The sequence below is a fragment of the Ovis aries genome, unplaced genomic scaffold (assembly GCF_016772045.2).
Source record: "Ovis aries strain OAR_USU_Benz2616 breed Rambouillet unplaced genomic scaffold, ARS-UI_Ramb_v3.0 scaffold_90, whole genome shotgun sequence".
Classification (NCBI taxonomy): domain Eukaryota; kingdom Metazoa; phylum Chordata; class Mammalia; order Artiodactyla; family Bovidae; genus Ovis; species Ovis aries.
The window spans coordinates 701,818-773,906 of NW_024599829.1; the positions used below are offsets into that span (position 1 = coordinate 701,818).

General features: G+C 37.1%; 3 protein-coding genes and 3 pseudogenes across 3 annotated transcripts; 1 reads left to right on the forward strand and 5 right to left on the reverse strand.

Annotated features, from left to right (window-relative positions):
• The window catches only part of LOC105613923 (olfactory receptor 4A47-like), a 920-nt pseudogene extending 133 nt beyond the window's left edge, over positions 1-787 (reverse strand).
• Positions 788-13,061: 12,274 nt separating this feature from the next.
• LOC106991926 (putative olfactory receptor 4A4) lies at positions 13,062-18,659 on the reverse strand (annotated as a pseudogene).
• A 6,073-nt stretch (positions 18,660-24,732) lies between these two features.
• On the reverse strand, positions 24,733-25,661 carry LOC101105384 (olfactory receptor 4A47-like; annotated as a pseudogene).
• A 9,983-nt stretch (positions 25,662-35,644) lies between these two features.
• On the reverse strand, positions 35,645-36,574 carry LOC101105131 (olfactory receptor 4A47-like). The gene has a single exon (XM_004021591.4). The coding sequence runs from the start codon at positions 36,572-36,574 to the stop codon at positions 35,645-35,647; it is 930 nt and encodes a 309-aa protein (XP_004021640.4).
• An 8,637-nt stretch (positions 36,575-45,211) lies between these two features.
• Positions 45,212-46,430, reverse strand: LOC105613925 (olfactory receptor 4A47-like). The gene is made up of 2 exons (XM_027963776.2): positions 45,660-46,430; positions 45,212-45,376 (listed from the first exon to the last, which is right to left on the reverse strand). Exons 1-2 carry the CDS (start codon positions 46,428-46,430, stop codon positions 45,212-45,214), a joined length of 936 nt encoding a protein of 311 aa, XP_027819577.2.
• A 22,599-nt stretch (positions 46,431-69,029) lies between these two features.
• Positions 69,030-69,965, forward strand: LOC101104630 (olfactory receptor 5M10-like). The gene has a single exon (XM_004021589.5). The coding sequence runs from the start codon at positions 69,030-69,032 to the stop codon at positions 69,963-69,965; it is 936 nt and encodes a 311-aa protein (XP_004021638.3).
• Positions 69,966-72,089: the final 2,124 nt, after the last annotated feature.

The window sequence follows — 72,089 nt, forward strand, 5'->3', positions numbered from 1 at the left end:
GGGAAGGTTTTAGCAGGTCTCTCATACATGAAAATGCAGGGAAAAAAGAAGCAGACAACCACAGTAATGTGGGAACCACAGGTCTAGAGGGCTTTCTGCCTCCCTTCCTGACTCAGATTCTTCAGAGAGTGCATTATGACTCCATAGGAGACAAGTAAGAGCAGAAATAAAATAATGCCCATCAGTCCTCCATTAGCCAACACTGAGACGCTGATGACAGGTGTCAATACAGACAAGTTTCAATGGGGGTACATGTCACATGTAAAGTGATCAGTGACATTGGGGCCACAGAATGGGAGCCCATAAACAGTGCTAAGTTGAATAAATGAGTGCAGAAAACCTCCAAAACAGGGCACTATCAGCAGCACAACACACACCCTCTGCCGCATGATCACCAAATAATGCAAGTTCTTGCAGATGGCCACATAGCAGTCATAGTCCATCACCAACAGAATAGATATCTCGGACCACCAAAAAAATGTTCTATAAATAGCTGGGTTATGCAAGAGTCAAAGGATATGGTGTTTTTCCCAAGGAACAAATATGAAATCAATCTCGGGGTAATAGAAGAGGGATAAATTAGATCTATAAATGATAAACAGGCAAGAAAAAAGTACATTGGCGAGTTCAGGGTCTTACTGACAGTTATAGTCACAAAAATGAGCAGATTTCCCACCATAGTCAAAATGTAGAAGAACAGGAACAGAACAAAAAGGACTTTCTGCTCCTTTGGATTCTGTGTGAGGCCCAGGAGGACAAAGTAAGTTACACTGTTCCTTGGTTCCATTTAGTGTGTACAGGAGCTGACTTCACATATTAGCAGTTTACATACAAAACAAGAGGAAAATTTTCACAATGCTCTATAATCTCAACCTTTTTTAATCTATTCAGTTAAAAGAGTATTGTGGAGTATTTGTGTGCAATGTGTCATAAATATTCTAATTACCAAGTTGAATGAGGCATAGTTCCCTACTCTCCATGATATGATACATGATGAGGATTCAGACAATTTCAGGCCCAAAGGGTATTCACACAAAGCCAAGTTTCAGTGTAAAGACATATCAATCAAGCCAGAATCAAGAAAGACGTTTCAGAGGAGAGAAAGCTTTAACTGAGTTTTAAAAGAAAAGTGAAAGTGCAAGAGAAGATGAGAAGAAAATTCCTTAAAAATGTACATCATACATGACATCACAAAGGTGCAACACTTGATATCAATCAAGCTAATTTCCATAGTCAGTATAAGTGGATCAAACTATGACTTGAAGGTCACTGTCCTGAACTGTCTAAAATCACATTGAGAATCCTTAGGACTTTAACCTGGATATTCCTCCTTTTCCTGCACAATAAATGCTGAAGCACTTTAATTTTGTGTCAAGCTCCTATCTCTTTACTTATTTTTAACCCTAATAGGCAACATACGATTTTGGACATCTGTAGCTAGATATCAATTTAATACATATAAAAATAAAATTTAAAGTTTCCACAATATAAAAGGAGTTCCCTGTCTCATTAAATGGCACCCACCTTCCATGTAATTGCTCAGACAAAAAAACTTTAGAATTTCCTTCACTGCTTTATTGCTCTAATTTTATTTATTGACACACTTGACAAATTCTGTTGTGTCTACTTTCAAAACATAATAAGTTTTATTTCCTTCCTGGCCAACTTCAGTAGCTTCCTGCTGTGTCTTTCTACTTTTATTCCTGCCAGGAACAACTTGTTGACCCAAAGTGGCTTGTATGACTGTTTTTGAATCTTGTTCTGATTATCTTACTCCACTTCTTAAAACTCCTGTAGTGGATTCCAATCATGCATTCACAGTTTAATACATCACGCTTAAATTCTGCAGTAAATACTATAATCCTCATTTCATAGTCGAGGAAACTAAGGTTTGTATATGGGCTTCCCTGGTGGCTCAAAGGTTAAAGCGTCTTCCTCCAGTGCGGGAAACCCGGGTTCTACCCCTGGGTTGGGAAGATCCCCTGGAGAAGGAAATGGCAACCCACTCTAGTATTCTTGCCTGAAGAATCCCATGGACGGAGGAGCTTGGTAGGCTACAGTCCATGGGGTCACAAAGAGTCAGACACGACTGAGTGATTTCACTTTCACTTTCAAGGTTTGTATGGTCATATATGGATGTGAGAGTTGGACTGTAAAGAAAGCTGAGCACAGAAAAATTGATGCTTTTGAACTGTAGTGTTGGAGAAGACTCTTGAGAGTCCCTTGGACTGCAAGGAGATCCAACCAGTCCATTCTAAAGGAGATCAGTCCTGGATGCTTATTGGAAGGACTGATGCTAAAGCTGAAACTCCAGTCCTTTGGCCACCTCATGTGACGAGTTGACTCATTGGAAAAAACCCTAATACTGGGAGGGATTGAGGGCAGGAGGAGAAGGGGACGATAGAGGATGCTGGATGGCATCACTGACTCGATGGACATGAGTTTGAGTAAGCTCCAGGAGTTGGTGATGGACAGGGAGGCCTGGCACGTTGAGATTCATGGGGTCGCAAAGAGTCGGACACAACTAAGGGACTGAACGAAATTGAACTGAAGGCTTAAAACATCTAATTAATTATCCCAAGATCACATATTTTTCAATGGTAAAACCAGAATTAAATTTAAGCTTGACTTGTTTGAAAAGAATTTAATTTCTTGCATAATAAAAGTCACACAATTGTGAAGCCTGGATCCCACTCTTCACTGTTGGTCTTACCTTGTGAAGTCTTGGTCACAATCTGAAGGAAGACTTCTTAAGTTACTCATAAAAATTTCAAACTCTTTATTCATTCAGTACAACAGGGGGTTCATGTTTGGGAATGCATGTAAGAATTAAAGATTTTAAAATTTAAAAAATAAAAAACTAAAATTAAAATAAAATAAAATAAAATAAAATATATATATACTAAAAAAAAAAAAAAAACAATAAAGGCAAAAGGATGCAGTATTACTCCAGGATATATTTTATTTCTTTCAGCTGTCTGTCCACTTTCTTCATGAAGTTTTTTGGTTATTCAGAAGATTGTCTTAATTGCACTAAAGAATATTTAAAAGAAATTTCATGGGGCACACACATAGACACATGCATGCACAAAAATAAATATTTACCATGTTAGGACAATTGATTAAAATTATAAACAAATCATATGTTGTGGAGGAAGATAACATTCATTTTTTCCCAAGAAAATGTGTCTCTAGTAATTTATTTTCCTACCAACTTCAAAGTATAAAAATACCATTTAGTTGTTTAGTCCCTCTCATTATACCATGGTGTAGAACAGACTTGAGATTTTGAGAAACATTCTTGCATTGTTTTTCTTTTTTTAATTCAATGTTTTCAGCCTAACAAAGGACCACCTGAAAATTCTATATCAATTCTTAAAATAATGTCACTTCTTTTCCCCAAAAGGGGTAAAGATCAACGGACATTTTGCCCCTTCTAACCACATTTATCACTGAGTTTTGGAGCTGGACTGTGTCCAAGATTGATTCTTTCTTAATTAAATTCACTGGGATTTTAGACAAAGTTTTAAAAGTACGTTTGTATGTGAAGATATTATTAGGTCAAATCACATAATTAGGGTCTGAAAGTGTAGCATGGATAAAAAAAATTATTTTAGAACCATCATGATGTTATTATGAGTCAAAAATAATCAGCTCAATCATTTTGTTCCAGTTAAACTAACTAGACACACATTTCCCAGCCTGCAACAGCAATTTTTCTTTCCTTTTATTTAATACAAAATTTATTCTACCTTGAGCTTAGGTTAAGTGTATAATAATTTTCTCACTAAAATTTATAAATAATACCTAATTATTTATCTAATTTTTTCAAATTACCTATTTAAAGCCAGGAACTATACTCTGAGTGAGAACACAGCAATTAATAAAACAGGGTGGAAATCATGTAAAAATTCCTTCCTGCATGGGTCTCATATTCTTATGAGTCAAACAATACAGGAGAAAATTTAATAAAGTACAAATTGCCTTATTCACTGCTTATAAGAAAGCAAATAGGGTACTATGACAGAAATAAAAGGAAAAAATTATACTGAAAGGTTGCTGCTTCGAACCAGGTGTTATGCCAGGATTCATGGCCTCTGGAGGAGAGGATTTCAATCCGGGTTCAGAAATGAGCTTCCCTGGTGGCTCAGAGGTTAAAGCATCTGCCTGCCATGCAGGAGACCTGGGTTTGATCCCTGGGTCGGGAAGATTCCTCCTGGAGAAGGAAATGGCAACCCATTCCAGTATTCTTGCCTGGAGAATCCCATGGACAGAGGAGCCTGTTGGGCTACAGTCCATGGGTCACAAAGAGTCGGACACGACTGAGTGACTTCACTTTCTTTTCAGAAATGAGGCTTGACTACTTGGAGATTTTGTGTAACAAAGTTTTATTAAAGTATAATAAAGAGTGTCCCCTTGCTGGTTTATAGCAAGGTGTTTTATGTCTATTAGAAAGCTATTCATCAGATAAGAGAGACACCTCAAGGCTGAGAGAGTTTCACTAGACCCCTCTCCCACAATATGCACTTTTGAGATAGGATAGTACAAGGTGTGTTTCCCCTGGCCAAAAAACAATTGACAGGAATACTGGTTTGTTGAGTATTTTCAGCCCAAGTTTTGGGAAAAGAAAAGTTAGTCTTAGGCAGAACCATTTTGAAGAAAGGCAAATTCCAAAGGACATTTGTAGTTTCATTAACACATGGGAGACAACAAAAGAGACACAGATGTATAGAACAGTCTTTTGGACTCTGCGGGAGAGGGCAAGGGTGGGATGATTTGGGAGAATGACATTGAAATATGTATAATATCATATATGAAACAAATCGCCAGTCCAGATTCGATGCATGATATTGGATGCTTGGGGCTGGTGCACTGAGACGACCCAGAGGGATGGTATGGGGGGGGGGGGGGGGGGGGCGGGAGGAGGGAGGGGGTTTCAGGATGGGGAACATGTGTATACCTGTGGCGGATTCATGTTGATGTATGGCAAAACCATACATAATGTAATCAGTCAGTTCAGTTCAGTCACTCAGTCGTGTCTGACTCTTTGCCACCCCATGAATCACAGCACGCCAGCCCTCCCTGTCCATCACCATCTCCCAGAGTTCATCAGACACGTCCATCGAGTCTGTGATGCCATCCAGCTATCTCATCCTCGGTCATCCCCTTCTCCTCCTGCCCCCAATCCCTCCAGCATCAGAGTCTTTTCCAATAAGTCAACTCTTTGCATGAGGTGGCCAAAGTATTGGAGTTTCAGCTTTAGCATCATTCCTTCCGAAGAAATCCCAGGGCTGATCTCCTTCAGAATGGACTGGTTGGATCTCCTTGCAGTCCAAGGGACTCTCAAGAGTCTTATCCAACACCACAGTTCAAAAGCATCAATTCTTCAGCACTCAGCCATCTTCACAGTCCAACTCTCACATCCATACATGACCGCAGGAAACACCATAGCCTTAACTAGACAGACCTTAGTCGGCAAAGTAATGTCTCTGCTTTTGAATATGCTATCTAGGTTGGCCATAACTTTTCTTACAAGGAGTAAGCGTCTTTTAATTTCATGGCTGCAGTCACCATCTGCGGTGATTTTGGAGTCCAAAAAAATAAAGTCTGACCCAGTTTCTGCTGTTTCTCCATCTATTTTCCATGAAGTTATGGGACCGGATGCCATGATCTTCATTTTCTGAGTGTTGAGCTTTAAGCCAACTTTTTCACTCTCCTCTTTCACTGGCTTTTCAGTTCCTCTTCACTTTCTGCCATAAGGGTGGTGTCATCTGCATATCTGAGATTATTGATATTTCTCCCAGCAATCTTGATTCCAGCTTGTGTTTCTTCCAGTCCAGCGTTTCTCGTGATGTACTCTGCATAAAAGTTAAATAAGCAGGGTGACAATATACAGCCCTGACGTACTCCTTTTCCTATTTGGAACCAGTTTATTGTTCCATGTCCAGTTCTAACTGTCGCTTCCTGACATGCATACAGATTTCTCAAGAGGCAGATCAGGTGGTCTGGTATTCCCATCACTTTCAGAATTTTCCACTGTTTATTGTGATCCACACAGTCAAAGGCTTTCGCATATTCAATAAAGCAGAAATAGATGTTTTTTTCTGGAACTCTTGCTTTTCCATGATCCACCGGATGTTGGCAATTTGATCTCTGGTTCCTTTGCCTTTTCTAAAACCAGCTTGAACATCAGGGAGTTCATGGTTAATAAATTCATATTTAAAAAAAAAAGAAAGAAAAACACATTGGTTAGCTCAAGGCAGGGAGAAGGCAATGGCACCCCACTCCAGTGCTCTTGCCTGGAAAATTCCATGGGCAGAGGAGCCTGGTAGGCTTCAGTCCATGGGTCACTAAGAGTCGGACACAACTGAGTGACTTCACTTTCAGTTTTCACTTTCATGCATTGTAGAAGGAAATGGAAACCCACTCCAGTGTTCTTGCCTGGAGAATCCCAGGGATGGGGGAGCCTGGTGGGCTGCCGTCTATGGGGTCGCACAGAGTTGGACACGACTGAAGCGACTTAGCAGCAGTAGCAGCAGCAGTTCAAGGAAAAACCAGATGTCTATTTGTTTTTAAATATAAATTTATTTATTTTATTTGGAGGCTAATTAATTTACAATATTATATTGGATTTGCCATACATCAACATAAATCCTTCATGGGTGCACACGTGTTCCCCATCCTGAAACCCCCTCTCTCCTCCCTCCCCATACCATCCCTCTGGATCATCCCAGTGCACCAGCCATGTATAATATCATATTTGAAACGAATCGCCAGTCCAGGTTCTATGTATGATACAGGTGTCTTTAATTTTGTGTAGCAGGGGAAAAAGAAAATCTGCCAGTTGCAGTTTATTTCCTCTTGCCCCTTGGGGACCTCTGGCCTTCCTGCCTGTTACCCTCTCAACACTTATGATAATGTAATTGGAGTAAATATTTCCAAAAGGTGGTGTTTAAGTTGAGATTCAAACACCAGAGAGTGGCTACCATTGCAATCACTGTTACAGACAGTAAAATATAATTCATTATAAAATTGTTTCACGTTGAAGATGATATGATCTATATGTAGAAAACAAAAAAAAATTCAAAGGAAATCTTTTACAGTACTTTATATTTGTTTTCCTTAAGTGGCAAGTGGTTGCACTTTTATGTTGCTCCTGATTTTTAACAAGAAAGATTTCAGTGTTCCAATGCTGAGTCTAATGTGAGCTATGGAACTGTTCTATACAGTTTTTATTATGTTGAGTGAGGTACACTGTTTCTATACCCAGTTTCTTGAGAGCACTTTTTATTATGAATGAATGTTGAATTTCTATACTATTAATGAACAACCCAAAGATCAAATATGTTGCTGAAAGATATTACAGAAGACACAAATAAATGAAAAACATTTATTTTCTGGACTGATGATCTGGACTATTTAATATTATTAAGATGTCAATGCTACCTAAAGTGAATCTATAGATTTAATGCAATCCCTAATAATTTATTAGGGATATTATAAATTATAAATCCCCCAACATTTTTTGTACAAATAGAAACCTTCATCCTAAAATTCATATGAAATCTCAAGGGAATCTAAATCAGCAGAACAATCTTGAAAAAACAACAGATTGGTGGATTTCCTATTCCTGGTTCTATAACATATGACAAAACAATGGTGATCACAGCAGTGTGGCTTTGGCATAAAGACTGGCATATAGGAGAGAGTAGCCAACATGCAGGGTAGGAAAACCCTGAGGTCACTTCCTTCCATGGGGATACCACTTTTCAAGTGGCTAACGCAGGAAACACAAGAGATGCAGGTTCTATGCCTGAGTCAAGGAGATCCCTAGAGTAGGAAATGGCAACTTGCTCCAGTATTCTTACCTGGAAAATCCCATGGACAGAGGAGCCTGGGGGGCTATAGTCCATGGGGTCACAAAGAGTCAGATATGACGAGCACACACACATAATAATAATATAGAACAATTACTGAAGAGAAAAATGTGAAGACTAGCAGGATAATCCCCTACAGCAAAAGATATGATATAAAGAAGCAACCACAGCAAACAGGCAGGAAGACTGAAGACACAATATAGTCAAGACCATGCCCCCAAGTGGGTGAACCACACAGGATGGCAATAACAGTTGTAGTTTCTCCTCAAGAAATCAGGAGTCTGAGCCTCACTACAAGCTCTGCAGCCAAGAGTCCTGCAAGAAGCAGACTCCAGCGTCAAAGAACACACATGCAAATCACACAGGCTCTAGCCTCCAGAGGACAAACAGTATTTTGAAAAGAGCTCAGGTAGACTAAGGTGACAATGATGATGATAAAAAAAAGAGTAATCTGGATTTGGTGAACAGAGGCCTGAATTGAAACACCAGAATTTGGTTGAGGAAAATCATGCCCCCTTATCTAATTACCAGGTTTCCCTGGTGACTCTGATGGTAAAGAATCCGCCTGCACTGCAGGAGACCTGGGTTTTATCCCTAGTTGGGAAGATCCCCTGGAAGAGGGCATGGTAATCCAATCAAATATTCTTGCCTGGAGCATCCCATGGACAGAGGAGCCTACCAGGCTACAGTCCATGGGGTCTCAAAGAGTCAGACACGATTGAGTGACTAAGAACATCACACATCTAATTACCTGGTGTAAAGATTTTTGGACCCCTCAGTTGGTGCAATGGTAAAGAATCCATCTGCCAATGCAGGAGACACAAGAGATGACGACTTGATTGCTGAGGAAGATAGATTCCCTGGAATAGGAAATGGCAACTTGTTCCAGTATTCTTGCCTGGAAATTTCGTGCACAGAGCAGCTACAGTCCATGGGGCTGCAAAGAGCTAGACAGGACTGAGTATACACACGCATTTTTTTTCCCCAAAATCCAGAGATTTTTGAATGAATGAATCTTCTGGTATTATGGAATAAGATGCTTGCAATATGACCACACATAGGTGATATAAGTCTTCATTCCAACATTTCTATGAAGGATCTGAAAGGAAAATATTTAATTCATTGTACTACACACTTCCAAATTATGAATTAGGGGAATTCACACCTGGATACTGCAGTGAACATGGTTGGAATCAAGGATTAACCACCTATTCTAGTATGTAGGAATATGGAAACTAGATTCAGGATGAAAGTTCTCTGCATTTTAGTTCTCAAAGTCCTTCCCTGCCCCAAGTTTATAAAGATAATTATCTTTAAGCATTTTAAAGTTATTTATTTCACATTTACATTTATAACCCATATAGACTAAACTCTTCAAAGTATAATGTGAAGTGAAAACACACTTTCCTATCATAAGGATAAATAGGGACTTCCCTGGCAGTGTAGTGGTTAAGACTCTGTGCTTCCAATGCAAGAGTACAGGTTCAAAACCTGGGTGAGGAACTAACCTCACCTCACAAGGCTGTGCCTTGTGGCACAGCCAATAAAAATAAATAAATAAATCATGATTTTTTTTTAATAAATTTTCCCAGTACATATAGTGAATAACCATTTTCTCCCATCCCCTGAAACACCATTACTTCCAGATACAAAAATCTGTATATTTATCATTCTGTTTCTTAGCTTTCTCTTTTGTTCAGTCAGTGCACATATCCATGAGCCAATAGCATAGTGTCTAAATTACTAAAGTGTTTCAGATACTATTGTGATATCTGAAAAAAATAAAACTACTTGAAACACTAACATTCACTTTATTATATCAGATTATTTCAGTGGGTCAAGAATTTGATCCATTCAGCTGAATACTTCTGGCTCCACCTCTCTCAAGATGGAAGTTAGAAATTATCAGACTGAGGTCATCTAAAAGATTATTCACTCTTCCATCTAGTACCTAGGCTTGGAAACCTTGAAATGGCAACTGAAATAGCTTGTACTTCTTGAGATCATAAGGGTCAGTCCCAATCTGATAGAACTGGCATCCTTATAAGAAGTGGAGGGGACAAAGAACTTTCTCTTCCACAAGTGCACAGAAGAAAGGCCATGCAAGGACAGGGTGAGAAGGTGCCCAATGCAAGGTAGAAAGAGAGGATTCACTAGAGACTAACCTAGCAATTGCCTTGATCTTGGATATCAGCCTGCAGAACTATTAGGAAATAAATGTCTGCTGTTTAAGCTCCATAGTCTATAGTATTTTGTGATGGCAACCCATGCAGACTAAGATGACAATGATAATGATAAAAAATAATCTAGGTCTGGTGAACAGAGGCCTGAACAGAACCACCTGAAAATTCAACTCAGGAAAATCATGTTCCCTCATCCAATTACCAGATGTAAATATTTTTCAAATCTGGAGATTTTTGAATTCACATATTCTTGAATAAGGTGTATGCAATATGACCACAAACAGGTGGCATAAATCTTCATTCCAACCTTTCTCTGATGGATCTGATACCATTTAGCTTTTGGATAGGAATTCTCAATTCTCTGAAGATGCAGATGCTTTCTCAATCAAATTTTACTCAAAATACTAACTCAATGTAGTTTTTACCAGGCTAGCTTATTGGAATTTAATCTTAAAATACAGATGTCCATCAGCAGATGAATGGATAAGAAAGCTGTGGTACATATATGTAATGGAGTATTACTCAGCCATTAAAAAGAATACGTTTGAATCAGTTCTAATGAGGTGAATGAAACTGGAGCCTATTATACAGAGTGAAGTAAGCCGGAAAGAAAAACAACAATACGGTATACTAACACATATATATGAAATTTAGAAAGTTGGTGACGATAACCCTGTATGCGAGACAGCAAAAGAAACATAGATGTATAGAACAGTCTTTTGGACTCTGTGGGAGAGGGAGAGTGTGGGATGATTTGGGAGAAAGGCACTGAAACATGTATAATATCATATATGAAACGAATCGCCAGTTCCAGGTTCAATGCATGATACTGGATGTTTGGGCCTGGTGCACTGAGACGACCCAGAGGGATCGTATGGGGAGGGAGAAAGGAGGGGGGTTCAGGAAGGGGAACACGTGTATACCTGTGGCGGATTCATGTTGATGTATCCAAAACCAATACACTATTGTAAAGTAAAAAAAAAAAAAAAAAGGGAAAAAAAATACAAATATGAAAAAATAGACATAGTCCTGATTAAAAAAAATAGCAATGAAGCCGTCCTAGATTTTTAGATAATAAGATATATCCTAAATCAAATGCAGACAATTAAATTGTGTGTTAAATGGCACAGGAATAAAGACATAAATGGAAGCTAGTGAAGGAATGAATTTGATGCAAACACATGCCATATTTCGTAATACAAAGTTAGGATATCAAAGCCATGGGGAAAAATAATTATGCATCTATAATAATGACAATCTAGAAAAATAAGTAAAATTTAACCCCTACTTATCTTCTTATATCAAAGGAAAATGTAAACATAAAATGTAAAACAACAGAAAGACTTAAAAAATTAAATGTTGAAAACTGTGAAGAATATTTTGGTAACAACGAGATAGACAAATTCAAGACATAGAGGCAAAAAAATTAATAGAATCAATTATGTAAATATAAAATATTTATGCAGCCCCAGAAATATTCTGCACAGTACTAAAAAAATTTTAAAAAGAAATTACAAGCAGAAAAAATAATAACCAAACACAGGTTAAATTGGATAACTAGTGTATAATTCAGTCATAAAATCAGTATGGAAAAGTTGCAATCAAATACACACAAAAAATCCAAAATAGGCAATTCATGAAAAAGGACTGCAAATCATTTAAACATGGGTGATACTCAAATTAAATTATGTTTATTGAATACCAATAAAAGTATACAAATGAAAGTTTCTTTAATCAGATTTTCATATACCATAAATGTTTATCAACCCCCCACAGTAGTTGAAAGCACAAAAATATTAAATTGGCAGTTTGAGGACACCTGTGGTACTTTCCAACCCTATGTACTTCCTACGCTCCCCTTTACCCTATAGGGGAGGGACGTGCGGTCTCAAATAGGAGTTGCTCGGAGAAGGGTTTTCTCAAATTCTTAGTAATCAACAGGTGGTACAATTAACAATACTTTATATATTGTTATAAATACATAATATATTTAAATATAAATATATTTGCCTAATTACAGTTTGCCTAATTAGGTATGGATATAAATAAAATATAATAAAGGTACACCTAATTCTATTTATACTTTATTAACTCATATAAATTAATATGTATACTATATGTATACATATTGAATATATACCATGTAATTATATTATATATATAATCTATATATTGTGGTAATATAATTTGTATGTGGCTATTAATTGGTATAGATTGGTGTGCTGTGATGGTATGTATATTATATATACTGTATAATTATATTGTGTATGTGTGACATATATTATCATAGTACATTGGTTTTTGTTGGTTGGTATTAGTTGTGTGCAATAATATTAATTAATATATTAATTATAAAGATTAATTCAAGTATATTGATTTATATATATTATATGTCAATAAATTTATACTTATTGCTGTATGTAAATACATATATAAATACATTATTTAGGTATATCTGTATACCTAAATGAGATAAGGAGGTTATATATTTATTATTTAAATTTATACAGAGACCTAAACTAAACATTAGACCTAAATTAACATATCCCTAAATTCATGTCATTAAAACACAAATTTTAAAAGTTTTAAAAATTAAATTGACAACTGCTTGACAATTCCTTTGCCATAAAACCCCCATAGGTGTAATTGGGGTAGCCAGACCAAAAAAAAAAAAAAAACTAGTTTTATGGCAAAGCGGCCCCCTAGAGTGGGTCCATCTTCTTACTCAAGCTACAAAAGCAGTGGCTTCTTATCCAGGGCTGATAGCTACTTTGATATTAAAGAGAAGAAAGCGGAGTATTGAATTATTTGGTAAAGAGTCATCAAAAATTGTAATTCCATATAATAAGGAGCAGCTTGATGCTCATTTAATGTTTGATGAAGATTGGCAGATTGCCATAGGAAACTATTGTGGTCAAATTTTGCATCATTTACCCTCACATACTTTGTTAACTCAAAATAAAAAAAAAGGGGGGGGAGGGTTTAAGTATAGTTCTCCCCATCAGATTTTATAACATGCTCTCTTTGTAATAAATAACCTAAATGCTGATTCATCTGGAACAACAAAATGCAAAGCCATTGGTAAAGTGGAAGGACCTCCTCTCCAGACAATGGAAAGGTCCCAACCCATTATTAACTGGTGGTCGAGGATGTGCTTGTATTTTTTCCACAGGATACAGATTCGCCAATTTGGATCCTGGACAGAAGAGCCATAAAAATTTTAACAGGACCCCTGGCCAGAAGACTATGTAAAACCACCTGGGACCTTTTGTATATGGAAAGGTATACAAGAGGAAAGCCTGGTCTCAATAAGGGTCAGGACTGCTGTCCCTGCATAACTCTGCATATTCCATTATTTCTTTATGTACAACTTGCCATATATAAGCTGCTTTTGAAAATAAAGTTGTGGGTCTGGCACCAATGCTTAGCTCCCCCATGTCATTCTTTTCTCCCTTTTCTGGCTGAATTCCCATCTGGAGCGTGGAGGCTCATCATGTCTACTTATTTGCCCTGGCTTCTAAGACCCACATGAGAGAGAGCCCAAGGCGGGGCACCCTCCGCTATTCAAGCGGGTGCCGGTGGCCTACGTAGATGGTGCAATTTCCTTGTCTTGGAACTTTATTGGTTTTCCACATAAACCAAGTTATTCAGCCTCTTTACTCCACTTATTTTCCTACTACACTATTTCTTTCTAATCTCCCTCCATATCTTTAATTAAGCAATTAATTCCTCAGATGCTGACTCTGTCCCCACTTCGAATTCCCTGGATCCACCAGGGCTGGAACCTGGCAGGAACTATAATGAGTTAGATCTGTGAAGACTGCATGGAAAGATCTTCAGAAAACTGAGTTGCAAAAAGCAAAATTTATTAACAGAGACATATAGGCAAACACACATGAAAATATGCTTTTTTTGCAAAAATTATTATTTGAGGAATCTTAGAAACAGAGGAGCCTCGTGGACTGCCATCTATGGGGTTGCACAGAATCGGACACGACTGAAGCGACTTAGCAGCAGCAGCAGCAAAAACAGTATAGTGACTGCATCTGGAAAAACTGGGAAACTCTGATGTTGGGTGAACAGGAGGTATATTTTATATGATTCTATTTTGTAGGGATTCTATTTTTTAACATTTATTATTGTCCATCATACTTTTCAATTTTCTATGCAAAGGAAAATGTTACAGTAAATTTTCATATGTAACAAATAAAGTGAAAAAAGAGGATAGAATATAGTATTAAATATTTTAATTAGTAAAATTAAAAGTGACTATAAAAAATAAGAATCTAGTTACAAGAAATGAGAAGTAATAAAGTAATGCATAATAGTTCAGTATTTCAGTGCCATCTCACTACTCAAAATTCAAGTAAAATTAATTTTCACGTTTCATTTAAAGTAGCATGCACAATAATGTTCTATTGCTTCATCTGAGTGCCAGCTGCTACTAATAGAGGTGTGTTCAATTTGCAGAAATTTATTAAACTGACACATTTGAACATTTTTCTTCAAAAAAATAGTTAATTATTTTTGTAATACTGACAAATGCATTGCATATTACTTACTGACTATTTTAAATGAATTTCACCTTTCCAGTTGCAGTGATGAACTAGACATTAATGTTTACATTCAAGGAGGGAAACTACCATTAATAACATAAACATAAATTTTATTCTTTAATAAAATTTATAATAAATTATTCAGAGAAAAGGAGAGGTTACATCAGAATAATAGACTTTGATATTTGAACTAAATTCCTAGTGTTAAACTACTCTCTCTGTAATGCATAATGCACTTAGTTACAGCTTGATCTCACTTTTTCTGTCCAGAACTTCTTTATAGCATTCATGATCTCAGAACTTCTTAGACTGTAGATTAATGGGTTTGTCATGGGACTTATGACTATATAAAACATTCTCAATGATTTGTCAATGGGGAAGATCTTAGAAGGTCTTGCATACATGAAAATACAGGGAACAATGAAGCAGACAACCACAGTGATGTGGGAACCACAGGTCTGGAGGGCTTTCTGCCTCCCTTCCTGACTCAGGTCTTCAGAGAGTGCAGGATGACTCCATACGATACGAGTAAAAGCAGAAAAACAAGAGTGCAGGTCAGTCCCCCATTGGCCACAATGAAGATGCCAATGACAAAGGTGTCAGCACAGATAAGTTTCAATAAGGGGAACATGTCACACATACAGTGATCAGTGAAATTGGGACCACAAAAAGGGAGCCCATAAGCAGTGCTAACTTGAATAATTGACTGCTGAAAACTTCCAACACAGGATACTAGCAGCAGTATAACACATATCCTTTTCCTCATGATCACCAATAATGCAAGGGCTTACAGATGGCCACATAGAGGTCATAGGCCATCACCAACAGAAGAGGTATCTCAGATCCACCAAAAAATTGCTCTGTAAACAGTTGGGTCATACAGGATTCAAAGGATATGGTGTTTTCTATAAAGAACAAGTCTGAAATCAATCTGGGGGAAGCAGAAGAGGAATAAACTAAATTTATAAATGATAAACTAGCAAGAAAAAGTGCATTGGTGAGTTCAGGGTCTTACTGACAGCTACAGTCACAACAATAAGCAGATTTCCCACTACAATCAAAACATAGAAGAATAAGAAAATAACAAAAAGGACTTTCTGCTCCTTTGGATTATGTGTGACGCCCAAGAGGATGAAATAAGTTACTTGTTCCTTGGTTCCTTATAGTCTGTACAGGTGCTATCTTCACATGTTAGAAGCAGTGTACCTACAAAACTTTGGGAAAACTTTTAAATGAATTATAATTTTCATCTTTTGTTATAAATTCAATTAAAAGAATGTATGTAGAGAAAATTTTCATGTCCAATGTGTTTTTGACTTTGTAATTGCCAAGTTAAATAAAGTAGAGTTACTTGCCCTCATGACTAGGACTAGGGAACAGATAATTACAGATCCATGTATTAAGTTATAAGGATAATCACAGAGCTTAAGAGCTATAGTATAGGGATATATCCATCAAAATGGAATCAGAGAATTTCCAGAAGAATTGTTTTAGCTGATTTTTTTTTAACTTGAAAGCAATCTTGGGAAAGAAGATTGGAAATGGAGGAATCAACCTGCTTAACTTCAGACTATACTACAAAGCTGCAGTCATCAAGAAAGTATGGTACTGACACAAATATAGATCAGTGAACAAAATAGGAAGCCCAGAGATAAATCCACACACCTATGGACAACTTATTTTTGACAAAGGAGGCAAGAATATACAATGGAGAAAGGACAATCACTTTAACAAGTGGTGCTGTGAAAACAGGTCAACCACTTGTAAAAGAATGAAACTAGAACACTTTCTAACACCATATACAAAAATAAATTCAAAATGGATTAACGATCTAAATGTAAGACCAGAAACTATGAAACTCCTAGAAGAGAACATAGGCAAAATACTCTCTGACATAAATCACAGCAGGGTCCTCTATGACCCACCTTCTAGACTTATGGAAATAAAAGCAAAACAAATAGGACCTAATTAAACTTAAAAGCTTTTGCACAAAAAAGGAGACCATAAACAAGGTGAAAAGACACCCTTCATAATAGGAGAAAATAATAGCAAAGGAAGCAACTTACAAAAAAGTAATCTCAAGGATATATAGGCAGTTCATGCAGCTCAATACCAAAAAAAATTAACAACCCAATCAAAAAATGGGCCAAAAATTTGAACAGAAACTTCTCCAAAGAAGACATACAGATAGGTAACAAACATATGAAAAGATGCTCAACATCACTCATTATTAGAGAAATGCAAATCAAAACCACAATGAGGTACCATCTAATCCCGGTCAGAATGGCTGCTATCAAAAAGTCTACTAACAGTAAATGCTGGAGAGGAGAAAAGGGAGAAAAGAAAATCTTCTTACACTGTTGGTGGGAATACAAACCAGTACAGCCACTATGGAGAACAGTGTGGAGATTCCTTTAAAAAACTGGAAATAGAACTGCCACATGGCCCAGCAATCCCACTGCTGGGCACACACACTGAGGAAACCAGAATTGAAAGAGATGCATGTACCCCAATGTTCATTGCAGCACTGTTTACAATAGATAGGATATAGAAGCAGCCTAGATATCCACCAGCAGACAAATGGATAAGAAAGCTGCGGTACATATGCACAATGGAGTGTTACTCAGCTATTAAAAAGAATGCATTTGAATCAGTTCTAATGAGATGGATGAAACTGGAGCCTATTATGCAGAGTGAAGTAAGTTAGAAAGAAAAACACCAACACAGTATATTACACATATATATGGTATTTAGAAAGACAATAATTATGACTCTATATGCGAGACAGCAAAAGAGACACAGATATAAAGAACAGATTTTTGGACTCTGTGAGAGAAGGTGAGGGTGGAATGATTTGAGAGACCAGCACTGAAACATGCATATTATCATATGTTAAATAGGTCATCGGTACAGGTTTGATGAATGAGACAGGGCACTTGGGGCCAGTGCACTGGGAGAACCCTGAGGGATGGGATGCGAAGGGAGGTGGGAGGGAGGCTCAGGATGGAGAACACATGTACACCCATGGCTGATTCATATCAATGTATGGCAAAAACCACCACAATATTGTAAAGTAATTAGCTATCAATTAAAATAAATTAATTAATTAAAAAGAAAATAAAAATTGTATTTTCTCTTTTCCATTTTAAAGACAAACTCAGTTTTTTTTGTTATGATTATTTCCCAAAATCACTTTTTCATCCTAGAACTTACTCATAGCACTTTCACGTCAAAATTTCTAAATGTGAAGTTTAAGAAGTTTAACAAATGCCTTATCATGACATAAAATGTACCCAAACCTTGGGTACAAATACACAAATAAGCAAGGCACAAAAACTAAGATGACCGCAGTGATGTGAGAGACATAGGTGGAGAGAACTTTGCATCTTCCCTCCAAGCTATGTCTCTAGGGTGGACAAGATGACCACATAGGAGACCAACAGGTGAAAATATTTTAATGGGTAAATGAACCAATGGTTGACAGCAACAGAGACCAAGGATGTGAATTCCATTCAGACAAGTTTCAGTAAAGCGTTCAAGGCACACAAGAATGGTCCATGACATTGAATAACAGACAGGCAGTCACACTATGAAGATCTGTGTGGTTGCAAATACAACCCTCCAGCTCCTATTACTTGAATGAGATAGCCACATTCCTTTCACTCATGATGGTTTCACAGTTCAAAGTTTTGCAGATGGCCACATAATGCTCATTGGCAACCACTATGGGCAGGAAGATCTCAGCAGCAAAAGATGCTCAGCAAAGACATGAGTCCCGGACTTCCTGGAAGAGATGATTGCTTTCTTACAGCAAGTGACAGTTGGTATTTCAGGTGTTACAGATGAAGAACAGCAGATGTCCACAAGGGACAGAAACACAGCAGGAACTGTAAGCTCTACACAAATTTACAAAAGGTGACTTTTAACTGAAGACATCTTTTCATATCTGTGTCACAGTTTTGTACTCTAAAGATATCAACTCCTCTAAAATCAATCCACGCATCAACAGAAAATTGGATTAAAGCCTTACTGAGCATGGCCATGCCAATCAGAACAAGATCATTTCTCCCTCAGTCAGTCTCTCCCATCAGGAAGCTTCCATAAGCCTCTTATCCTTCTTCATCAGAGGCCTGAGAGAATGAAAATCACAGTCAAAGAAAACAAACCAATCTGATAACATGGACTACAGCCTTGTCTAATTTAGTGAAACTGTGAGCCATGCCATGTAGGGCCACCCAAGACAGATGGGTCATGGTGGAGAGTTCTGACAAAATGTGGGCCACTGGAGAAGGGAATGGAAAACCACTTTAGTATTCTCACCTTGAGAACCCCATGAACAGTATGAAAAGGCAAAAAGATAGAACAGTGAAAGATGAACTCCCCAGGGTGGTAGGTGCCCAATATGCTACTGGAGATCAGTGGGAAAATAACTCCAGAAAGAATGAAGAGATGGAGCCAAAGCAAAAACAACATCCACTTGTGAATGAGACTGGTGATGGAAGCAAAGTCTGATGCTGTAAAGAGCAATATTGCATAGGATCCTGGAATGTTAGGTCCATGAATCAGGGCAAATTGAAAGTCGTCAAGCAGGAGATGGCAAGAGTGAACGTCGAAAATTTAGGAATCAGTTAAGTAAAATGGACTGGAATAGGTGAATTTAATTCAGATGACTATTGTACCTACTACTGTGGCAAGAATCCCTTAGAAGAAATGGAGTAGCCATCATAATCAACAAAAGAGTCCAAATGCAATACTTGGATGCAATCTCAAAAAAGACAGAATGATCTCTGTTTGTTTCCATGGCAAACCATTCAACATCACGGTAATCCAAGTCTATACCCTGATGAGCAATGCTGAAGAAGCTGAAATTAAGTGGTTGTATGAAGACCTAGAGAACTAACCTTCTAGAACTAACACCCCCCCAAAAGATGTCATTTTCATATAGGGCACTGGAATGCAAAAGTAGGAAGTCAAGAAACACCTGGAGTATAAGGTAAATTTGGCCTTAGATTACAGAATGAAGCAGGGAAAAGGCTAATGGAGCTTTGCCAAAAGAATGCACTGGTCACAGCAACCATGCTGTTCCAACAACACAAGAGAAGACTCTACACGTGGATATCACCAGATGGTCAATACGAAATCAGATTGATTATATTCTTTGCAGTCAAAGATGGAGAAACTCTATACAATCTGCAAAAACAAGACCAGGAGCTGACTGTGGTTCATCCTTATTGGCAATTTCAGACTGAAATTGAGAAAAGTAGGGAAAGCGACTAGACCATTCAGGTATGACATATGTCAAATCCCTTATGATTACACAGTGGAAGTGACAAACAGATTCAAGGGATTAGAGCTGATTGACAGAGTGCCTGAAGAACTATGGATGGAGGTTCGTGACATTGTACAGGAGACAGGGATCAAGACAGCCCAAGAATAAGAAATGCAAAAAAGCAAAACGGCTGTCTGAGAAGGCCTTACAAATAGCTGTGAAAAAAGAGAAGCGAAAAGCAAAGGAGAAAAGGAAAGACATACCCATTTGAATGCAGAGTTCCAAAGAATAGCAAGGAGAGATAACAAAGCCTTCTTCAGTGATCAATGCAAAGAAATAGAGGAAAAGAACAGAATGGGAAAGACTAGAGATCTCTTCAAGAAAATTAGAGATACCAAGGGAACATTTCATGCAAAGATGGGCTCAATAAAGGACAGAAATGGTATGGACCTAACAGAGTCAGAAGATATTAAGAAGAGGTGGCAAGAATACACAGAAGAACTCTACAAAAATGATCTTCATGACCCAAATAACCACGATGGTGTGATCACTCACCTAGAGCCAGACATCTTGGAATGTGAAGTCAAGTGGGCCTTAGGAAGAATCACTTTGAACAAAGCTAGTGGAGGTGATGGAATTCCAGTGGAGCTATTTTAAATCCTGAAAGATGACACTGTGAAAGTGCTGCACTCAATATGCCAGTGAATATGGAAAACTCAACAGTGGCCACAGGACTGGAAAAGGTCAGTTTTCATTCCAATCCCAAAGAAAGCAATGCCAAAGAATGTTCAAACTACCGCACAATTGCACTCATCTCACATGCTAGTAAAGTAATGCTTAAAATTCTCCAAGCCAGGCTTCAGCAATATGTGAACAGTGAACTCCCTGATGTTCAAGCTGGTTTTAGAAAAGGCAGAGGAACCAGAGATCAAATTGCCAACATGCAATGGATCATCAAAAAAGCAAGAAAGTTCCAGAAAAACATTTATTTCTGCTTTATTGAGTATGCCAAAGCCTTTGACTGTGTGGATCACGATAAACTGGAAAATTGTGAGAGATGGGCATACCAGACCACCTGACCTGCCTCTTGAGAAACCTGTATGCAGGTCAGGAAGCAACAGTTAGAACTGGACATGGAAAAACAAACTGGTTCCAAATAGGAAAAGGAGTACATCAAGGTTGTATATTGTGACCCTGCTTATTTATCTTATATGCAGAGTACATCATGAGAAATGCTGGGCTGGAAGAAGCACATGCTGGAATCAAGATTGCCAGGAGAAATATCAGTAACGTAAGATATGCAAATAGCACCATCTTTTTGGCAGAAAGTGAAGAATAACTAAAGAGCCTTTTGAAGAAAGTGAAAAAGTAGAGTGAAAATTTAACTTATAGCTCAACATTCAGAAAGCTGATCATGGCATCTGGTCCCCTCACTTCATGGCAAGTAGATGGGGAAACAGTGGAAACATTGGTTGACTTTATTTTGGGCTCCAAAATCACTGATGTTGGAGACTGCAGCCATGTAATTAAAAGACACTTGCTCCTTGGAAGAAAAGGTATGACCAACCTAGACAGCATATTAAAAAGTAGAGGCATTACTTTGCCAACAACGGTCCATCTAGTCCAAGCTGTCGTTTTTCCAGTAGTCATATATGGATGTGAGAGCTGGACAATAAGAAAGTTGAGTGCCAAGAATTGCTGCTTTTGAACTGTGGTGTTTGAGAAGATTCTTCAGAATCTCTTGGACTGGAGGACATCCATCCAGCCCATCTTATAGGAAATTAGTCCTGAATATTCATTGGAAGGACTGATGTTGAAGCTGAAACTCCAGTATCTGGGCACCTGATGAGTAGAACTAACTCACTGAACAAGACCCTGATGCTGGGAAAGATTGAAGGTGAGAAGAGAAGGGGACTACAGAGGGTGAGATGGTTTGATGGCATCACCGACTCGATGGACATGGGTTTGGGTAAATTCTAGGAGTTGGTGATGGACAGGGAGGCCTAGCTTGCTGCAGTACATGGGGTTACAAATAGTTGGACATGACTGAGTGACTGAACTGAACTGAAATGAAAATTAACCTTCCAACAGTGAATCTTATTGAAAATAATAACTGAATAGTATTTTTTGACTAAACTGTTATTTTAACCTCATTTCAAAATATATTATTTATCTTACTTATATTTAATGTATTATTTTAATATAAATTTATGTATTTTAATTGGAGGTTAATTACTCTACAATATTGTATTGGTCTTGCCATACATCAACATGAATCCGCCACAGGTATACACATGTTCCCCAGCCTGAACCCCTCTCCCTCCCCCTTCCCCATATTTTGTTTATAATATTTGGAACATAAATATACAAACTTAGACATACCTCTGAAAAAGAATAGTAATGAGTGACTGCTAGCCTCTTTACTTATCAAAATGTATTATACATCATAGCAATTATATTATGTGTCAATTTGCACATGAATATAGAGATCAATGAAAAAGAATAGAGTCTTGAATCAGATCCAAATACACTGGACTTCAGGATACAATATTCAGAATTTCAAATCAAAAGGGAAAAGATATTTATGTGACTATTTTTTAAAAACCCTAAAAATTAGAGAAACAGCTGAAAATTCAATCCATATTTAACTCCTATAGCAAAATTAATTCAAGACAAATCAAAACTTTTCATATGATATCAAAAATGTTCCAAAAATTAAATACTAAAAGAGAACTGAAGCATTGTCACAGTTGAAATGAGAAAATTTTTCATAAGCAGTATACAAAAATTTGAATATAAAATATAGAAATATTACATGCAGAAGCACTCCACATAGGATAAAACGTTAAGAAAATATAACCAAAAAGTATTAATTATATATACAATGTGAAAGAGATCATTTCTTTTATATATAATCTCCGTTCAGTTCAGTTCAGTTCAGTTCAGTCACTCAGTCATGTCCGACTCTTTGCGACCCCATGAATCACAGCACGCTAGGCCTCCCTGTCCATCACCATCTCCCGGAGTTCACTCAGACTCATGTCCATCGAGTCCGTGATGCCATCCAGCCATCTCGTCCTGGGTCGTCCCCTTCTCCTCCTGCCCCCAATCCCTCCCAGCATCAGAGTCTTTTCCAATGAGTCAACTCTTCGCATGAGGTGGCCAAAGTACTGGAGTTTCAGCCTTAGCATCATTCCTTCCAAAGAAATCGCAGGGTTGATCTCCTTCAGAATGGACTGGTTGGATCTCCTTATATAATCTCACAAAAATCAAAAATTGAATGAAATAAATAAGACATATATATATATATATATAATCCACAAAGAATAAATACAAATCAAATAAACATATAGAATGATGCCCAGCTAAATTATGTCAAAAGGGTAGCAAAGTATAAAAATAACTTTAATCAGTTGTCATAAATATTTATCAGGTACTGGACTTGAAAACGTGGACAAAAGAATTCTCACTGACAGTAGATGATACTGTAGCTGTTGTACAACCTCAAGAACAATAGTTTATCAATAACTATCAATATCAGCATTTTAAATGCAAATGTTACCTGATTATTGATTCAAATATCAAATCAGCAATTCTATGCCTAGGAAATCATATTTGCACATATTCAAATATATATTTGAATATAGATATTCAAATAAATGTATTTATTTGGAAGCTCTTTGTCATAAAAATGTTTAGCAACCACATGAAAAGGAATGGGCATATGGATTTTAAAATAAATTTGTAAGGAGTATTGTGAAACATGAGAAAAGTTAAGGGATATGTTTGAGCTGGTATTGAAATATCTTTAAGATGTGGCATAGTAAAAGCAAATCTGATATATACAGAAAAAACAAATATACATATGGTAAATAGACTAGCATTTGCAAAGATTTTTATCAGATGAAAATCAAGAAAAAAAATTTAGATTCTACATCTTAGAATGAAGAATGGAAAATATTAAGAGAAAAGGGGGAAATTTGTTTGACACTTCACCCCATATTATTTGGTTTTATTTATTCTGTTTATTATCATCTATTTTACTTTAATTTTCTTGTGAACACTTACAGTATTAAAGTGAAAAATGTGTGTATAATGCAACTGAAATATGCTAACAAAGGGACCTATATAGAATTAAATATTTTAAATTGTAAAAATTAAAAATTTCACTTAAATTACAAGAATTTAAACAAAAATTATCTGTCTCTGAAAAAGAGTAAAAAAGGCAAATGCGTAAAATGATTAAAAATCAATGTTACTATATTGTACTTTTCTCACTTCATAATTAATTATTAATTCCTTACTATACAGGTAATCAGAGAAGGTGATGGCTCCCCACTCCAGTACTCTTGCCTGGAAAATCCCATGGGTGGAGGAGCCTGTTAGGCTGCAGTCCATGGGGTCACAAAGACTCAGACCTGACTGAACTTCACGTTCACTTTTCACTTTCATGCACTGGAGAAGGAAATGGCAACCCACTCCAGTGTTCTTGCCTGGACAATCCCAGGGATGGAGGAGCCTGGTGGGCTGCCGTCTATGGGGTTGCAAAGAGTCAGACACGACTGAAGTGACTTAGCAATAGCAACAACATACAGGTATTACACATTTCTAGGTACAGTGATAAAGATTATTACGGACCTTACATTTTAGCATGGAGGAAACTGTTATTAATAGCACAGCTGTATAGGTGTAATCTTTAATTACAATTATCATAAACTCTTTGAAGAAAGATAATTTTTCTTTTTAAAGAAAATATTTAAAATCAGAATCAAATTTTAAAATGGCTTCTGCATTCTAAGGAAATGGACCTTGATGACAAATGACTCCCTTCATTGTAGCTGATGCAATTATTTAATATGAAATATAATGTTTCTTCTCCAGAGTTTCTTCATAGCATAAGTTAACTCAGAACTTCTTATACTGTAGATTAATGGGTTCAGCATGGGGGTTATGACTGTATAAAACTCTCAATAATTTGTCATTGGGGAATGTTTTAGCAGGTCTTGCATACATGAAAATACAGGGAACAAAGAAGCAGACAACCACAGTGATGTGGGAATCACATGTCTGGAGGGCTGTCCACCTCCCTTCCAGACTCAGGTTCTTCAGAGAGTGCAGGACGACTCCACAGGAGATGAGTAAGAGCAGAAACACGATAGAGCTGATCAGTCCTCCACTGGCCACAACTAAGATGCCAGTAACACAGGTGTCAGTACAGACGAGTTCCGATAAGGGGTACATGTCACACATATAGTGGTCAATGACATTGGGACCACAGAATGGGAGCCCATAAACAGCGCACAGTTGAATTACTGAGTGCAAGAAACCTCCAACCCAGGACAGCACCAGCATCACAAAACACAACCTCTGCCTCATGATCATCAAATCATGCAACGGCTTACAGATGGCCATATAGCGGTCATAGGCCATGACCAGCAGAAGAAAGACCCCTGATCCAGCAAAAAGGTTCCCTGCAAACAGCTGGGTCATACAAGATTCGAAGGATATGCGTTTTTCCCCGAATAACAACTCTGAAATCAATCTGGGGGTGATAGAAGTGGGGTAAGTGACATCCATACATGATAAGCTGGCAAGAAAAAAAGTACATCAGTGAGTTCAGGATCTTATTGACAGCTAGAGTCACTATAATAAGAAGGTTGCCCACCAGAGTCAAAAGGCAGATGAACAAGAACAAAACTAAAAGGACTTTCCACTCCCTTGAATTCTGTGTGAGACCCAGAAGTACAAAGTAGATTACATTATTTCTTGATTGCATTTAATCTGGACAGGTGCTGACTTCACATATTCAAACAGTTTACCTAAAAACAAAGGGGATAACAGTTAAAGGGTAAAAATGCTCAAATGTATAAGAATACTTTTTTATATATCCATTCACTGTAAGAACATCAACAGAACATCCATTTGTGTCTAATGTGTCGTAGACATTTTGATTATCAAGTTGAAAAAGGCATAGTTCTTTTTTTTTAACCTCAGTAATATGACATAGAACAAAAAAACAAGCATTCCAGACACATGTATTAGTTAGTTAGTTAGTTAGTTAGTTAGTTAGTTAGTTCAGTCGCTCAGTCATGTCCAACTCTTTCTGACCCCATGAATTGCAGCACCCAGGCCTCCCTGTCCATCACCAACTCCCAGAGTTCACTCAGACTCACGTCCATCAAGTTCGTAATGCCAAAGACACGTGTATTAAGTTCCATTAAATTCACACAGCACCAAAGAGTCAGAATATAGGAGTATATCAAGTGGTATCACAGAAGACATTCAAAAGGAAGTAATGCTTCAGCTGAGTGTAAAAAATAATTGAAAGTATAAAGAAATAGACAGTCATGAAAAGGTACAGCATTTATAAAGACACAAATATAATACATGAAACACACTTAACATAATACACATAATCAGTGTGGGTAGATGAATGTGTGAATAGAAGATCCTTGCCCTAAATTGTCTCAAACCTCACTGACACTTCAGTCTTTCAGTGGTTATTTCCCATTTTGGACCAATCAATTAGACTGCAGCAGTCTAATCTTCTATCTCCAGTCCTTACCTTTCCTCTAAATTTCAAATGTTTATTTGCAACATCTCTAACTTTGAAACCCAACTGAATAGAAATTTACTCTTTGTAAAACATAACTTCTAGTTTTCCAGAATAAACATGAATATTTTCTAAATAAAATTTAAAGAGGCATTCCTTATCCCATTAAATACTATAATTTTCATGTTAATGTTCAGACAAAATTTCAGTGCTCTTTACTATTTGTCACTTTCATAAAACTTAAATAAATCCTACTAACTCTGCTTTCAAAATATATCACAGATTTGATCATTCTCTACTTCTTAATTTCTTCCTGGCCCACTGTACCAGCCTCCTACTAAGTCTCTCCACATTTATACTGGACTCAAAAGTTGGTTCTCCTGAAGCAGACCAAATTGTCCTTTTTAATCTTATTCTGATAACATTGCTCTACTTCTCCAAACTCTTACAGTATATTCCAATCATGCACTCATAGTTTAATGTAACACATTTAATATTTACAGTAGCATGAATTGTAATCTTTATTTCAGAAGTGAAGAAATTAAGGCTCAGAATATCTAATTCACTTTCTCAAGTACACATTTTTAAGTGCTATACCTAGAATTGAATCTGTTTGATTTATTTCAAAGTAATTAACTTTCTTATATAATAAAGAAAGTCTCACAGCTGTGAGCTTGGTTTCCACTATTTAATGTTAGTCTTACCTTCTGGAGGCTTGTTCAGAACCTGAAGAATCACTTAAAGTTATTCATAAACACTTGAAATTATTTTTCATCCAGTTTGACAATAGAGAACAAAAGGCCACCTTATTACTTGAGCATATAGTTTATTTACCACTTACTACATAGAGTCTTCTAATTATTCAGGTCATTTTAAAGTGCAGTGTAAATTATTTGAAAGGAATTCCATGGTGCACACACTGAAAAACAAGTTTATTGCATTGGGAAATAAATCAAAATGACCAGCAAGTCCTACATATACATAGAAGAAATCAGCTAGCTATTTGGCAGGGAAATTTTTCACAAGTAACTTCTTTCCTACTAACTTTAAAAATAAATATAGCATTTGACTGTTCAGTTCTTTTCACTCTGTCATGTTAACATGCCCAGACTAGTTGATTGTGATTTTGAAAGACATTCCCATGGTTCTTTTTAAGCCATGCTCAGTGGGTAAAGAATCTACCTGGAGTGCAGGAGACCTGGGTCTGATCCCTGGGTCAGGAAGATCCCCTCGAGAAGGAAATGGCAACCTACTCCAGCATTCTTGCCTGGAAAATCTTATGGACAGAGGAGCCTGGTGGACTGCAGTCCATGGGGTCACAGTCGGACATGACTGAGCGACTAACACTAACTAACTAATATGTCTAAGAAAGGACCTCCCTAAGTTTGTATGCCAGTTACTAAGCAAATAGTATCTTCTTTCTATTAGGGGTGAAGATCACGGGATATTTCATCCCTTTCAGCTGCAATTATCACTAAGTCTGGGACAGTGTCCAAGGTTGATTCTTGTTTAATTAATTCATTGTGATTTTACACAAAGGTTTTAAAGAACATCTATAAGGGCTTTCCTGGTGGCTCAGCAATGAAGAATTCACTTGCCAATGCCTTAGATTCAGATTTGTCCCCTGAGTTGGGAAGATCCCCTGGAGAAGGAAATAGCAACCCATTCCAGTATCCTTGCCTGGGAAATCTCATGGACAGAGGAGCCTGGCAGACTACAACCTGTAGGGTGGCAAAAGAATCAGACATAACCTAGATAGTAAACAACAAAAAAATATGTGAAGATATTAGTAGAGCAAATCACATAATTAATATCAGAAAGGTACAACATGCAAAAAAAGTAGCTTTATAAGTTTTATGAGGCTGCTCTCAATAAGGATAAAATATAGACTCACTCATTTTGATCTAATGGACTTATTAATATATTCTCCTCTGCCATGGAAAGAATATCTTTCCTTTTATTTAATACTAGATTTAATTACCTTAAAATTTGGTTAAATAAATAAAATTATAGTAAAAATAAAATTAAATGTTTTAAGTTTTTAGATGTAACAACTAATAATTTATCCAATTATTAATTGTTTTTAAAAGTTAGGGCACATTTCTTACGCCAGCAACTATGCTATGAGTTGGGACACAGCACTTAATAAAACCAGAGGGAAAATTATGTAGAAAGCTTTTTCTTGCATGGATATTATAATAAGTCAGACAATAAGAAGGAGACGTTTAATATAGTAGTTATAGTCTTATTCAGGGCTTATAATGTAATAAATAGAATAATGTGACAGAAAAGAAGAGGGAGAAGTCTACTGTGGATAATGTAATAGGAGAAGTCCCTTCTTAAAAGGTTATATTTAAGCTGTGATTGAAAGGTAGGAAGTTGCTGTCTATAGAAGCACTGTTAGAGAATAAGTAATACTAAATAAAAATTAATAAAATTATCTCCTGTCAGAGATGACAGGGCCTATATTTAGAAAAATATAAACTTTTCACAGGAAGGTTTGTGGCAGTGCCATGTTATAGAAGGACTTGTGAGACTGTGCCCTCTTGTCTTATCCTAGATTTTAACGAGGAAGATTCCAGCCTTTCTATGTTGAGGATGATGCTAGCTATAGATCTGTTATGTATGGACTTTCTTATGTCAAGGTACACTCCGTCTATTTCCAATTTGTTGGGAGATGTTTTTACAAAATAATGTTGAATTTCTATGTGAAAATTAACAACTCAAGGAAAAATTAAGAATATAATTCCACATAAAAAGCATCAAAAAAAAATTTAAGTAAACTTAACCAAAGAGACAAGTCTTGTAAACCGAAAACTACAAAAGGTTACTGAGAGATATTATGGAACACACACAAATATGAAAAGATATTTATTATCTGGGGCATTTGAAAGTATTAAGCTGTTGATATTATCTCAAGTGATCTACAGATCCAAATAGCAAAACTGACTTTGCAGAAATAGAAAAATCCATGGTAAAATTCATAAGAAATCTCAAGGACTCGAAATTGCCAAAAAAATCTTGAAAACAAGAAAGCTGGGGGTCTCATACTTCCTGACTCTAAAACATACTATACAAAACAATGGTAATCATGGCACCAGTATTCTAATAAAGATGGACAGCGGACTAATGGAATAAATAGAAAGTCTAGAAATAAACCTTTGTATATGCCTTTAGATAATTTTCAACAAGGGTGCCAAGAGTATTTAGTGGGGAAAAGATATTATAACAAGTTATAAAAAGGCAATCACAAAAAAACAATTATTGTATGATTTCACTTACATGAAGCACTTAAAGCAGATTCATAATGGGGTTCCATGAGCTTAAATGGAGAATTTTGTTTAATGACTAATTTTAGTTTGGGAAGTTGGAAAACTTTAGGAGAATGGATAGTGGTAGTGTTTGCATAACAAGTATGTGTCAATTTAAAATGATTAAAATTGTAAATTTTATTCTGTATGTTTTACTAAGTCATGTCCAACTCTGCTGATCCCATGGGCTGCAGCAGACCAGGCTTCCCTGTCCTTTTTTGATATCCTGGAGTCTGCTCAAAGTCATGCTCATTGAGTTTGTGATTCTATCTAACCGTCTCATCCTCTGTTGTCCCCTTCTCCTCCTGCCTTCAATCTTTCCCCAGAATCAGGGTCTTTTCCAATGAGTTGGCTCTTTGTATCAGGTGGCCAAAATATTGGAGCTTCAGCTTCAGCATCAGTCCTTCCAAGAATAGTCAGGGTTGATTTCCTTTAGGGTTGGCTGGTTTGATCCCTTTACTGCACAAGGGATTCCCAAGAGTCTTCTCCACTACCACATTTCAAAAGCATCAATTCTTTGACACTCAACCTTCTTTAGGTATATATGACCACAATATTCAAAATAAATGTAAGAACTAAGGGACTTCTTTGGTGGTGCAGTGGATGGGAATCTGCCTGCCAGTGCAGGGGACATAGGTTCAATCCCTGGTCTTGGAAAATTCCTCATGCTGCAGAGCGATTAAGTCCATGCTCTACAACCACTGAGCACAGGCTCTAGAGCCTGAGAGGCACGGCTTGAGAGTTGCATGCCAGAACTACCAAAGTCTGCATACTCCAGGGTCCTCTAGCCACAACTAATGAGCCCCGGTGCTGCAATTACTGAAGCCCAGGCACCCTAGAGACAGCAAGTCACAACTACAGAGCCCTCAGGCTGCAGCTACTGAAGCCCGTGCACCTAGAGCCTATGCTCCTCAACAAAAGAAGCCACAGAAATAAGAAGCCCATGCACCACAACTAGAGAGCAGCCCCCACTCTCCACAACTATAGAAATCCCACGCACAGCAATGAAGACCCAGTGCAACCAATAAATAAACAAAACAGTGTATGTGTTAGTTGCTCAGTCATGCCCAACTCTTTGCAACCCCTTGGACTGTACCCCACCAGGCTCCTCTGTCCATGGGATTCCCCAGGCAAGAATACTGGAATGGCTTGCATTCCATGTCAAAAAAAAAAAAAAAATGAAGTCAGTTTCTTAAAAGGAACAAAAAGAAAAAAACCTAAGGTGACTTCGTTAATTGGTTTATGATAGCTAGATAGCCCAAAGCATATGCAAATACCATTGGCTTCAGATAAACTTGGGTAACTTGTTTAAGAGGCAAATATGTTAATCCAATGGCAAAACCACTAAATTAAATTTTCTTTTTTATGTAAATTTATTTATTTTATTTTTAAATGTAAATTTATTTATTTTAATTAGAGGCTAATTACCTTACAATATTGTGTGGTTTTGCCATACATCAACATGAATCTGCCACAGGTATACACGTGTTCCCCATCCTGAACCCCCTTCCCTTTACCATCCCTCTGGGTCTTCCCAGTGCACCGGCCCCAAGCATTCAGTATCATGCATCAAACCTGGACTGGCAATTCGTTTCATATATGATATTATACATGTTTCACAATTAAATTTTCTATTTTTTATTTTTTATTTTATATTAGAGTATAGCTGATCAATAATGTGTTAGTGTCCAGTGTAAGGCAAAGGGACTGAGTTATACATATATATGTATCTATTGTATCAAATTCTTTTTCCATTTAGGTTATTACAAAATACTGAGTATAGTTCTCTGTGTTATAGAGTAGGCCCTTGTTGATTATCTATTTTAAAAATACTAGTGTGTATTGTCAATATCCAAGTATTATGCAATCAACTTGAGCAGCCTGCCAGTCTCCTCTGTCCATGGAATTTTTCAGGCAAGAATACTAGAGTGGGTTGCCATGGTCTGTCCAGGGAATGCTCCCAATCCAGGGAGCAAACCCAAGTCTCTTGCATCTCTTGCACTGGCAGGTGGCTTCCTTACCACTAGTGCCACCTGGGGTTGTAATAAGTCACAATAAATTAAACATGTTTGCACTTCAGAAAAAATAAATCTCTAAAACATTTTTTTAGGTTTTCTTTTTTTCCTTTTTTTTTTTTTTTTTTTTTTTTGGCGAGGGGCTATATTCTTCCTGGCAAAGCCCATGGACAGAAAATCCTGGCTGGTCATGGTCCACACAGTTGCAAAGAGTCAGACAGGACTGAGGCGACCTAGCACCTAGCACAGAGCATGGCAAGAAGATAGCAGCACAAGATGCTCTGCAATGATTTAAGTCCTGAACTTCGTGAAAGAGATTATTTTTTCCCTAAAGCAAGTGTCAGGTAGTATTTTAGGTGTCATAGCTAAAGAACAGCAGCTATCTACAAGGGATTAGAAACAGGGGCAGGAACTGCAAGTTCAACCCAATGATACAATAGGTGACTTGTTAACTGAAAGCACCAATTCTTATCTGGATAACAGTTTTTTTTTTTAATACTCTAAAGGTATAAACTCTTTGTAAAGTAACCTTCTTAATGGGACTATTGGAGAAGGCAATGGCATCCCACTCCAGTACTCTTGCCTGGAAAATCCCACGGACGGAGGAGCCTGGTAGGCTGCAGTCCATGGGGTCGAGAAGATTCAGACATGACTGATCGATTTCACTTTGACTTTTCATTTTCATGCATTGGAGAAGGAAATGGCAACCCACTCCAGTATTCTTGCCTAGAGAATCCCAGGGATGGGGGAGTCTGGTGGACTGCCGTCTATGGGGTCGCACAGAGTCGGACACGACTGAAGCAACTTAGCAGCAGCAGCAGCAGCAGCAGCAGCAGCAGCAGCAGCAGCAGCAACAGCAGCAGCAGCAGCAGCAGCAGCAATGAGACTATTAATGAAAATAATAGTTTTGAACATATTTTAATTTTAACAATTTTAAGCTAATTTTCATTTAAATATTTTTATCTTATTTATACTTAACTTATTATTTAATTTTTACTAATTTTGATATAGAAATATACAGGCTTAGGCAAAATTCTGAGAAAGAATACTAATAAGGACTTCTAGAGTCTTCAAATGTCAAAATATCTTAGCTATCATAGTAATTATGTGTCAAGGTGCACATGAATAAAGAGATCAGTGGAAAAATTAAAGTTTTGAATTGGACCCAAATACAGTGGGAGTTCTAAATAAAATAGAATTTCAAATCAATGGCAAAAAGATAAATAGGTGGATATTTTTAAAAATTCTAAAATTTAAAGGACAAATACAATCAACCCCTATTTAAACTCCTAAATAAATTCAAGATGAATCAAATGTTATAAAATGTAAGATTTGAAAAATGATTGGAAAATTAAGTGCAAAAGGAAAAAATAACTGAAGAACTTTTGGCTCAAGTGAAATGAGAAAATTCTTGCTGAGCAAGATACATTTTTTTAATTTAATATAAACTACAAAAAGTTTTACAGGCAAAAATAATTCTACATAGGATAAAAGGTTAAAAACAAATAGCCAGAAAACATTAACTATATATACAATGTAAAAGAGATCATTTCTCTTGCTTAAAAATCTCTCATAAAAATAAAAAAAATGAATGAATCAGATTAAAGATTATAAAATCCACAAACAAATACAAATCAAATTAAACATGTGGGAAGATACTCAAACTTAATTATTTCAAAAGGTTTGCCATTAAAGTAAAAAATAACTTTAATCAGATGTAATACATATATTTATCAGGTACTGGTTGTTGAGAATGTTGTCAAAAAAATCCACATGGACTTTGGACAGAACAACAGCTGTTAGTGGGGCTTCCTCAATGGCTCAGTGAGTAAAAGAGACACAGGTTAGATTCCTAAGTCAGGAAGATCCCCTGGAGGAGAAAATGGCAACCCATTCCAGTATTCTTGCCTGAAAAATCCCAAGAACAGAGAAGCCTGGCAGGCTACACTCTATGGAGTTGCAAAGAGTAGGACACAGCTGAGCAGCTAAGCACAGACACAGTAACTGTTAGTACAGCCTCAAGAGCAATAGTTTGGAGTGAATTAAGTCAGAAAGAGAAAAAAAATATAGTATATTAACGTATCTGTATGGAATCTAGAAAAATGGTGTTGATGAATCTATTTGCAGGAAAGAAATGGAGATGCAGATATAGAGATGGGACTCGTGGACACAGCAGGGTAAGGAAAGAATGAGATAAACAGATAAAGTAGCATCGGCATATATACACTACCTTGTGTAAAACAGATAACTGTGAAAAGGTGCTATATAACACAGGGAGCCCAGCTTGGCACTCTGTGGTGACTTACAGGGGTGGAGTCGGGGGAAGAGAGGGAGGCTCAAGATGGAAGTGATGCTGGTTCAGCCACTAAGTCATGTCTGACTCTTGCAACCCCTGGACTGTAGAGTGTCAGGCACCTCTGTCCATGGGACTCTCCAGGCAAGAATCCTGGAGTGGGTTACCATTTCCTTCTCCAGGGGATCTTCCTGACACAGGGATCAAACCCGGATCTCCTGCATTGCGCGCAGATTCTTTACTGACTGAGCTAGGAGGCACGGTGACATGTGCATGATTATGACTAATTTGGGCTGTTGTATGGCAGAAACCAACACAGCATGGTAAAGCAATTTTCCTCCAATTAAAATTAATTTTGAAAAAGAGAATGATATTTTGGCAATACATATCAATACCATCATTTTAAATGCATATACTACATGACCTTTGAATCAAATGTAATATCAACAGTTCTATACCTAGGATCTTATATTTGCACATATTCAGAAACATACATTTATTGGAAACATAACTGTCCTAAAAAGTTTGAGAATCTCATGAAAAGAATAGACATTGATTTTGATATAAATTTATAAAGAGTGTTTTGAAAAATGAGAAAATCTAAGAAATACATATGGACTGGTATGAAAATATCTATATGATATTGCATATCTATAAGACATTGCATAGCAAAGCAAGTGATGCATATATAGAAACAAAGAAATATACGTATAGAGAATACACTTGCATCTGAAAAGACTAGTAGATAATAATTAAGAAAGAAATTTAGGGTCAGCCTCTGAGAATGAGTACTGGAAGAAGCCGAGAGAAAAATAGAAAATTCATTTTACATTTCACCTCATATTGTTGGGATCTCCTTGTGGCTCAGACAGCAAAGAAATTGCCTGCAATCCAGGAGACCCAGGTTCCATCCCTGGGTTGGGAAGATCCCCTGGAAAAGGGAATGGCAATCCATTCCAGTATTCTTGCCCGTAGAATTCCATGGACAGAGCTTGGTGGACTACAGTCTATGGGGTGGCAAACAATCGGACTCTACTGAGTGACTACACTTTTGTAGCATTTAGCTTTCACTTATGCTATTTATTATCTATTTTACTTCAGTTTCATTGTAAACAGTAAAAGTAGAAAAGTAAAAATGTTGTGTATAATGCAAATGAAAAACAGTATAGGCAAGCCATACACAATTATGCATTTTAAACTGTATAAGTAAAAATGCTAACTTAAATGACAAGATGCTGAATAAAAATTACACTGTCCCTGAAAAAGAATAAAAATATAAATGCATAAGTTGATGAAAAATCAGTATAACTATGTAAAAATTTACTCTCTAATTCATTACATATCAACTCCTTGCTATATAGGCATTACACCATTCTAGATACACTGATGGGCAAGTAATTATAGTCTTTATATTCTAGAAAGTAGGAAAACTGCAGTTATACCATGGTTGTATAATCATAATCTTTAATTACTATTACCATAAACTCGTTGAAGAAAGAGAAATCAGAATAACTTTTAAAATGACTTTTGCATTCGAACAAAATGAACTTTGATGTCAAATGACTCCCTTCATGATGGATGATGCATTTATTTAATATGGGATATGATGTTTCTTTTCCAGAGCTTCTTCATAGCATAAGTTAACTCAGAATTTCTTAGACTGTAGATTAGTGGGTTCAGCATGGGTGTTATAACTGTATAGAACACAGTCAATGATTTATCAATGTAGAAGGTCTTAGCAGGTCTTACATATATGAAAATACAGGGAACAAAGAAGCAGACAATCACAGTGATGTGGGAACCACAGGTCTGGAGGGCTTTCCGCCTCCCTTCCTGACTCAGGTTCTTCAAAGAATGCAGGATGACTCCATAGGAGATGAGTAAGAGCAGAAACACAACAGTGCAGATCAGCCCCCCATTGGCCAGCACTAAGATACCAATGACAAAGGTATCAGTACAGACGAGTTTCAATAAAGGGTACATGTCACAGAGAAAGTGATCAATGATATTGGGGCCACAGAAAGGGAGCCAATAAACAGTGCTAAGTTGAATTACTGAATGCAGAAAACCTCCAACCCAGGACACCACAAGCAGCACAACACACACCCTTTGCCTCATGATCACCAAATAATGCAAGGGCTTGCAGATGGCCACGTATCTGTCATAGGCCATGACCAGCAGAAGGAAGACCCCTGATCCAGAAAAAAGGTGCTCTGTAAAGAGCTGGGTCATGCAAGATTTGAAAGTTATGGTTTTTTCTCCAAAGAACAAGTCGGATATCAATCTGGGGGTAATAGAAGAGGAATAAGTAATATCCATAAATGACAAGCAAGCAAGAAAAAAGTACATTGGTGTTTTCAGGGACTTACTGACAATTATAGTGACTATAATTAGAAAATTGCCCACCACAGTCAAAATGTAGAGAAACAGGAACATAACAAAAAGTGCTTTCCCCTCCTTTGGATTCTGTGTGAGTCCCAGGAGAACAAAGTAGGTTACATTGTTTTTTGACTCCATCTAATCTGTACAGGAGGTGACTTCGTATAGTAGAAGCAACTTGCCTACAAAACAAGGAAGGAAAGTTAAAGGGGGGAAATGTTCAAATGTAAGAATTTTTTTTTTCCATTCGTTAGAAGAATGAGTATAGAACAACTATTTGTGTCTGATGTGTCATGGACAATTTTATTATCAATTTGAAGACAGAGTTTCTGTCCCTCGATGCTATGACACACAACAAGAAATCAGGCAATTCCAGACTCAGGTTATTAGTGCCATTAAATGAATATTCAAACAGTGCTGAGAGTCATAGTACAAGAGTGTATCAAACAGGTATGACAGAAGACTTCCCAGAGGAAGCAAAGCTTCAGCTTTGCTGAAGTGCAAAAAAGAATTGAATTAATTAAAAAAAAATGTTAGAGAAATCCAAAAAGTGCAGCATTTATAGTCGAAAAAGTCTAATACTTGAGGCCCACTTGAGGTAATTTACATAATCAACGTGGATAGATCAAACTGTGAATGGAAGTTTCCTGTCCTGAATTGTCTCAGACCTCACTGACACTTCTTAGGCTCTTAGGTGGATATTTCCCTTTTCCTGACAATTAAATGCTACAGCAGTGGTTTTGTGTCCCCACCCCTACCTCTCTTCTTATTTTGCAAACTTGGATATGCAACATCTCTAATTTTGACATCCAAGTGAATGGCAGTTTAGTATTTAAAAACTTTTTAAATGTCCATAATAAACATAAGCATTTTCTATACAAAATTTAAATAAATGTTTCCTATTTATCTCATTAAATGCTTTTTCCATGTTATTGTTCAGACAAAAAAATTGCTGTACTCCTCACTCATTTGTTACTCTCATAAGCCTTTAATAAATCCTATTCACTCTACTATGAAAATATATCACAAATTTGATCATTCTCTATTTATCATTTTATTCCTGGTCCACTGCAATAGGCTCCTACCAAGTCTCTCCATGTTTATACTAGCCTCCAACAATCGGTTCTGCTGAAGCAGCCCAAATGACATCACTCTATTGCTCAAAGATTCTAGAATATATTCTAAACATACAATAACAGTCTACTGTTTACAATATTGAGAGCAGCAAGAACTGTAATCCTCATTTTATAATTGAGGAAACTAATGTTAGAAGATCTCATTTATTTTCCCAAAATCATACATTTCTAAGGGACAAATCTAGAATTGAAGCTGTTTGATTGATTTCAAAGTAATTAAATTTCTTACATAATAAAGACAGTCCCGCAATTATGAGCCTAGTTTCCACTACTTACTGCTAATCTTACCTTGTGGAGGTTTGTTCAGAATCTAAGAGTGACTTTAAGTTACAAGTAAAGGTTTGAAATTATTTTTCATCCAATTTGACAACAGAGGACAAAAGGTCACCTTATTACTTGAGGATGCATTTTATTTCATTTGACTATCTGTCCACTTTCTCCATGGAGTTTTCAGATTATTCAGAGACACATTTTTTAGCATTGTGTTGATTATTTGAAAGGAATTCCATGGTGCACACCCAGAAAAACAAAAGTTTACCATGTTAGGAAATTTATCAAAATGAGTAGCAAATCTTACATATACATAGAAGAAATGAACTAGTTATTTGGCAGGGAAGATTTTCAGAAATAACATATGTCCTACTATCTTCAAAAAGAAAAATAATATTTGACTGTTTAGCCCTTTTCATTCTGTCATATTAATATGACCAGACTCATTGACTGAGATTTTGGAAGACATTCTTATAATTTTTTTTGTCACACTTTAAGTCTATAAAAAGACCTGCTGAAAAATTTATCCCGGTTACCAAGTGGATAACATCTTCTCCCTGTTAAGGGGAATTATCAGCTGCAATTATCATTGAGTCTTACAATTGGAATGTGTCCAAGACTGATTCTTGTTTAATTAATTCGCTGGGATTTCCCCCAGAGGTTTTTTTTTTTTTTTAATTAAGTATCTATATATAAAGATATTTAATAGGCAAAGTCACATAAATAATATCAGGAGAATCTTTATGAGACTAAAGTCAATCAAAAATAATCAAAAATTTTGTCACCGTGAACTTATTTGTTATTTCTTTCCCCACCTGCCATCGCAAGATTTTCTTTCCTTTTGTTTAGTGCTCAATTTAATCACCTTAATTTGGTTCGATATATGAAAATTATATAAAAAACAATTAAATATATTAAAATTTTAGATATAATATATAATCCAATCATTATTATTTTTTTAAAGTTTAAAATGAGTTTACTGATATCCACAAAATTACTTGCTGAGCTTTTGGTGGGGATTGCATTGATCCATTTAGTATTATGATAAATAGTTTTTACAGGTTTCTCAGTGCTTTTTCTTTTTTTAATATAAATTTATTTTAATTGAAGGTTAATTACTTTACAATATTGTATTGGTTTTGCCATACATCAAGGAGGATTCATTATCATTTTTTAAGTCAAGGCACCTCTGTCATGTCAGCAACTGTCCTGTGAGTGAGGACACAGAGACTAGTGAAACCTAGGGAAACACGTGAGAGGCTTTTCCTGCAGGGATCTTCTTTCTTAGAGTCAGACAATAAAGAATGAGACAACCTAACAAAGCAGATTGAGTCTTATTCACTGCTTATAAGAAACAGAATGCTGTGACAAAAGATAAGAGAGAGTTCTACTGTGGATAGAGATGACCTTTCCTTAAAGGTGATGCTTAAGCTGAGATTGAAATGATAGCAAGGGGCTACCATCAGAAACACTCTTAGAGAAACTAAAGCTAAATAAAATTAGTGAATAAAACTATCTCACTTCAGAGAAAACAGGAGCTATACTTAGAAAACTCTAAAATTTTCACAGAAATTTTTACGGAAGTACTATGTTAAAAAGGACCAGAGAGAACATGCCCTGTTTATTACAGATTTTAATGGAAAAGCTTTCAACCTTTCATGTTGAGGAAGTTATTAGCTGTAGATCTGTCATACATGGATCTTTGTCAAGGTACATTCTATTACCAGCTTGTTGAGAGATTTCTGTGAAATCTAGTTCTATGAAATTATTTCTATGAAATGATAATTGAATTTCTATCTGATCATGGGCAACCCAAGGAGAATTTAAGAAAATAACTCCACTTACAAAAGCATCAAAAAAGAATAAAATAAAATTTTATGCTCTGAAAACTACAAAATGTTGCTCAGAGATATATAGAACACACGCATACAAGAAGACGTTTATGAGCTGGAATATTCAACAGTATTAAGATGTTAATAATGCTTCAAGTGATTCAGTGCAATCCCTATCATAATCAGAAAATTGCTTTTTGCAGAAACAGATAAATTCATGCTAAAATTCATACGGAATCTCAAGGACTCCAAATTGTCAAAACACTCTATAAAAAGAAGATCGGGAGTCTCATACCTCCTGATTATAAAATATTTTATACAAAGCTATGGTAATCACAGCCCCAGTGTTGAAATAAAGATGGACAGTGGACTAATGGAGTAAAATAGATAGTGTAGAAATAAATCTTTCTATATGTGTTTAGATAATTTTCAACAAGGGTGCCAAGCGTTTAGTGGAGTAAAGAAATTATAATTAGTGATAAAAAAGGCAATCACCAAAAAAACAAATGATATGATTCCACTTACATGAGGCACTTGAAGTAGTCAAATTCATAGGCAGGAAATAGAATGGGAGTTGATCTGCCTAGGGCTCAGTGAGTGAAAATGGAGAATTTTGTCTAATGGCTGTGGAATTTCAGTTTGGAAAGCTGAAAAATTTTGGAGATGGATGGTGGTAATGTTTGCATAACAATGTGAATTAACTTAGTGCCACTTTAAAATGGTCAAAATTGCTATGTATATTTCACCACAATTTTTAAAATAAATTTAAGAACTAAGTTTACCTCCTTAGTTGGCTTCAGTTCAGTTCAGTTCAGTTCAGTCCCTCAGTCGTGTCCGACTCTTTGCGACCCCATGAATTGCAGCACGCCAGTCCTCCCTGTCCATCACCAACTACCAGAGTTCACTCAGACTCACGTTCATCGAGTCAGTGAAAACATAAACTATAGCACAGTAGCCCAAAGTATATGCAAAGATCACGGGCTTCAAACAAAACAAGGTATTCTTTCTAAGAGGTAAACAGGTCAATAAATAACAAAACTACTAAATTAAAATCTGTATTTGTAATATTTATTTTGTATTGGAATATAGTTGACTAACAATGTGTTAGTTCAGGTGTACAGCAAGGTGATTCAGGTATACATATCCATACATCTATCCTTTTTCAAATTCTTTTCCCATTTAGGCTACTAAAAGATGTTCAGCAGAGTGCCCTGTGCTATACAGTAGGTCCTTGTTGGATAGCAATTTTAAATATAGTAGTCTGTGTATGTTAATTCCAAAACTTTATTTAATCAATTCAACAAATATTGAGTACCTTCTGTGGGTCAGGCATTGTTTAAATACTCAGGATGAATCAATGAAGAAAGTAGACCCCCCCCAAAAAAAAAAAAGAAAAGAAGAAGAAGAAGAGAAGGAGAAGAAGAAGGACAAGAAGAAGGAGAAGAAGAAGGAGAAAGAAGGAGAAAGAAGGAACAAAAACCAAAACTTTTTATTTTGGAATTTCAAACTCAGATCTAATAAGCAAGTTATCAAACACTTTTGAAGGATTTTGTGCTCCTCTGGACTACTTCAGATTGTCTGGTTTTGCAGAGGAAAGAAGGGATTTTACAATACGAAACTTCCTTACCTATAAAGCAATGAGAATTTGCACTACAGATTGGAGTTAAACTCCACCTTGCAAATAGAGGCACCAAAGTTACTGATGAAACACTGAGTGGGATGGCTTTACCCTCAAAGTGACAGGGAATTATTTATGCAAAATGGGACAGTGATGTCTTAAATAGAAATTGCAATGAGTAGTAATAAAACAGATTGGTGCAAATGTGACTGCGGTTTCAGACTGTGACCATTAAATTAACATATTAATAAGTAGGCTCAAATATCTTTATTAATCAAAATAGGAATCATTGCAATTGACACATTTTTGTCAATGAGAAATAAGTTTGTTTATTGTTGTATGTAAAAATCCAGACTTGGGGAGTCCACAAACTCTTAGAAGTCATTTTCTGCCTACTGCTGGTTGTGGAAGTGTTTTCCCTGAAAAAGTTGTTGATATGCTTGAAGTAATGGTAGTCAATTGGCAAAAGGTCAGGTTGAAGATGGCAGATGATGCAAAACTTAGTAGACCCATTTGTTCAACTTTTGGAGAATTGTATGTGTGAGGTGCAGTTGATCATTATCCTGAAGAAGAATTAGGCCCCTTCTGTTGACCGAAACTGGCTGCAGGCATTGCAGTTTTGGAGGCATCACATTGATTTCCTGGGACTTCCCTGGTGGATCAGACAGTAAAGAATCTGCCTGCAATGCAGAAGACCCAGGTTCAATCCCTGGGTTGGGAAGATCCCCTGGAGAAGGGAATGGCAACCCACTCCGGTATTCTTGCCAGGAGAATCCCATGGACAGAGGAACCTAGCAGGCTACAGTGCATGGGATTGCAAAGAATCTGACATAACTGAGCAACTCTCACTTCATTTCACTTTACTTCATTGATTTGCTGAGCATACTTCTCAGATGTAATGATTTCACTGGGATTCAGAAAGCTGTAGTGGATCAGACCAGCAGCAGACCACCAAACAGTGACCATGACTTTTCTTTTTTTTTTTTTTTTTGGTGCAAGTTTGGCTTTGGGAAGTGCTTTGAAACTTCTCTTTAGTCCAATTTCACCTTTCCAATTTGCTTCAAACACTGAATGACCATTCAATGGTTGACTTTGAGTTCTCCAGCAAATTCTCATGTAATTATAAGAGAATCATCTTCGATGATTGCTTTCAATTGGTCTTTGTCAACTTCCAATGGTCAGCCACTAAGCTCCTCATCTTCAAGACTCTCATCTCCTTTGCAAAACTTCTTGAACCACCACTGCACTCCACTGGCCCAGAACTGTTCATTAGCAGTTCCTGGGCCAGATGCATTGTTGAGTTGTGAATGGTCTCTGCTGCTTTAACACTCATTTTGAATTCAAATAACAAAATCACTTGAATTTGCTTTTTGTCTAACATCATTTCCCTAGTCTGAAATATAAAATACAGAGTAAATAATAGGTCATTAGCAAAAAACATAAAGTGAAAAATGTGCATTAAAATGATGCATATAATTTAACCGCATTTAAGAATGTACTCCAATATCAAATGGAAAATGTTAACAATGCAGATACCACAATTACTTTTGAACCAACCTAATAAATATGTTTGTATTTCCAACCCCCTGCCCCAAATCCAGTACTTTGGCCACCTCATGCGAAGACTTGACTCATTGGAAAAGGCTCTGATGCTGGGAGGGATTGGGGGCAGGAGGAGAAGGAGACTATAGAGGATGAGATGGCTGGATGGCATCACTGACTCGATGGATGTGAGTCTGAGTGAACTCCGGGAGTTGGTGATGGACAGGGAGGCCTGGCGTGCTGCGATTCATGGGGTCGCAAAGAGTCAGACACGACTGAGTGACTGAACTGAACTGAACTGAATAAATATGTTTGTATTTCCACCACCACCACTACCCCCCCCCCCCAATCTCTAGAACTACATCTAACAGGGTTTTTGAGTTTTGTTAATGAGTCTGTTTTTCGTATGCTTTTAGTTTGGTGAGGGGAGGGTTTGCTCTGTCTGTGTCTTGTAGAATCCTAATTCCCTGAAAAGAGACTGAGCCCAGGCCCTCAATAATATTTGCACAATTCATAAGCATATATTCGTTGGAAAAGTATTTACCGTAAAAAAGTTTATGAACCACATGAAGAGGAAACAACATACTAACTTTATATTTATAAGGAGTATTGTGCAGGATGAGAAAAATTAAAAGACATATATGGATTGATATGGAGATATTTTTAAGATGTTGCATATTAAAGTAAATGCTACATCCATAAATAAAAACAAACATACATATGGCATATACGTTTGCATTTACAAATATTATTCTCAGATGAAAATGAAGAAACAAATTTGGGCCAGTCTCTGAGTATGAGGCCTAGAAAATGCTGAAGGAAAATAGGAAATTTACTCAATCCCATATACTTTGGATTTCATTTATGCTTTTATTATGATCTATTTACTACATTTTCTTATAAATAGTAAAAATGTTAAAGTGATTATTTTACTTTATGTATAATACAACTGAAATGTAGTAAAGAAGGAAGCCTATATAAAATTAAATATTTTAAATAACATAAATAAAAAAGTTCACTTAAATGACAATAATCTAAATAAAAATTTATTAAATTTAGAAATTTAAATTCCAGTCCATTCTAAAGGAGATCAGCTCTGGGTGTACTTTGAAAGGAATGATGCTAAAGCTCAAACTCCAGTACTTTGGCCACCTCATGCAAAGAGCTGACTCATTGGAAAAGACTCTGATGATGGGAGGGATTTGGGGCAGGAGGAAAAGGGGATTACAGAGGATGAGATGGCTGGATGGCATCACCAACTCAATGGACATGAGTTTGAGTGAACTTTGTGTGTTGGTGATGGACAGGGAGGCCTGGCATGCTGTGATTTATGGGGTCACAAAGAGTCAGACACAATTGAGTGGCTGAACTTAACTGAAATAAAAATTGCACTGTCTGAAAAAGTATGAAAGATATAGATACATGAACTGATGATGTATGGCAAAATCAATACAATATTGTAAAGTAATTAGCCTCCAATTAAAATAAATCAATTTAAATTTAAAAAATATAAATATATAGCATTTTCCTCATTAAATCATTTATTTATTATTAATGCCTTGCTGTATAAGCATTACAATTTTCTAGGTATATTGACAAGCAAGAATTATGGAGCTTACATTGTAGCATGGAGCAAACTGTTATGAATAGCACAGTTGTATGATTATATTATTTAATGATAGTTATAATTTTCAAGAAGAAAGAGAAATCAGAGTCAATTTTATTTATTTATTCTTTTAATATAAATTTATTTGTTTTAATTGGAGGCTAATTACTTTACAATATTGTATCGGTTTTGCCATACATCAACATGAATCCACCTCAGGTATACACATGTTCCCTATCCTGAACCCCCCTCCCTCCTCCATCCCCGTACCATCCCTTTGGGTCATCCCAGTGCACCAGCCCCAAACATCCAGTGTCATGCATCAAACCTGGACTGGTGATTCATTTCATATATGATATTATATGTGTTTCAATGCTATTCTTCCAAATCATCCCACCCTCTCCCTCTCCCACAGAGTCCAAAAGCCTGTTCTATAGGTCTGTGTCTCTTTTGCTGTCTTAAATAAAGTCAAGTCGCTCAGTCGTGTCCGACTCTTTGCGACCCCGTGGGCTGTAGCCCACCAGGCTCCTCTGTCCATGGGATTCTCCAGGCAAGAATACTGGAGTGGGTTGCCATTTCCTTCTCCAGGGGATCTTCCTGACCCAGGGATCGAACCCAGCTCTCCCACATTGCAGACAGACGCTTTAACCTCTGAGCCACCAGGGAAGTCTTCCATACAGGGTTATCATTAAAATAATTTCTGCATTCAAAGGAAATGGGACCTGATGTCAAATGACTCTCTTCATGATGGATGATGCATTTAATGATGCATTAATTAATATGAGATACAATGTTTCTTCTCCAGAGCATCTTCATAGCATTAGTCAACTCAGAACTTCTTAGACTGTAGATTAATGGGTTCAGCATGGGCGTTATGACTGTATAAAACACACTCAATAGTTTATCAATGGGGAATGTTTTAGCAGGTCTTGCTGCTGCTGCTGCTGCTAAGTCACTTCAGTCATGTCTGACTCTGTGTGACCCCATAGATGGCAGCCCACCAGGCTCCTCTGTCCCTGAGATTCTCCAGGCAAGAACACTGGAGTGTGTTGCCATTTCCTTCTCCAATGCATGAAAGTGAAAAGTGAAAGTGAAGTCGCTCAGTCATGTCTGACTCTCAGCGACCCCAAAGACTGTAGCCCACCAGGCTCCTCCATCCATGGGATTTTCCAGGCAAGAGTACTGGAGTGAGGTGTCATTGCCTATCAGGTCTTACATACATGAAAATACAGGAAACAAAGAAGCAGACAACCACAGTGATGTGGGAACCACATGTCTGGAGGGCGTTCTGCCTCCCTTCCTGACTCAGGTTCTTCAGAGAGTGCAGAATGACTCTATAGGAGATGAGTAAGAGCAAAAACCCAAGAGTGCAGATCAGTCCTCCACTGAATGCAACTAGAAGGTCACTGACATAGGTGTCAGTGCAGATGAGTTTCAATAAGGGGTACATGTCACACACATAGTGGTCAATGATATTGGGGCCACAGAATGGGAGCCCATAAACAGTGCAAAGTTGAATTACTGAGTATAGACAGCCTCCAACCCACGACACCACCAGCAGCACAACACACACCTTTTGCCTCATGATCACCAAATAATGCAAGGGCTTGCAGATGGCCACATAGCAGTCATAGGCCATCACAAGCAGAAGGAAGACCCCTGATCCAGCAAAAATGTGCTCTACAAACAGCTGAGTCATGCAAGATTCAAAAGATATGTCCCTCCACCCCCACGCAAAGAAAAAGTCTGAAATCAATCTGCAGGTAGTAGAAGAAGAAGAAGTGACATCCATAGACACTAAGCTAGCAAGAAAAAAGTACACTGGTGAGTTCAGAGTCTTACTGACAGTTACAGTAATGATAATGAGAAAGTTGCCCAGTACAATCAAAATGCAGAAGACCAGGAACATGACAAAGAGGACTTTTCGCTCCTTTGGATTCTTTCTGAGGCCTGAGAGGACAAAGTAAGATAAATTGTTCCTTGGTTCCATCTAGTTCTTCCAAAAGCTGAATTCACATATAAGAAGCAGTTTACCTACAAAACAAGGGAGTAAAGAATTAAATGCTTAATTTTTTATTTATCCATTCATTAGAAGAATGTGAATGGAGTATCTTTTGGGTCCAATGTGCCATGAATATTTTAATTACCAACTTGAATAAGCCATAGAACACTACCCTCAATGCTATGACACATAATGAGGGATTAGGCAATTCCAGCCATTAACAGAATATTCACACAGTGCTAAGAGTCACATCACAGGTGTATATCAAACTAGAATCAGAGAAGATTTCCCAAAGGAAGCAATGCTTCAGCTTTTTTTTTTTTAATGAGGGAATAAAAAAAAAAATGGGAAGAGAATTCCATGAAAAGGAGCACCATTTATAAAGTCACAAATGTGTAATACCTGTGACTCTCTTAAGGTAACTTACATAATCAATGTGAGTAGACTAAACTATGAGTAGAAGATCCCTGTCTTGAATTGTCTCAGACCTCACTGATACATCTTAGGTCTTTAGGTGGATATTTAACTTTTCCTGACCAATAAATGTTGCAGCAGTATAATTTTGTGTCTCCAGCCCCTCTTTCTCCCTTAATTTTCAAATTTATATATGCAACATCTCTAGTTTTTGACATCCAGTTGATTGACAATTTAGTATTTATAAAACTAGCTTTTAATTTTTCCATGAAAAACAGAAGCAGTTCTTATACAAAATTGAAGGAGGCATTCCTTATTTATTTCATTAAATACTATCATTTTCTATGCTATTGTCCCGACAAAAAAATTACAGTCCTCTGCACTTGGTACTCTCATAAAACGTTGTTAAATCCTGTTGACTCTACTTTCAAAATATCTCACTAATTTTTCATTCCCTTCTTAATTTCTTCTTGTTCTACGCAGTACCTTCCTACCAAGATTTTTTTGTGTTTATTCTCCCAAAAATGGTTCTCCTAAAGCAGCTCAAATTGTCTTTTCAGTTTTATTCTGATGACATCACTCTATTGCTCAAAACTGCTACAGCATATTCCAATCATGCACTCCACTCATAGTCTAATGTATCACATTTAATATTTACAATAACAAGAAATGCAATTGCCATTTTATAATTGAGGAATTTAACACTCAGAAAATATTGATTTTCCCAAAATCACACATTTCTAAGTAATTTCAAAGTAATTTAATTTAATTTCTTTAATTTCTTATATTAAGAAAGTCATGCAACTGTGAGCCTGGTTCTCCTTATTTTCTTTTAGTCTTACCTTGTGAAGGGTTTGTTCAGAACCTAAGGATGATTTGAAGTTACTCATAAACACTTGAAATTATTTTTCATCCAGTTTGATGACAGAGGCCAAATGCTGCCTTATGACTTGAGTTTATTTCATCTAGCAGTCTGTCCTTTTTCCCCACTGAGTCTTCTGATTATTCAGAAGTTCATTTTTATATAAAATATAGATTATTTGAAAGGATTTCCATGGCACACAGGAAAAAAATAGTTTATCATATCAGGAAATGTATCAAAATGACCAGCAAATCTGCTACATTCATAGAAACATAGATATCAATTAGTCATTTCCTAGGGAAGCTTTTCACAACTTATTTCCTACTAACATGAAAAATAGCATTTGAATGTTTAGCTCTTCTCACACTCACATTAGCATGGACAGAATAATTGATTCCAGATTTCAAAAGATTTTGCTGTGATTACTTTGTCATGCTTTAAACTTAAGAAATGACCTCCTGAAAAATTTATTACAGTCACTGAATGGATAGTATCTTCTCCCTGTTAAGGGTAAGATTATGGGATATTTCATCCCTTCCAGTTTAATTTATCATCGGTTCAGTTCAGTTGCTCAGTCGTGTCCGACTCTTTGCCATCCCATGAAGCGCAACATGCCAGGACTCCCTGTTCATCACTATCTCCCGGAGTTCACTCAGACTCATGTCCATCGAGTCTGTGATGCCATCCAGCCATCTCATCCTCGGTCGTCCCCTTCTCCTCCTGCCCCCAATCCCTCCCAGCATCAGAGTCTTTTCCAATGAGTCAGCTCTTCGCATGAGTTGGCCAAAGTACTGGAGTTTCAGCTTTAGCATCATTCCTTCTGAAGAAATCCCAGGGTTGATCTCCTCTAGAATGGACTGGTTGGATCTCCTTGCAGTCCAAGGGAGTCTCAAGAGTCTTCTCCAACACCACAGTTCAAAAGCGTCAATTCTTCAGCGCTCAGCCTTCTTCATAGTCCAACTCTCACATCCATACATGACCACAGGAAAAACCATAGCCTTGACTAGATGGACCTTTGTCAGCAAAGTAATGTCTCTGCTTTTGAATATACTATCTAGGTTGGTCATAACTTTTCTTCCAAGGAGTAAGCGTCTTTTAATTTCATGGCTGCAATCACATGGAGTCTTGGAATTGGAATGTGTCCAAGACTGATTCTTGCTTTAATTAATACACTGGAATTTCCCCCAAAGTTTTAAAAGAAGATTTATAGGACGACCCAGAGGGATGGTACAGAGGAAGGAGGGAAGGGGGTTCGGGATGGGGAACACGTGTATACCTGTGATGGATTCATGTTGATGTAGGGCAAAACCAATACAACATTGTAAAGTAATTAACCTCCAATTAAAATAAATTTATATTTAAAAAAAGATATTATTAGACCAAATTTCATTTTAAATATGATAATGATGCAACATAATGATGGAAAAATAACTTTAGAATCTTTATGAGACTACAGCCAATCAAGAATAAAGTCAACCCAATGTTTTGTACCAGTGAACTTATTTGTTATATATTTCCCACACCTGGCATAGGAAGAGTTTCCATTGTTTTATTTACTACTCAATATTCTCAGCTTGGCATTAAGTAGTCCATGATCTGAGTAACAGTCAGCTTCCAGTCTTGCTTTTGTTGACTGTATAGAGCAAAAAAAAAATTAAAAAAAAGAGAGAGAGAGAGAGAAAATCTTAAATTTTAAATTTAAATTAAATTTTAATTTTAATTAAAAAAATTCTTAAATAGAAGAAAGTAGGGAAAACCACAGGATCATTCAGGTATGACCTAAATCAAATCCCTTATGCTTGTACAGTTGAAGTGACAAATAGATTCAAAGGATTAGATCTGATAGAGTGCTTGAAGAATTACGGACAGAGTTTTGTGACATTGTATAGGAGGCAATGACCAAGATCATCCCCAAGAAAAGGAAATGCAAAAAAAGGCAAAATGGTTGTCTAAGGAGACCTTACAAATAACTGAGAAAATAAAAGAAGCTAAAGGCGAAGGAGAAAAGGAAAGATATACCTATTTGAATGCAGAGTTCCAAAGAATAGCAAGGAGAGATAAGAAAGCCTTCCTCAGTTATGAATGCAAAGAAATAGAGGAAAACAATAGAATGGGAAAGGCTAGAGATCTCTTCAAGAAAATCAGAGATACCAAGGGAATATTTCATGCAAAGATGGTCACAATAAAGGACAGAAATATTATGGACCTAACAGAGTAAAAAGATATTAAGAAGAGGTGGCAAGAATACACAGAACTATACACAAACTATCTTCATGACCCAGATAACCACGATGGTGTGATCACTCACCTAGAGCCAGACATCCTGAAATGTGAAGTCAAGTGGGCCTTAGGAAGCAGCACTACAGACAAAGCTAGTGGAGGTGATGGAATTCCAGCTGAGCCATTTCAAATTCAAAAAGATGACTTTGTTAAAGTGCTGCACTCATATGCCAGCTATTTGGACAACTCAGCAGTTGCTGCAGAACTGGAAAATGTCAATTTTCATTCCAAACCCAAGGAAAGGCAATGTCAAAGCATATTCAAACTACTGCTCAATCGCACTCATCTCACAACCTAGCAAAGCCATGCTCAAAATTCTCCAGGCCAGGCTTCCACAGTATGTGAACTGAGAACTTTCAGATGTTCAAACTGGATTTAGAAAAGGCAGAGGAACAAGAGATCAAATTGCCAGCATGTGTTGAATCCTCAAAAAAGCAAGAGAGTTCCAGAAAAAAATGTCTACTTCTGCTTTATTGACTATGCCATAGCCTTTGACTGTGTGGATTACAACAAACTGTTGAAAATTCTTAACAGATGGGAATACCAGACCACCTTATGGTTCTCCTGAGAAATCTGTATGCTGGTCAAAAAGCAACAGTTGGAATCAGAAGTGGAACAATGGACTCAGTCACATTGCAAAAGGAGTGAATCAAGGCTGTATATTGTCACTCTGTTTATTTAACTTAAATGCAGATTACATCATGTGAAATGCTGGGCTGGATGAAGCACAAGCTGGAATTAAGATTGCTGGGAGAAATATGAATAATCACAGATATGCAGATGACACCACCCTTATGGCAGAAAGCAAAGAACTAAAGAACCTCTTGATGATAATGAAAGAGAAAAGGGGGAAAGCTGGCTATAACTCAACATTCAAAATACAAACGTCGTGGCATTTGGTCCCATCACTTCATGGCAAATATATTGGGAAAGAATGGAAACAGTGACAGACTTTATTTTCTTGGGCTCCAAAATCACTGCAAATGGTGACTGCAGCCATGAAATCAAAAGACACTTGCTCCTTGGAAGAAAAACTATGACAAATCTAGACAGCATATTAAAAACGAAAGACATTACTTTGCAGACAAAGGTCCGTCTAGTCAAGGCTTTGGTTTTTCCTGTGGTCATGTATGGATGTGAGAGTTGGACTGTGAAGAAGGCTGAGCACTGAAGAATTGACGGTTTTGAACTGTGGTGTTGGAGAAGACTCTTGAGAGTCCCTTGGACTGCAAGGAGATCCAACCAGTCCTTCCTAAAGGAAATGAGTCCTGAATATTCATTGGAAGGACTGATGCTGAAGCTTCAATACTTTGGCCATCTGATATGAAGAACTGACTCATTTGAAATGACCCTGATGCAGGGAAATATTGAAGGCGGGAGGAGAAAGGGACAACAGAGGATGAGATGGTTGAATGGCATCACTGACTTGATGGATATGAATTTGAGTGAGCTTCGGGATGTGGTGGGCAAGGAAGCCTGGATTGCTACAATCCATGGGGTGGCAATAAGTTGGACATGACTGAATGACTGAACTGAACTGAACTTATTCTCAGCTTAAAATTTTGTTAGAGATATAAAATTATAAAAGAAAACACAACTAAATGTGTTAGCATTTTAGAGATAACAGCTAATTATTTATCCAATTATTAATTTTTAAAAGGTTAGGACACCTGTGTTATGCCAGAAATTGTACGTTGAGTGAGGGCCCAGCAATTTCTAAAATCGGATGGAAAATCATGCAAGTTTTTTCTCCTGCATGGATGTTGTTTATTTATGATTCAGACAATAAAGAAAGAGACAGTTTAATAAAGTAATTTTATTATTTTCACTTCTTTTTTTTTCTTTTTTAATAAATTTATTTATTTTAATTGGAAGTTAATTACTTTACAATAGTGAATTGGTTTTGCATTAAGTTAAGAAATAAAGTAGTGTGACAGAAAATAAGAGGGAAAATTCTACTATAGATAATGTAACCAGAGATGATTTTTCCTAAAAGGATATGTTTAAGATGAGATTGAAAGAATATAAAATGAATACCATTGGAAACACTGTTACAGAAATGATACCAATGAACAAAGCACAACAGATTCAGAGACTCAGAGAACAAACTTATGGTTGTAAGCAGAGAACAATGTGGGAGAGATAGCTATGAAGACTGAGATTTATGTGTTCAAACCACTTCATTTAAAGTGAGTTACCAACAAGGTCCCACTGTACAGCATGGGAAGCTCTGTTCAGTGTTATGTGGCAGGCTGAATGGAAAGGGAGTTTGGGGAGAATGGATACGTGTTTCCATGACTGGGTCCCTTTGCTGTCCACCTGAAACTATCACAACATTCTTAATGACTGTGCCTTCATTTTCAGTCACTGCAGTCACATCTAGTTCTTTGAGAACCATGGACTATAGCCCACCAGGCTCCTCTGTCCACTGTATTATCCACGCAAGAATACTAGGGCGGGTTGCCATGTCCCCAGGAAATCTTCCCAACCCTGGAATGAACACTTTTCTCCTGAGTCTCCTGCATTGCAGGTAGATTCTTTACCATTGAGCCACTGGTGACACTCATTAATTGGCTATACTCCAATATAAACTAAAAAGTTTTTAAATAAAGAAGCTTTATTAATATTACAGAAAGTAAAATTAACTTTAAAAATTGAGATAATTACTAAAATTATCTCACTTTCAGAATTGACAGGAGTTGTACTTAGGAAACTCTAAAATTTTCACAAGAATTTTTATGGTAATACAATGTTTAAAAAGGCTTCTGAGAGTGTGCCCTCTTCCTCCAGATTTTAATGGGGACATTTTCAATCTTTCAAAGTATGGCAAAAACCACTACAATACTGTAAAGTAATTAGCTTCCAATTAAAATAAATAAATTAAAAAAATAAAAAAAACAAAGTTGAGGATGTTGTTACCTGTGATCTGTAAATATATGGACTTTATTTTGTCAGTATATTGATATAATATATATTATATAATATATATATAATACAATAATATATATAATAATATTGACATAATATATCCTTATTATATCTTCCTTCTATCTCCAAGTTTTTGAGATTTTTATGAAATGGAGTTGAATTTCTATACCATCATGAAAAACCCAGGAGAAATAAAGAAAGTAATTCTACCTACAAGCACATCATAAAGAATAAAATAGTTAAGAAAAAACATAAGCAAAGAGACAAAAATCTTGTAAACTGAAAACTACAAAATGTTACTCAGAGATACTAGAGAACACACACATATATGGAAAGACTTTTGTGAACTGGTTTATTTAATAGTATTTTTTTTATGACCATAAGTGACCTACAGATTCAGTGCAGTACTTATTAAAATCCAAAAAAGTGTTTTTGGCAGAAATAGAAAAATTCATATGGAATCACAAGGACTCCAAATTTTTGCCAGAACAGTCTTGAAAAGGAGAAAGTGGTTGGTCTAATACTTCCTGATTCTACAACATTACACAAAACAATGGTAGTCACAGCACCAGTTTTGGAATAAAGACAGACAACAAATTAATGGAATTAAGAGAGTCTAAAAATAAACCTTTTATGTGTGTTTAGATAATTTTCAACAAGTGTGCCAACAGCATTTAATGGGGAAAAGATATTACACTGAGTGAAAAAAGGCAATAAAAAAAAATAATTGATTCCACTTTACATGAGGCACTTAAAGTAGTCAATTTTACAGACAGAAAGTAAAATGGTGATTGCTTGGGGCTCCCTGAGTGGAAATGGGAAATTTTATTTAATGGCTGTGGAATTTCAGATTGGGAAGCTGGAAATGTTCTGCAGATAGACAGTGGTATTTTTTGCATAGCAGGGTGAATTAATGCTACTTTAAAATGGTTAAAATTAAAAATTTTGTTGTGTATATTTGACCGCAAATTTTAAAATAAATTTAAGAACTAAGGTAATAGGAGCTTCCCTGGTGGCTCAGTGGTAAAGAATCTGCTTTCAGTGCAGGAAACTCAGGAAACATGGGTTCAGTTTCTGGGTTGGGAAGATCCCTTGGAGGAGGGCATGGCAACTCACTCCAGTATTCTTCCCTGGAGAATCCCATGGACAGAAAAGTCTGGTGGGCAATTATCCACAAGGCCACAAAGAGTCAGACTAGACTGAAGAGACTTGGCATGAACACACACCACTTTTGAAGAGCCTGGAGCGAAAAAGCAGAGAGTCTTGAGAAAAGTAGGGTACTGTGCATGCCCCCTCCACACAATACCACCTAAGGAGTTATTTGTTCTTCCTACCCCCTGCTGCAGCGGGACCCCAATAAAGCCTTGCCTGAATTTTTTGTCTGGTCTCTAATCAAATTCTATTGATTAAGGAGGTCAAGAACCCTGGGTAGTAACAACGACATCAGCCCAGACCCTCTGGGATCTGCAATCACTCAAACAACACAAGTTCTGAGGCCTCTGGCCCCACAGCCAGGGACCCTGGGACTTGGCTTCACCACCAGTGGGCTAGCCCTAGACCCAGGTCCTGGTCTCACCCACCAGTGGGCAAGCATCAGCCCCAGGACCCACTGGGCCAAAGACCCATCCAACAGACTGTGGTCCTGATGCCAGCCCTGAAACCTAGCCCACTCCCCAGCAGGCCAGCACCACCCAGGACACCCTGGCCTGACCATTCTACCAACCAGCAAAATGACACCAGTTCCCAGACACCTTGTTTGGTGACTAGGCACAAAGATATCAATTATGTGTACAATAGCAAAAAGTGTTGTTTCTTTATTAGACAATTATTTCATAAAAATCAGCATGGAAAGGATCGACAATTGAATGAATAGATAAAAGAGATTAACAGATAATTCTAGGAAAAAAAAATACAAATTATATCAAACAAGTAAAAAGATGTCCAAACCCAATTATATAAAAATGATTTGTGGTAAATTATAAAACCAAATTTAAAATAAATTTAATCTGATTATCATATGCTGTCAGTATTTATCAGGACTGATTTTGAGAATGTGGACAAAAATATTCTTATGGAAGAGGCGGTCCTAAGATGGCAGAGGAATAGGATGGGGAGACAGCTTTCTCCCCTACAAATTCATCAACAGAACATTTCAACGCTGAGTAAACGTCACAAAACAACTTCTGAATGCTGGCAGAGGACATTAGACACTCAGAAAAGCAGATCATTGTCTTCAAAAACAGGTAAGAAAAAATATAAAAGATGAAAAAAGAGATAAAAGAGGGAGGGAGGGAACTCTGTTCCGGGAAGGGAGTTTTAAAAAGAGAAAAGTTTTCAAACACCAGGAAACACTCTTGCTGCCGAGTCTGTGGCGAGCCTTGGAAGCACAGAGGGCAACATAACAAGGAGGAAAGATAAATAAATAATTAAAACCAACAGATTACGAGCCCAACGGTAACTCCCCCAGTGGAGAAGCAGCACAGATGCCTGCATCCGCCACTAGCAAGCAGGGGCTGGGCAGGGAGGCGGTGCTTTTTAAGAAAAGGGGCCGGAATGCCCCGAGTGTAACCACAGCGAACTAACTTGGGCTTGCAAACCAGATAGCGACCATGGGATAGCTACCATGTCTCTAACATAAGACACCACCAGGACCATGCACAGAACAAAGGACAGAACAGAATTAGCCAGCTGAAGAGCACCCCCCTCCGGTGACAGGCAGCCAGAGCCAGAAGGGCCGGAAGGGGGCAATCGCAGCCCCAGAGAGACATTAACTACCAAACTGCAAGTAAGCTTCTTTGCTAACTAAGACTTCTTGGGATTCTGGACAGTCACGATCCGCCTAAGAAGGGGTGCCAGTTGTACACCCAGAAAACTGAGCAGCAGGGATGGGAAAGGTGATAAGTCACAGTGACCGCGCTCACCAAACACCCGAGCTGCTCAGACATAGGAAGGTCACAAAACGCAGGCCCAACCGAGTCTGCGCCTCTGAGGACTACCTGAGTGCCTGACCCAAAGTGGCTTGGACCTGGGAGGTGCATGCAGCCCAGGGCCAGCCTCAGACGGTTCCCGGCAGAGCAACCTAGAGTCTGAGTGGTGTGCACCATGAGCGGGACCAGGCCTAGCGCGGCTGAGACACTCCGAGCACAGGCCAGTGTTATTTGTTTGCAGCATCCCTCCCTTCCCACAATGCGACTGAACAAGTGAGCCTAAAAAAATAAGTGCCTACCACCGCCCCCCCCCCTTGTGTCAGGGCAGAAAACAGACACTGAAGAGATCAGCAAATGGGAAGTGACAGGTGCAATAGATTAAAACCCTGTCGTTAGTACTGACTACATAGGAAGGGGATGATAGATCTTCAGAAATATAAGCTGGACCAAGGAACTAGCCAAAAATGAACTGACCCCACACTGCCGACAACGATACCAGAGAAAGTCCCAGATATACCGTTACTATTTTTACGATCATTCTTTTGTTTGTTTGTTTTTTCTTCTTTTCTTTTTCTTTTTTTTATTTTAACATTTTTAAAGTTTTAAGTCCTCTATTTCTCCTTTAATTTTTATTTTTATAATCAACTATTACTTTTTTAAAAAAATAAAGATACCCTATTTTTAAAGCAAATACCATATATATATACATACATATATGTATATATATATATAATTTTGTGGTTGTTGTTGTTTAATAATTCTTGTGGGTTTTTTTCTTTCTTCTTCTTCTTTTCTTTAATATTGTATTTTTGAAAATCCAACCTCTACTCTAGATTTTTAATCTTTGCTTTTTGGTATTTGTTATCAATTTTGTACCTTTAAAAACCTAATCTTCAGTACCCATTTTCACTTGAGAGTGAGATTACTGGCTTGACCACTCTCTCCTCCTTTGGACTCTCCTTTTTCTCCACCAGGTTGCCTCTGTCTCCTCCCTCCCCCTTCTCTTATCTACCCAACCCTGTGAATCTCTATGTGTGTTCCAGACAGTGGAGAACACTTAGGGAACTGGTTACTGGCTGGATTTTTCTATCTCCTTTTCATTTCCTTCTTTTATCCTCCTGGCCACCTCTGTCTCCTTCCTCCCTCTCCTCTTCCCTGTATAGCTCCGTGAACACCTCTGAGCGGTCCAGACTGTGGAGCGCACATAAGGAAGTGATTACTGGCTAGCTGGCTCTCTCCTCTTCTGATCCCACCTCATCTCATTCCAGTCACCTCTAACTCCCCCATCCCTCTTCTCTTCTCCATGTAACTCAGTGAACCTCTATGGGTGACCCTCAATGTGGAGAAACTTTTCATCTCTAACCTAGATGTTTTATCATCGGTGCTGTATAGATGGAGAAGTCTTGAGGCTACTGTAAAAATAAAACTGAAAACCAGAAGCAGGAGGCTTAAGTCCAAATCCTGAGAACATCAGAGAACTCCTGACTCCAAGGAACATTAATCGATAGGAGCTCATCAAACGCCTCCATACCTACACTGAAACCAAGCACCGCCCAAGGGACAACAAGTTCCAGAGCAAGACATACCACACAAATTCTCCAGCAACACAGGAACACACTCCTGAGCTTCAATATACAGGCAGCTCAAAGTTACTCCAAAACAACTGACATCTCATAACTCATTACTGGTCACTTCATTGTGCTCCAGAGAGAAGAAATCAAGCTCCAGCCACCAGAACTCCGACAAAAGCTTCTCTAGCCAAGAAACCTTGACAAGCCACTGATACAATCCCATCCACAGTGAGGAAACTCCATAATAAAGAGAACTCCATAGACTGCCAGAATACAGAAATGCCACCCCAAATGCAGCAATATAACCAAGATGAAGAGACACAGGAATATCCAGCAGGTAAAGGAACAGGAGAAATGCCCACCAAACCAAAAAAAAAAAAAAAAAAAAGAGGAAGAGATAGAGAATCTATCTGAGAAAGAATTCCAAATAATGATAGTGAAAATGATCCAAACCTTGAAATCAAAATGGAATCACAGATAAATAGCCTGGAGACAAGGATTGAGAAGATGCAAGAAAGGTTTAACAAGGACCTAGAAGAAATAAAGAAGAGTCAATATATAATGAATAATCCAATAAATGAGATCAGAAACACTCTGGAGGCAACAAATAGTAGAATAATGGAGGCAGAAGATAGGATTAGTGAAATAGAAGATAGAATGGTAGAAATAAAAGAATCAGAGAGGAAAAAAGAAAAACGAATTAAAAGAAATGAGGACAATCTCAGAGACCTTCAGGACAATATAAAACGCTCCAACATTCGAATTATAGGAGTCCCAGAAGAAGAAGACAAAAAGAAAGACCATGAGAAAATCCTTGAGGAGATAATAGCTGAAAACTTCCCTAAAATGGGGAAGGAAATTATTACCCAAGTCCAAGAAACTCAGAGAGTCCCAAACAGGATAAACCCAAGGCAAAACATCCCATGATACATATTAATCAAATTAACAAAGATCAAACACAAAGAACAAATATTAAAAGCAGCAAGGAAAAACAACAAATAACACACAAGGGGATTCCCATAAGGATAACAGCTGATCTTTCAATAGAAACGCTTCAGGCCAGGAGGGAATGGCAGGACATATTTAAAGTGATGAAAGAAAATAACCTACAGCCCAGATTACTGTACCAAGCAAGGATCTCATTCAAATATGAAGGAGAAATCAAAAGCTTTCCAGACAAGCAAAAGCTGAGAGAATTCAGCACCACCAAACCAACTCTCCAACAATTGCTAAAGGATATTCTCTAGACAGGAAACACAAAAAAAAGATGTATAAACCCGAACCCAAAACGACGTAGTAAATGGCAATGGGACCACACTTATCAATAATTACCCTAAACGTAAATGGGTTGGATGCCTCAACCAAAAGACAAAGACTGGCTGAATGGATACAAAAACAAGATCCCTATATAAGTTGTCTACAAGAGACCCACCTCAAAACAAGGGACACATACAGACTGAAATTGAAGGGCTGAAAAAAGATATTCCATGCAAATAGAGACCAAAAGAAAGCAGGAGTAGCAATACTCATCTCCAATAAAATAGACTTTGAAAAGAAGGCTGTGAAAAGAGACAAAAAAGGACACTACATAATGACCAAAGGATCAATCCGAGAAGAAGATATAACAATTATCAATATATATGCACCCAACAGAGGAGCACCGCAATATTAAGACAAATGCTGACAAGTATGAAAGGGGAAATCAACAACAACACAATAATAGTGGGAGACTTTAATACCCCACTCACACCTATGGACAGATCAACTAAACAGAAAATTAACAAAGAAATGCAAACCTTAAATGATACAATAGACCAGTTAGACCTAATTGATATCTATAGGACATTTCACCCCAAAACAATGAATTTCACCTTTTTCTCAAGTGCTCACGGAAACTTCTCCAGGATAGATCACATCCTGGGCCATAAATCTAGCCTTGATTAATTTAAAAAAAAATAAAAATCATTCCAAGCATCTTTTCTGACCATAATGCATTAAGATTAGATCTCAATTACAGGAGAAAAACTATTAAAAATTCAAACACATGGAGGCTGAACAACACGTTTCTGAATAACCAACAAATCACAGAAGAAATCAAGAAAGAAATCAAATTATGCATAGAAACGAATGAAAATGAAAATGCAACAACCCAAAACCTGAGGGACACTATGAAAGCAGTGCTAAGGGGAAAGTTCATAGCATTACAGGCATACTTCAAGAAACAAGAAAAAAGTCAAATAAATAACCTAACTCTACACCTAAAGCAAGTAGAAGAGGAAGAAAGGGAGAACCCCAGGGTTAGTAGAAGGAAAGAAATATTAAAAATTAGGGCAGAAATAAATGTAAAAGAAATAAAATTAACCATAGCAAAAACCAACAAAGCCAAAAGCTGGTTCTTTGAAAGGATAAATAAAATTGACAAACCATTAGCCAGACTCATCAAGAAACAAAGGGAGAAAAATCAAATCAATAAAATTAGAAATGAAAATGGAGAGATCACAAGAGACAACACAGAAATACAAAGGATCATAAGAGACTACTATCAGCAATTATATGCCAATAAAATGGACAACGTGGAAGAAATGGACAAATTCTTAGAACAGTACAACTTTCCAAAACTGAACCAGGAAGAAACAGAAAATCTTAACAGACCCATCAGAAGCATGGAAATTGAAACTGTAATCAGAAATCGCCCAGCAAACAAAAGCCCAGGTCCAGATGGCTTCACAGCTGAATTTTACCAAAAATTTAGAAAAGAGCCAACACCTCTCCTACTCAAACTCTTCAAGAAAATTGCAGAGGAAGGTAAACTTCCAAACTCATTCTATGAGGCCACCATAACCCTAATACCAAAATCTGACAAAGATGCCACAAAAAAAGAAAACTACAGAACAATGTCACTGATGAACATAGATGAAAAATCGGTAACAAAATTTCTGGCTTCTCAACCAGAAAACTTATTTTCCCTTGAGGTATTTTTTCTTATATTTCTAATCTACGTCAGCCTCAAAAAGTATTAAACAGAGTTACATTCTCACGAAGCAAAGGTGCAGTGAGTTACAAGAAAGAACCAATTAGCTCAAAAGTCTGATGGGGTTAATTTCAAGGCTACATTTGTTTTTCTTACTTTCCAACTATGTTAACTAATGCACTCCCAGGTGCACAGTGGATAAGAGATATGGGAACTTAGCAACAAGCATTGGCCCAATAATGAAATCCTACATTAGCACTACTCTAATAACTTTTAACTCTTTGAAAGGCTCTATGTTTTAGGCTTTCCGTGCCTCTCACAGTTGGGAGGCTATAAATAACCACGTGTGTCACTGTAAGAGTCTAGATATATCTGCCAAGCAAGCTAAAGTGCTAACAGAGGGATTTTGATTGAAAATATTTTTCTCATGTCCAGGAGACTTATTAGCTATAGCCCTAAGTTGATTTTCTCCAGAGAAAGGTGGTCAGGAATAGCCCCCTGTTAATGTCAGAGGAGTTGGTGAAAGTCATGAAATAGTAAAACAGACAGATTCTGGTTTTGGGGTAGATGTTCAAGAAAGCCTAGGGAGCCCGTTGAGTTCTGAAGCCTTGCTTAACAGTTCTCTTCCACAAGACTTTTGTCATGGGTGGGATCTCCTGTGGTAGCTCCCTGCACCTCAGGGTTAGTAGAAGGAAATAAATCCAAAAAATTAAAGCAGAAATAAATTTAAAAGAAACAAAAGAGACCATAGCAAAAATCAACAAAGCCAAAAGCTGGTTCTTTGAGAAGACAAATAAAATTGACAAGCCATTAGCCAGACTCATCAAGAAAATAGGGAGACAAATCAAATCAACAAAATTAGAAATTAAAATGGAGAGATCACAACAGACAACACAGAAATACAAAGGATCATAAGAGACTATTATCGGCAAATATACGACAATAAAACGGACAACTTGGAAGAAATGGACAAACTCTTAGAAAAGTACAACTTTCCAAACCTGAACCAGGAAGAAACAGAAAATCTTAACAGGCCCATCACAAGCACAGAAATTTAAATGGTAATCAGAAATCTTCCAACAAGCAAAAGCCCAGGTCCAGACGGCTTCACAGCTGAATTTTACCAAAAATTTAGAGAAGAGCTAACACCTATCCTACTCAAACTCTCCCAGAAAATTGAAGAGGAAAGTAAACTTCCAACTTCATTCTATGAGGCCACCATCATCCTAAGACCAAAACCTGAAAAAGATGCCACAAAAAAAGAAAACTACAGGCCAATATCACTGATAAACATAGATGCGAAAATCCTTAACAAAATTCTAGCAAACAGAATCCAACAACATATTTAAAAGATCATACATCATGACCAAGTGGGCTTTATCCCAGGGATGCAAGAATTCTTAAATACCCACAAATCAATCGATGTAATACACCACATTAACAAATAGAAAAATAGACACCATATAACTATCTCAATAGATGTGGAAAAAGCCTTTGACAAATTCAACATCCATTTATGATAAGAAAAGCCCTCCAGAAAGCAGGAATAGAAGGAACATACCTTAACGTAATAAATCTTGCATGTGACAAACCCACAACAAACATCGTCAATGGGAAAAAATGAAAGCATTTCCCTTAAAGTCGGGAACAAGACAAGAGTGCTCACTCTCACCGCTACTATTCAACATAGTTTTGGAAGTTTTGGCCACAGAAATCAGAGCAGAAAAAGAAATAAAAGGAATCCAGATTGGAAAAGAAGAAGTAAAACTCTCACTATTTGCAGATGACATGATCCTATACAGAGAAAACCCTAAAGATTCAACCAGAAAATTACTAGAGCTAATCAATGAATACAGTAAAGTTGCAGGATATAAAATCAACACACAGAAATTTCTTGCATTCCTATACACTAACAATGAGAAATCAAAAGGAGAAATTAAGGAAACAATTCCATTCACCATTGCAATGAAAGAATAAAATACTTAGGAATATATCTACCTAAAGAAACTAAAGACCTATATATAGAAAACTATAAAACACTGGTGAAAGAAATCAAAAAGAACATTAATAGATGGAGAAATATACCATGTTCATGGATCAGAAGGATCAATATAGTGAAAATGAGTATACTATCCAAAGCAATCCATAGATTCAATGCAATCCCTATCAAACTACCAACGTTATTTTTCACAGAACTAGAACAAATAATTTCAAGATTTGTATGGAAATACAAAAAGCCTCGAATAGCCAAAGTAATCTTGAGAAAGAAGAATGGAACTGGAGAAATCAACCTGCTTGACTTCAGGCTCTACTACAAAGCCACAGTCATCAAGACAGTATGGTACTGGCACAAAGACAGAAATATAGATCAATGGAACAATATAGAAAGCCCAGAATTAAATCCACACACCTATGGACACCTTATCTTTGACAAAGGAGGCAAGAATATACAATGGATTAAAGACAATCTCTTTATCAAGTGGTGCTGGGAAAACTGGTCAACCACTTGTAAAAGAATTAAACTAAATCACTTTCTAATACCATACACAAAAATAAACTCAAAATGGATTAAAGATCTAAATGTAAGACCAGAAACTATAAAACTCCTAGAGGAAAACATAGGCAAAACACTCTCTGACATAAACCACAGCAGGCTCCTCTATGACCCACCTCACAGAATTCTGAAAATAAAAGCAAAAAAAGCAAATGGGACCTAATTAAAATTAAAAGCTTCTGCACAACAAAGGAAACTATGAGCAAGGTGAAAATACAGCCTTCAGTATGGGAGAAAATAATAGCAAAAAAGCAACTGACAAGGAATTAATCTCAAAAATATACAAGCAACTCCTGCAGCTAAATTCCAAAAAAAATAAACGACCCAATCAAAAAGTGGTCCAAAGAACTAAAAAGACATGTCTCCAAAAAAGACATACAGATGGCTAACAAACATATGAAAACATGCTCAACATCACTCATTATCAGAGAAATGCAAATCAAAACCACAACGAGGTACCATTTCATGCCAGTCAGAATGGCTGGGATCCAAATGTCTACAAGCAATAAACGCTGGTGTGGGTGTGAAGAAGAGGTAACCCTCTTACGCTGTTGGTGGGAATGCGAACTAGTTCAGCCACTATGGAGAACAGTGTGGAGATTCCTTAAAAAACTGGAAGTAGAACTGCCATATGACCCAGCAATCCCACTCCTGGGCATACACACTAATGAAACCAGAATTGAAAGAGACACGTGTACCCCAGTGTTCATCACAGCACTGTTTATAATAGCCAAGACATGGAAGCATCCTTGATGTCCATTACCAGACGAATGCATAAGAAAGCTGTGGTACATATACACAATGGAATACTACTCAGCTATTAAAAAGAATATATTTGAATCACTTCTAATGAGGTGGATGAAACTGGAGCCTATTATACAGAGTGAAGTAAGCCAGAAAGAAAAAGACAAATACAGTATAATAACACATATATATATATATATATAATTTAGATAACCCTGTATGCGAGACAGCAAAAGAGACACAGATGTATAGCACAGTATTTTGGACTCTGGGAGAGGGTGAGGGTGGGATGATATGGGAGAATGGCATTGAAACATGTAAATTATCACATGTGAAACCAATCATCAGTCCAGGTTCAATGCATGACACAGGGTGCTTGAGGCTGGAGCAGGATGGAATGGGGAAGGAGGTGGGAGGGGGGATTCAGGATGGGGAACACATGTACACCCATGGGGGATTCATGTCAATGTATGGCAAAATCAGTACAATATTGGAAAGTAAAAAACAAAAAATAATAATAATAATAATAATTAATTTAAAATTTTTTAAATAAATATTCTGACATTTTTACTTGAATGAAAACACTCGTGGGATTCTCACAAGCCTTTGTTAAGATACAGAATTCTGAAAGAGCAATTTTGACCAGTTTGCCCTGTTTATGTTGCTTTTGTGGAGAAGTAGGTTTGAGGAGGCCATTACTCTGCCATTCTGAATTTGATCTACTTCTGGTACAATATTTTGGAGATTCATTTAAGCTTTATTAGTACTTCATTCAGTTTTTATTTCTGTGTAGTGTCCTGTTATGTGGATATATCACAATTTGTTTATCTAAGTATCTGCTTCTATAAGTTTGAATTTCTTTGTGGGTGTATGCCTTCTTATATTCTTGGATAAAATTCTAATACTTACTGAGACATAGTTTTATAGGAAAATTAAGACATTATAAAGCAATTCATAAGAAAAAACTAGTTTTCCAAAGTAGTTTAATCATTTTACACTTCTTCAAGTGATATATTATGAGAGGTACAGTTGATTCACATTGTCTTTATCCATCTTTTTCTGTCAATCTTTTTTTAACATCAATTTTTATTGGAGTATAGTTGCTATCCAATGTTGTGTTCATTTGTACTGTACACCAAAATGAGTCAGCCTTCAGTTCAGTTCAGTTCAGTTCAGTCGCTCAGTCGTGTCCGACTCTTTGCAACCCCATGAATCACAGCACGCCAGGCCTCCCTGTCCATCACCATCTCCCGGAGTTCACTCAGACTCACGTCCATCGAGTCAGTGATACCATCCAGCCATCTCATCCTCTGTCATCCCCTTCTCCTCCTGCCCGCAATCCCTCCCAGCATCAGAGTCTTTTCCAATGAGTCAACACTTCGCATGAGGTGGGCAAATTACTGAGGTTTCAGCTTTAGCATCATTCCTTCCAAAGAAATCCCAGGGCTGATCTCCTTCAGAATGGACTGCTTGGATCTCCTTGCAGTCCAAGGGACTCTCAAGAGTCTTCTCCAACACCACAGTTCAAAAGCATCAATTCTTCGGTGCTCAGCCTTCTTCACAGTCCAACTCTCACATCCATACATGACCACAGGAAAAACCATAGCCTTGACTAGATGGACCTTTGTTGGCAAAGTGATGTCTCTGCTTTTGAATGTGCTATCTAAGTTGGTCATAACTTTTCTTCCAAGGAATAAGCGTCTTTTAATTTCATGGCTGCAGTCACCATCTGCAGTGATTTTGGAGCCCCCCAAAATAAAGTCTCACACTGTTTCCAGTTTCCCCATCTATGTCCCATGAAGTGATGGGACCGGATGCCATCATCTTCATTTTCTGAATGTTGAGCTTTAGGCCAACTTTTTCACTCTCCACTTTCACTTTCATCAAGAGGCGTTTTAGTTCCTCTTCACTTTCTGCCATAAGGGTGGTGCCATCTGCATATCTGAGGTTATTGATATTTCTCCCAGCAATCTTGATTCCAGCTTGTGTTTTTCCAGTCCAGCATTTCTCATGATGTACTCTGCATATAAGTTAAATAAGCAGTGTCAACCTTACATATAAGTATACCCCCCCCCTTTTGGACTTCCTTCTCACTAGGCCACCACTGTGCCTTAAGGAGAGCTCTTTGTGCTATACAGTGTGTTCTCATCGCTTGCATGCTCAGCTACTCGACATGTCCTACTCTCTGCAACCTCATGGACTGTAGTCTGCCAGACTCCTCAGTACTTGGGATTTTCTGGGCAAGAATACTGGAGTGAGTTTGCCATTTCCTCCTTCAGGGATCTTCCCAACCCAGGGATCGAATCTGCATGTTTTATGCCTTCTTCATTGCCAGGTGTGTTCTTACAACTATCACCACATGAAAAGTTTTAGTTACCTATTTTATATCAACAATGTGTGTATCTCAATCCCACTCTCCCAATTCTTGTTATTAATGAGGATGTGAAGTGGTATCTCAAAGGAGTTACAATTTATATTTCTTTAACAATTATACATATTGAAATTCTTTTCATATGTTTTTTTGGCAATTTGTATATTTTTGTATATGAAATGTATTAAGATCACAGATTTTTTTTTAAATTGTCTGGTTGTATTTTGATCAGTGAATAGTGGATGATCTATATGCATTCTGAGTAAAAATCCTTGCCAACATTACGCAATATGAATATTTTTCCTAGTCTGTGGCTTTCTTAGTCTTTGTGCTCCTCAAAACTCTCCCTTAGTTCACTTTTTTCTATTTCTCACTATCAGCATGAGACCTCACCTTAGCATTTATAGAGGAAATGATATTTAAAACAATAATTGATATTATTTCTTCCTCACTGTAATGTAAGTACTAAACTTATCTACCATATTCCCTACTCCCATGGTATTAAAAGTGATGGCTAATGTCTCTCTGCTAAAGATTTCATACACAGTTTCAATCCTGCATATAATGCTATGTAGCAATATCAGCCTCAAAGGAAACTCTAGTTCCCAAGGGATCAAATTAATGCTACACTTTTGAGAAACAAAGGCAATTTTAATTAGCTTTTAGATTTTTTTAATACTCTAGGGACTATACTTAAGAAACACATTATAAATCATCCCCTCTTTTATTTTTCAAAATGTCATAAATTCAGTTTTACAGGTAGGTCATTTGATATACTTTTTCACTAAGTATAAGTTGTTTTTTTTTTCTTTATTTTTTTTTTTTTTGTGGAGATTAGTATTCACTGTATGCCAAAAAAAAAAAAAGCATTTAAAAGCATCTTACATTCATCTTTCTTCACAATACTTGCTTCTAAGTGAGATTACATCATATATCTCCCCCACACACACACCACCCACCCCCATCCCGCCAAATGAGTCTTTTTTAATGGTGAAGATTTCAGCTAGTTTAGAAATTGTAAAGGGACCAGGAAAGAAGATGATACACAGAATCCTTAGGTTCAAATATTTGTCTTAGTCATAAGCTCCAGATGTCTTCATTCTTAGTCCTGGGATCACATCAGGAAGAAGATGGCAAGTATACAGAGACAAGAAGTGCCAGAGTGATAGCTCTGCAGCCAGATAGTGCAGAGAGAGCCATCATGCTCACAATACAAAAGGATATGTATTGCCTAAAATAGGAATTCTAATGGCAATGGGCTTCTGTGTGTGTGTGTGTGTGTGTGTGTGTGTGTGTGTGTGAATTTAACCTTTTAGAATTCAAATTTTCCAACTTCTGGAAATGAGCTAATGCTTTATGTAAACTATAGAAAACAGATAAGAAGTGTGTTCCAGGCAGCACAGTTAAATACAAGGACTACTTCTGTACTTGTAAAAAACCACTGTGCTGCTTCAAAGGATAAATCAGAGTTTAACAAATCAAAGACAACTACCCCACAACATGACTCCAATTCAGAGGAGACAATTACTGCTGTGTTTTCCAAACAGTACGTGATATATCTTTATCTCTGGATTTAGTACTTGTTCCTTCTCCTACAATATTATACTTCGTTAGGCTGGAGATTTTTTTCACTGCTGTAGCACTAGAACTTAGAACAGGGGAAAAAAATCTATCTTTATAGTGTAAAAGAATAAATGAGTGCATGTATGAATTCTTCATTCTGTTTATTCTTAGTCATATCTTGAGACAAATTTCACTAATTCAACGTTCTTTGAATGAAATTAAGTCATACAACTATGGGTTTCAGTTGAAAATGCAATATTGAACATTTATATTCTGTTTTATATCTGAAACAATCAGTTCAATGCAGTTTACAACTCAGTTTACAGCTCAGCCGTGTGCAACTTTTTGCAATCCCATGGACTGCAGCACACCAGACTTCCCTGTTCATCACCAACTCTGGGAGCTTGCTCAAACCCATGTCCATTAGGTTGGTGATGCCATCCAACCATCTCATCCTCTATCGTCCCCTTCTCCTCCAGCCTTCAATCTATCCCAGCATTATAGGCTTTTCCAATGAGTCAGTTCTTTGCATCAGGTGGACAAAGCATTAGAGTTTCAGCTTCAGAATCAGTCCTTCTAATGAATATTTAGGACTGATTTCATTTAGAATTGACTGGTTTGATCTCTTTGCAGTCCAAGGGACTCTCAAGAGTCTTCTCCAAAACCACAGTTCAAAAGCATCAATTCTTTGGTGCTCAGCTTTCTTTATAGCATAGTTCTCACTTTATAGTCCAATGCCATCTGGTAAGATCTGCAATAGTCTATAAGAACTGGTGGAGCGCTAGAAAAATAGTTTTCTTCATTTGTCCATTTGAAAGATATTGATGATGCCTTGTTGCTTTTCATACTTGATTTTCATACTTTTGGCTTTTTGTTCTGACAAAGTTTGAAAAAAAAATCAAAGTATAGTCTCCTTAAAAGATATAAATGTATAAATATATATATAATATGTAATATTATTAGATCATAGCATTTATTAATATATATTTTAATAATCAACATAGAATGATTAATATTATATATAATTAATATACAATCATGTATAAAATATATAATAATCAATTTATAATATATAATAATATACTAAAATCAGTATCTTAATAAATAATAATTAATATACAATTATTATATATAATATATATTATATACCAATATTTGATTAATGATATATGTATATATAAAAACAAGGGAGAGATTGAGATACAGTGAGAAAAAGCAGAATAGTACTGAGATATAGGATTAAATATTTGTGCAGAAATCCTGATGAATTTGTTGAAAATAGAAATTTCTTCACAGATGAATTGATCAATGAGTAAATGTAAAAGGTATGGAATGAATGCAGAGCCTGTATCATACAGAATTCTTCACTTTCTTTGTCACTTTCAGTTCTCAAGGAATAAGAATGTTTTCCCCAAATCACACAATAGTGACTGAATTCATTCTCCTGGGACTCACAGATGACCCAATACTGCAGAAGGCTCTGTTTGGGGTGTTCCTGGTGATCTACCTAATCACAGTGGTGGGAAATCTGACCATGATCGTGCTTATCAGGACCAATTCCCACCTCCAGACTCCCATGTATTTCTTCCTCAGCCACCTCTCCTTTGTAGACCTTTGCTATTCCTCCAATGTTACTCCAAATATGCTGCACAATTTCCTCTCAGACCAGAAGACCATCTCCTATGCTGGATGCTTCACACAGTGTCTTCTCTTCATTGCCCTGGTGATCACTGAACTTTATCTGCTTGCTTCAATGGCCCTGGATCGCTACGTAGCCATCTGCAGCCCTCTACATTACAGCACCAGGATGTCCAAGGATGTTTGCATTTTTCTGGTCACAGTCCCTTATACTTGTGGTCTCCTCAATGGTCTCTCTCAGGCTCTGCTGACCTTTCACTTGTCCTTCTGTGACTCCCTTGAAATCAACCATTTCTACTGTGCTGATCCTCCTCTGATAATGTTGGCCTGCTCTGACACTTATGTCAAAAAGATGGCGATGTTTGTGGTTGCTGGTTTCACTCTCTTAAGTTCTCTCTTCATCATTCTTCTGTCCTACATTTTCATCATTGCATCCATCTTGAAGATCCATTCTGCAAAAGGCAGGTACAAAGCCTTTTCTACTTGTGGTTCCCACCTGACAACAGTCACTTTATTTTATGGAACCCTCTTCTGCATGTACTTAAGGCCTCCATCTAAGAACTCTGTAGAGGAGTCCAAAATAATTGCAGTTTTTTATACATTTTTGAGCCCAATGTTGAACCCATTGATATACAGTCTAAGGAACAAGCATGTGATCCATGCCATGAGGCATATGATTAAGGTAACTTTTTTTTCATAGAAGTACAGTTTAGGTGCTTATTCATATTAAAGGTGTCTGTAATGACGCAGGGGTTCCTTCAAAGGAAAAGCCTATTAGTCTATTGTCACTATTAGTTTATCTTCATGAGTTCTCAATGATATTGCATAATTTCTCCTCAAAATTTATACTTTAAAGACAAATGTTTTCAATAAGCCCATTTAATATTTTACTAAATTTATTCACTTGGGGATAAGTATTATATTAATATTAATTCACTCTGATGTGAACACTGCCAATCCATCTTCTGAATTAAATGGTCTACAGAGCCATAGTGAGGCTCAGAATAGGATGATTGCTTTTTAGCTTCTTTTTAAAATTTATGAAAAATTTCTTCTTCAATGTGTGATGTAGAACAATCACTCCAATGCCTGACTAGGGAAATTTAAAGTACACGGATCGCCCATAGCTTTAAATTTTTATAAATTTTTCCCAACCAATATTATAGATATCCTGAGAAACTTTTTACCCATTTATAAATATTGGTTGTGTTTGCAATTTTGAAAATGAACTTTCAACACCTGTTTGTGAACTTCCAGGAATAGGGATCCAATTCAGTCATTAATATAGTATAATGACAGTCTAGATATATTTTTTCATGTTTTTGATTTAAATTAGAATAAATTTATTGAGTAAACATAGCCTAGCAATTGGCTTCTATAGACACAAAAATGCCCTAAAACAATATACAATTGAAGAGGTGTGTAGATATCTTTCTGAAAGTGAACAGTGATGTTTTATTTGGTTCATAAATATGGCAGAAATCAGCTCAACACTGTAAAGCAATTTTCTAACAATTAAAAAAAAATACAAAAGTAGTTGCTCATTATTTTCTAGGCAAGTCTGTTCCAATAGTTTCCAAAATATCTTTTGAGAAGAGAAAGTCCCTCAGTCGTGTCCAACTCTTTGGGACCCCATGGGTTATACAGTCCATGAAATTCTCCTGGCCAGAATACTGGAGTGGGTAGCCTTTCCCTTCTGGAGATCTTCCCAACCCAGGGGTCCAAACCAGGTCTCCCACAATGCAGGCTGATTCTTTACCAGCTGGGCCACCAGGGAATCCTAAGAATACTGGAGTGGATAGTATATCCCTTCCCCAGTGGATCTTCCCTACCCAGGAATAGAACTGTGGTCTCCTGCATTGCAGTTGTATTCTTTTCCAATTGAGATACAAGGGAAGCCATCTTTTGAGAAAATCAATAGCAAAGTAAGTTATATAAAAATATATATAATTCATCCACACTGATCCTTGCATTATTAGTGAGGTGTATTGTTCTATATTGAAACGTATATTTAATTTTAAATGGCCTTGAATGCTTCAGTTCAGTTCAGTTCAGTTGCTCAGTCGTGTCCAACTCTTGGACTCCATGGACCGCAGCATGCCAGGTCTCCCTGTCCATCACCAACTCCTGGAGTTCACTCAAACTCATGTCCATTGAGTCAGTGATGCCATCCAATCATCTCATCCTCTGTTGTCCCCTTCTCCTCCTTCCTTCAATCTTTCCTGGCATCAGGGTCTTTTCAAATGAGGCAGTTATCATCAGGTGGCCAAAGCATTGGCATTTCAGCTTCAACATCAGTCCTTCCAATGAACACCCAGGACTGATTTCCTTTAGGATGGACTAGTTGGATCTCCTTGCAGTCCAAGGGACTCTCAAGAGTCTTCTCCAACACCACAGTTCATAAGCATCAATTCTTCAGCACTCAGCTTTCTTTATAATCCAAGTCACACATTCATATGTAAGTATTCTAATATTGTGCATTCCGATTTTAACTAAGACCACAATAATAAGTGGTGATATGAAAGAAACTGCTATATTTACTGCAATGTGTTCAAATCATTTTCCAGAAAATCATCTAAATAACCTGAAGTTTTAGAAACCTGGGCTTCATTCTTAAGTCTCAGTTGAATTAAAGCTAATTCTATCAAAAATATTATTTATAAATAAATAAAAAAGCAGACAAAAGTGAGGGAGTAACATTCATCAGCAGTATGTCCCAAGTCAAAGTATAGCTTCTGTATTTACTTGTTCTATTTTTCTCAATAAGTTAAAACATTTACTTATTCTTACAATTAATATGACAAAATTGGAAGCATTTGCCATG

Excerpts from the sequence above, each read along its gene's own strand:
- LOC101105131 (XM_004021591.4), bottom strand. The coding sequence starts at position 36,574 with ATGGAGTCAAAAAACAATGTAACCTACTTTGTTCTCCTGGGACTCACA.
- LOC105613925 (XM_027963776.2), bottom strand. The coding sequence starts at position 46,430 with ATGGAACCAAGGAACAATTTATCTTACTTTGTCCTCTCAGGCCTCAGA. Across the intron at positions 45,377-45,659 it reads TTGTTTCCTGTATTTTCATG|GCAGCAAGACCTGCTAAAAC; the intron begins TATGTAAGACCT and ends GCAGCAGCAGCA.
- LOC101104630 (XM_004021589.5), top strand. The coding sequence starts at position 69,030 with ATGTTTTCCCCAAATCACACAATAGTGACTGAATTCATTCTCCTGGGA.